This window comes from Medicago truncatula, chromosome 6 (genome assembly GCF_003473485.1).
Source record: "Medicago truncatula cultivar Jemalong A17 chromosome 6, MtrunA17r5.0-ANR, whole genome shotgun sequence".
In the NCBI taxonomy this organism is placed as follows: Eukaryota; Viridiplantae; Streptophyta; class Magnoliopsida; order Fabales; family Fabaceae; genus Medicago; species Medicago truncatula.
The window spans coordinates 10,868,985-10,941,073 of NC_053047.1; the positions used below are offsets into that span (position 1 = coordinate 10,868,985).

General features: G+C 33.3%; 6 protein-coding genes across 7 annotated transcripts in view; 3 read left to right on the forward strand and 3 right to left on the reverse strand.

Moving 5' to 3' along the window:
* Positions 1–434: 434 nt before the first annotated feature.
* LOC25495879 (OVARIAN TUMOR DOMAIN-containing deubiquitinating enzyme 12) lies at positions 435–5,480 on the reverse strand. The gene is made up of 10 exons (XM_013596137.3): positions 5,294–5,480; positions 4,132–4,378; positions 3,547–3,620; positions 2,634–2,688; positions 2,472–2,546; positions 1,973–2,046; positions 1,804–1,852; positions 1,375–1,459; positions 920–976; positions 435–837 (listed from the first exon to the last, which is right to left on the reverse strand). Exons 2-10 carry the CDS (start codon positions 4,306–4,308, stop codon positions 791–793), a joined length of 693 nt encoding a protein of 230 aa, XP_013451591.1. The 5' UTR covers positions 4,309–4,378; positions 5,294–5,480; the 3' UTR covers positions 435–790.
* A 1,935-nt stretch (positions 5,481–7,415) lies between these two features.
* On the reverse strand, positions 7,416–10,806 carry LOC25495880 (DEAD-box ATP-dependent RNA helicase 41). The gene is made up of 2 exons (XM_013596138.3): positions 10,595–10,806; positions 7,416–9,154 (listed from the first exon to the last, which is right to left on the reverse strand). The coding sequence occupies exons 1-2, from the start codon at positions 10,656–10,658 to the stop codon at positions 7,602–7,604; spliced, it is 1,617 nt and encodes a 538-aa protein (XP_013451592.1). The 5' UTR covers positions 10,659–10,806; the 3' UTR covers positions 7,416–7,601.
* Positions 10,807–27,596: 16,790 nt separating this feature from the next.
* Positions 27,597–31,342, forward strand: LOC25495881 (xyloglucan endotransglucosylase/hydrolase protein A). The gene is made up of 4 exons (XM_013596139.3): positions 27,597–27,826; positions 29,283–29,383; positions 29,734–29,927; positions 30,731–31,342. The coding sequence occupies exons 1-4, from the start codon at positions 27,640–27,642 to the stop codon at positions 31,128–31,130; spliced, it is 882 nt and encodes a 293-aa protein (XP_013451593.1). The 5' UTR covers positions 27,597–27,639; the 3' UTR covers positions 31,131–31,342.
* A 5,098-nt stretch (positions 31,343–36,440) lies between these two features.
* On the reverse strand, positions 36,441–43,716 carry LOC25495883 (probable magnesium transporter NIPA8). The gene is made up of 14 exons (XM_013596141.3): positions 43,437–43,716; positions 42,784–43,042; positions 41,522–41,606; positions 41,368–41,429; positions 40,953–41,038; positions 40,778–40,851; positions 40,485–40,587; positions 40,272–40,400; positions 39,981–40,080; positions 39,769–39,888; positions 37,499–37,589; positions 37,346–37,412; positions 37,004–37,100; positions 36,441–36,918 (listed from the first exon to the last, which is right to left on the reverse strand). The coding sequence occupies exons 2-14, from the start codon at positions 42,874–42,876 to the stop codon at positions 36,697–36,699; spliced, it is 1,329 nt and encodes a 442-aa protein (XP_013451595.1). The 5' UTR covers positions 42,877–43,042; positions 43,437–43,716; the 3' UTR covers positions 36,441–36,696.
* An 8,729-nt stretch (positions 43,717–52,445) lies between these two features.
* On the forward strand, positions 52,446–58,892 carry LOC25495886 (protein BREAST CANCER SUSCEPTIBILITY 2 homolog A-like). The gene is given in 17 exon segments (XM_024786379.2): positions 52,446–52,586; positions 52,679–52,809; positions 52,934–53,056; positions 53,123–53,323; positions 53,395–53,476; positions 53,561–53,620; positions 53,695–53,770; positions 53,864–53,975; positions 54,053–54,124; positions 56,422–56,617; positions 57,433–57,609; positions 57,833–57,974; positions 58,082–58,119; positions 58,203–58,421; positions 58,581–58,691; positions 58,693–58,752; positions 58,836–58,892. Coding segments are annotated over 17 exon segments (1,998 nt in total).
* Positions 58,893–67,070: 8,178 nt separating this feature from the next.
* The window catches only part of LOC25495888 (probable serine/threonine-protein kinase DDB_G0282963), a 7,268-nt gene continuing 2,249 nt past the window's right edge, over positions 67,071–72,089 (forward strand). Inside the window, exons 1-4 of one of the 2 annotated variants that reach the window (XM_013596146.3) lie at positions 67,071–67,254; positions 67,700–70,826; positions 70,907–70,993; positions 71,431–71,583. In XM_013596146.3, coding sequence (XP_013451600.1) covers positions 68,034–70,826; positions 70,907–70,993; positions 71,431–71,583 — 3,033 coding nt within the window. In that variant the 5' untranslated portion in view covers positions 67,071–67,254; positions 67,700–68,033. Of the gene's footprint in view, positions 67,391–67,699; positions 70,827–70,906; positions 70,994–71,430; positions 71,584–72,089 lie in introns of both variants that reach the window. The other variant, XM_024785745.2, reaches the window with a different exon arrangement.

The following is a 72,089-nucleotide window of genomic DNA, read 5'->3' on the forward strand; positions in this document are numbered from 1 at the left end:
TTAATTCCTTTCCATCTCTTTCAATTCATTTCCAGTGATGAATTTGTTTCCTTTATTTCTCAATAATTTGTTTCATTCTTATATTTCTTCTTAATTTTACCTATTTTGATATAAGTTTTACCTAATATTTTATCATATAAACAACAAAATAAAATGTCTTATGTTTATTTTGTAACAAGTTGGCAATATTAGAGTTAATGTAATATTTTTTTATCTCGTGATAAACCGCACAAGCCGAACCAATCCAAGCCACGTTGGTTTGGTTTGGATGACTTTTTTAGAAATCAAGTGAACCAAACCAAACAGCATGCTTTTTTATCTCGCGGTTCGAATGACTTTTATGCTCAAAACCGAACCAAACCACACCGCGAACACCCCTAAATACACATACTAATACCCATTTCGAAGGGGGAAAAAATCAATACACGATTCGCTTCACAAAGTAAGTTTTTTAAAATAAAAAACTTATATACAAATCACAATGAGCTGCTCTATTCAATATAAGATAGGCATGATATAAACAAAATTTAAAAAAAAATTACCAAAGTATAATGTAAATAATAGTAAAGGGAAAAAATTATCGAACAAGTGATTTCTCCCGCGCCTGTTTGCTCCTATATCCACAATGACAATCTACTTCATCTTTGATACTTTGGAAAATATAGTTTCAAGTTTCAATTCTGGCAGTTTATCTTTCACTGAATATTGTATGCTTTGTATTCATATCTGAATACTAACATTTTAGATATTATATGCACCATGCAATGATCCAAACACGGCACTATATCTTCTAGAACAACCAATGTTTCCTCCTTGGTTTGTGTTGGATTGGTGCAGCTAAGTAAACACAAGATAATATATCAGTTAACTAATAATATGCTTATGCTTAATAGAGGATCGGTTTTAGTTGTGAACAAACCTCGAATATCGTAAAGTGAGTTGTAATGAACCTCGGACCAGAAACTCAACCACACTTCTGCATCATTACGAAAATAAAAGGAAACAAAGGAGTAAGAGAAATATTACTGTTGTAATATAAATGAGTAAATAGTCATTTTAGTCCTTAAATGTGTGTGGCGTTGTCACATAATCCTTAGATGTATCAAAACTACAAAAATATAGCTAAATACGTCTTTCGTTAGTCGGTTTGTTCTTCAAATGTGTTTTTTTTAAAAACAGCGCCACACAGAGACCGAAATAAATTTTACTCGCAAATAGGGATGCTTTTAAAATTTCGATATATTCAAAGACTAACAGCAACAGTTCATTCAACGAGGGGCCGAAACGACTTTTTGGGGCAAATGGTCTTTTTCATAATCACACAATTAAGACAGAATGAAGTTATGACAAGGTATAACAACGGTGAGGTCTTACCGCGCTGCGGTGCTTGGTACAGTGGCATAATTTCGATGAAACAAGTATCTCTGAATGATGTCAGAAGGCATATCTTAGCTGCAAACTACATTAAAAAATAAACAAGAAATGTTACGTGATATTTTGACATTAATACACAACAAATAACATCACATTATAATGAACATAATAAATCTCCTCTAAAAAAAAAACATAATAAACTTTAATTTTGTCAAGAAAAAAAAAAGCATATTTGAAAAAACATAACCTATCGCAAACTTTAATACAACACTAACCAAAATATTCTTTTTCAATGAGTAAGAAAATTCTGAAAGTAGAAAGAAAGAAAAAAAAAATTGAACTTTCTTCTCATAATTGAAAAGGAAAATTTAAATAGATAATAATTGGTAGCATCCAACCAAGAACCTGACTAAAAACAGTATTACGAACCTTATCAGAAGCTGCCTGTAAGGTAACATGGTCACCCCATTCTCCAGATCTGCACAAGGTCAAAGAGAAGGTGAATACTTGATGCAAATGCTACTAAAAGGTATCGAAAAATGCGATGGCTCATTTAATATATAATAGCTTAAGTGACGGTCAATTTGAAAGTACATACTTAGCCATTCTCTTGTAATATCGTTTGTACTTCATTGGTACATAGGATTCATATAAGGAACGGTGATCTTTAAGCTGGCACAGAGAAACATTGTTCAAATAAGCATATCTCATATTATCCATTTCCAATATTCAACAAGGTAAATAAATTTAAAATTGATCCACTCTTCTTGATCCACACCATATTTTTCTTCCCTAAATATTACAGTATTTAACTACATTTGTTGCATCTTTCAATTTTCTTCTCTAGCGGGATGTCTTTGATCAACAATAAAAAAACAAATTTCAGGTACTATAGAAGAAGAATTTTTTTTGCTTTTATCTCCAATCTTTTCTTTTGAATATGCACTCATAGACTCGGAACTCATTCATATATAAATTAGTACATTTGAATTTGACCAAGATAAATAATCACAAGCCAATAAAATAAGGTGTACTCATAGCCTGACAAATTTCACGGGCACTATCCATTGCACACGACCAAGATAAGCACAACTTACCTGTTTTACAATATCTTTACGGATATGCTTGTGGTGTTCAGGTGACCTGAACAGCTGGTCTGAAAGTGCACGGAACTGCAACGGATGTAGAATTATCAGTAAAAGTTAAAACTATATTAGGATAATGCTCATGCATTGTACACAATTGCAATAAAATCGCACCTGACAATTTCCATCTCCAGATACTCTAAGTTCACAAAGACCATAAACATTCAACCTAAAAGAGTGAAGATAAAATGGTTTAATATTCCGATAAAGAGTAAATCTTCAGCGAGGGTAGCTATATGACATTTTACTAGTTGAGCTTATCCTCGTTATTTCAAAAATCTAGGTTCATCTAAAAGGCCTTAATTTTGAGTTACTTGCTTAAGAGTTTCAGATCATGTATCCACTACATCATTAAATAATCCAAGTACTTAATGTAACAAGAAAAATTTCAGTAACATATCCTGATACAGAAAAGTCGTTGTTTGATTTGCCCGTATAATACTTCATTAACCATTTCTCTTACGACTTGTGAGACATCGCGAATTCCTATCTTTGCTTAATCCTTGAGCTTTGAAGAATACCATTATGTTTTTCTCGTCGAAAGTTTTTATGGCAGTTTTGTTATATCTTATTTTGTTAACCTCAACTGAGCCGTCTCCCAAAATTGAACACTAGAAGGAATTGCGTGCCTCTCCTCAAGTCACTTTCATACGAAGAACCAAGTTATATGCAGTGTTATCAATTGCGGATTGCGGAAAATAGCGGTTTGTTTAAATTCCGCAATGGAACAGTGCTATAGCCTCTATTCAGAATAATTTCTACTAAATAAGGCATTGAAGAACAATAGCGTTTTGTTCAAATTCCGCCATGCAATAGCGGTATAGCGTCGTTATTTAACAACACTAGTAATATGTGCTATTTGAAACGGAAAACTGAAGTTAATTTTACTTAATAAAAGTGCATCATTTCTTCTCATGATCATTACTATTAGTAGCTGTATTTCTACCACAAGGGCATAGACAATAACTTCAAGGTTTAGAATGTTCCTCACAAGAAATAGTAGATTCTACATAACAGAATGGCATACCTCTGTAGCAGACGCTGGTGATCCATACTGGCATCATTTATGGTGGGGATGAAGGTATTTATGCGGGGCACATGCTGTGATTTCAAGATCAAATCAGAAGAAAATAAGAAAAACAGAAATAGTGAAAATTCCAAATATCCCTCCCGCGCCTTTTCAGAAAAGGGATGTGCGATTGTTCACCCAAAAAATCTACTTTTCTATGAGATCGGTTAATGGTGGGGCGGGATAACCCGTATGGTCATCCCTACTATTGGGTGAAAGCACATAAACAACTAGTCATTCATACACTTTCTCATGTAAGATAGCTCAGGCTAAAACTGCGGATACATCCACCTAATCTTGTTGTAAAATTTAATTTTTATTTAGAATAGCAAGGCAAGGATTAAATTCTAGAGCACGAACTTACATGGAAGTGCATAAATAATTTTATATCTAACATGAAAAATACATTATTGGTTTTATCGCGAGTGATTTAAAAAGAAGAAACAAAAACTGGTAGTTGCACACTTGCACTATTAAACCATAAAACAGATCAAATTTTACTGTTAAACTGTGGAGCATAACAGAAAAAGCAGGGATTCTTACCGGAACAGGTGCCAAGTTCGAAAGACGCCGACCAACTGCCCCATCTAAATTGGCATACTCTTCCGATAGCACAAGAGCAATCATCTGATCATCGTCAACATCCTGCTGACTACTAAGCGAAGTTGAAGTTGAACTCGAACTTTCACCCCAATTTTGAGCCTGTCGTCCATTCATCATTTCCAGAACTTAAAACTTCTTGCGTCTTCAACCTAAACGAAAACCTCAACACAATCCACAGCCAATAAACCTACAACAATTGCAAAAACATAGTATCAACAAAAAAGATGGAATCCGTTCACACTCTTCAAATTTTCCTAACAAGTAACAAATTTTTAACATTATTAATCGTAAAATTCTAATAACCATGAGGTGTGTCAGCTTAGTGGTAAGAGCTTGACTTTGTCACCTCGACGGACAGAGTTCAAATCCTATATGGGACAGTTGTAATATGGTAGTCACCGTTACCGTTATTAATAATAATAATCTATGAAGCACATACACTGGACACAACACAATCAAGACATGTCTCATAGACACCCGATAATAATTTCAGAAAATGGCATAATTCAATGTAATCGCATTTGTCGGTGTCTGAGACATGTTGGACACCAGACACGAAGTGCTGGAGCTACAGAGATAATAATTTCCCAATCCAAGGTATTTTTCTTGTAAAAAAAAATAAGATTTTCAAAATTAAAAACAAAAAACCTAAAATTCTAATAGTACAATCAAATAAGAAATACACAAACATAATGTACACAAAAACCCTTAAAATTCACGATTATAAAGAAAATCAAGATCAAAATTCAAAACCTCTGCAAGAATCACACAAAAACCCTTCAAAATTCAATCAAATTATTATAAAATTAACACAAAATCAATGTTAATAATAAAATTAAAATTCACAAAATTGTTCTTGATATATACCAAATCAATGTTAGAAATTGATCATAAATTGATGAAATTTAATTAATAAGAAGAAATTTTTCAATCCAAAATCAGATCGTAAATTCTAATCACAAAACCCAGAATACATAAATAATTGAAAAAAATAAAAATAAAATGATGGGTCATATTAAAAGTCAAATTTTGAAAAAGAAAATAACAAATTTAATTTAATTTATATATCAATAATTAAGAAATATGAAGAAGAAAAAAAAACCTGTGAGCGATTGTGTTGGGATTTTGAATGAATGGGTGTGATGAAGAAGGAATGAATGAATGAATGAATGAGTAAAGTTGTTTGTGAAAATTGAAATGAATTAAATTTTATAAGGTAAGGTTTTCAATTTGGTGTTATTTTTGGAAAAGGTTTGGTTAAGGTTTGATGGAAGAAGACACGTTATTAGTTGTTGGTAGTTATTTATTGCTTCCATACACACATAACAAAAAAGAATAATATTATAATTTAAAAAATCTATATACTACTATGAATATGATGCCCATAAATCTAAAAAAAAAAATTATCATGCCCATAAATGTCAAAAGAGAATCTTACTAAAATAAAACCAAAGTTGATTGACCTCTAGTTGCAAGAAGCTCCTTATAACAACGTATCTAGGAATATCAGATTCGATTTTTAGGGGAACAACGTTTGGCCAGTGCGCATATCTCTATGCATGAGTCGGATTAGTCACCCATTATTGATAGGTCGGAAACCGGTACGAAAGAAAAAAAAATAAACCCAATAACACTTGTATAACTATAAGATGTTAAAATTTATTTAGACTTGCTAAAAAAAATTATTTAGACTTAGTTAAAGTTTTTTAGATTTGAATTAATAGTTTTGTCATATATTTCGATCATATCTAGTTTGAGAGATTAATTCATTAAGTTATGTGTAAAGATATCTGTTTTAACAAAAAAATATAAAATAAGAATACTAAGATGAGATGATAAAAGATTTGTTTCAATTTAACAAGATGTTTGAGATTTGAATGACATCATTAAATTTCTTGGTGGAGAGTTTTAGCAACAGATAGGAGTGATAGGGGTTATGTAATTAAAAAATGTCTTAGATGTCACATTTTGTATTTTTAGCTATTGAGGGTATTTTTATACTTTTTGTCAAAAAATGGTATTTTCTACTAGCAAGTCAAAAACTTATCTCATTTTTCATTTTGTAGATAAAGTCTCAAAAACTAATCTCTTAATAAAGACAAACAACTGTTTTCAAAATCGAGGATTATATTTTGAGACACAAATCTGATAACAAAATTCAACAATAACACTTGTATAACTATAGATCGGACACCAAGACTGAGGTTTGAACCCCGACATATTCACTTATATGTGAATTTATAATAATTTTATTATTTTATCTATCTAAAAAAAATGTATGTCAAAGATGTTGAAACTCATTAAGTATTAACCATCCACGAAAATTAATTTTTTGACAATGATTTTGAACTTCAATAATAGAAAAAGAAAAAACATCTATATTCATTGGCCTCTGTTTCTACTTGTATCTCATATTCAAAACGGCAATTATAATTTAATTTGTTAACAACAAATATGAGAATAAACTGAACTAAATTAAATATAAAATATTGATTATTTATTTTAGCCACTGTTTTGCTTTGGTATGCAGTATACGACTTTTTTTTGTTTGAATTTGAAAGGTGCAGTATACGACTTTTTCATTTTACTTGTAATAATATATATTATATTTCTGTTTGAATAGCTACCAACTAATGTGTAAATTATTGGGAATTATGAAGTTGAGCACATGAAGCTTAATATCTTAATAATCAAAGAGGTCTATCTCTGACACATGTCGGTAAGTGGCGGAACCAGGAATTTTATAGAGTCTGGGCAAAAAATTTATCGCAAAACGTTACTTCCTTCCTGCGAATAATTTCACATTTCCAACAGATAATTTCACATTTCCTACGGAACCTAAATCCTTGGCAAAATATGCAGGAAATGTGTTTCCTGCGGAATTTACACAACAATCCGCAGGAAAAGCTAAAAATTCTCGTAATGGTTGGGTTTGCTACAAAGAAAGTTGGAGCTGAGCCTGGGCACTAGCCCAGGCTAGCTGGGGGGTGGCTCCGCCCCTGCAATGTCGGAGTCTGACACCTACGCACCAACACATGTGATTTTCTCATATTATCTCTGATCTCTAACACATCTCGGTGTCAGACACCTACGCACCAACACATGTGATTTTCTCATATTATTATCGGTATTGACGTATTAATGTTCGTGACATGTCCGGTATCTATGACTGCATATGCTTGATGTAATTCAACAACAACAATCTTCTTATACAACAAAGACAATAGAATCTAACACTTTTCTTCAATCTCATACTTTATGTAATTGATTACAGTTACAAGGTTAAACATATTTGATATTGTGCTACAAATATGAATAAATCTTCATCTTTCAAAGGTGTCATAATATACATGTATTTTCTAAGTTAGCAAAAAAAATTAAGTCTAGAGTAAGCAAGTAACAGAAATTCATCATCTATGTTTTCTTTTCTTTGAACCCTTTCCTCCAGAGAAAACCCTTGTGGTATACTGTGAATTGATAAGCTCCCGAGGTATAGCGGCGGCACCCGACTTTAATACATCAACTAACTCTGGAAAAACATTCTTATTCTCATCATTCACAAAAACTATGGCTTGACCTTCCTCTCCCATTCTAGAGGCCCTTCCTATTTGATGTACATATTCATTAATTGAATTAGGCATGTCGAATACAATAACTTGTCTTACGCCTAATAGATCAACCCCTCTACCCAGAACTCCGGTAGCCACAACCACCGGGAACTCGCCAACCATAAATGACTGCATTATTTCTCTCCTTTCGGTCATAGATTTCTCGCCGTGTATTGAAACAGCTTTAACTCCTGTTGAAACTGTAATTGCGTTTGCCAAGAGATCTGCCCCGAGTCTTGAGCCGACATATATTACAACAGGTGGCTTAAAATGTTTCTGGCTTTTTAAAATATCAAACAGTTTCTGCTTCTTTTGTTTCGACTCGACCCAAATTGCTAGCTGCTTCACCGCCTTGTTTGGTCTGTTAGGTTCGCCAACAGTTATAACCACTGTATCTTTTGCCATAGAGTTTGCCATCTTCTCTAAAGAATCGGACGTTGTTGCAGAATACATTAAGACCTGAGGTTGTGACAAAGCCGTGAATATCTGTAAGACCTGATCTCGAAAACCTCTTTGAAGCATGCAGTCCACTTCATCGACAACGAAAGTCGTCACGTCATCTAAATCAATCTCATTTTTCGTTAAAAGATCAACAAGCCGTCCTGGTGTTCCCACAATCAATTCAACTCCTTGTTGAATGCGGTAAAGTTGTCTAGCCATGGCATCACCACCAACCACAAGTGCGGTTTTAAACGGCAACCCTTTCCCGAGTAATTTCGCGTGCTCTTCAACCTGTATACTGAGCTCTCTAGTAGGTGTTAACACCATAGCTAGAGGCTTTTTGTTATCCGAAACATACATCAAACGATGACTAGCACAACGAGAAATTATTGGAATAAGAAACGAAGCAGACTTTCCTGAACCTGTATCGGCCAAAACAAGCATGTTCTTCCCGACCAAAGCAGCAGGGATGGCTTGCATTTGAACAGGCGTAGGCATCTCATAACCAGCTGCTTCTATGTTCTGCAGGAGTTTGTCAGGGAGGTTACATGAAGCGAATGACATAACCGGTGCCGAAACAACACCCTTCACATGAATGTCGAGTTTCTTCCGAAGCAATTCAGCCTGAACATGATCACCTCCTAAAGACGGCGTTCCTGATATGTTATCAGTATCTCTAACATAAATGCACTCATCGGCTGCAGGTAGCTTTTTAGGTGGTGGAAGACATCCAACACTAGACGACGATTTGGAAATTCGAGATAGTACCGATTGTTTACATTCCAAACTACAAACATCGTCATCAGTTTCATCACATATATATTCACCGTATCGGCCACATACAATACACTGGGGCTCCCCAGGAAGAGCATCTCTCTGGTCCTTAGAACTCACCTTGACATCATTCCCTGCATCTAAAATAAATAAACAAGATTAATTGGCTTCGTATTTTGAGACTTAACATATCGCAACTTGTCCACAATTTTCCACAATAACGACAATACAACATATCGCAACCAATCATTACACCAAAATTCACTAGAAAAACAAAGAAATTCTTCCTTAAATTAACAGAAAGATTGATCACTCTACTGGCAGTCCGGCGCTGAATGTGCAATACAACACCAACAGTAACAACCATGTTTGGATAAACAACATAATTAAGGGCTTATCATATAAATGTTTATGTATAAGCTATTTTATAATAAAAGATAAAAATAAAGTCAAATTGTTATCATATAAGCTATAAGATGTCTTCATAAGATATCCTGGTGAGCTTATGAAAATAATCGACAAATACCTTATGAAAATACCATAAGCTCTCCGCGATAGCCTCACAAGTGCTTACGGCAATAGATAAGCTCAAATATGACAATCCAAATGGGTTGTTTTAAAAAATTGCAAAAGAAAATAGAAATAGAAAACTCAAAAATGAAACGAGCCCTAAAATTCCAAAAAGGGTTTTCTCGTTACTAGCATAAGTTTTGTGAAAGTACTGAAAGAACTTACGAAAACAGCTTATGATGACATTCTTTATAAGCTGTGTTCAGCCAATTTTCATAAGTTCGCTAAGGTAACTTATGAAAATAGCTTAAAACTTATACGAAAATAATTTTGTATACGTTTGATTCTGTAGTGAAAAGAATTGATTTTGAGTGAACTGATTCCGTCTAAGAGTGAGTTGAACAATAAAACTTAGAGTAAAAAATCAATTTTAGAATCAAAGGCTAGAAATCCTAACTTCAACTAGAATTAATTCTAGTGGCAAAAACAATTCTACTCGAAAGCAAACCAAACATATCAAAATCAATTATACACCTCTAGAATCAATTTTGCATCCTCCAAGAGTGGAACCAAACATACACTTAATCATCTGCTATAAAATTGATTTATACATAAGCGCTTATCATATAAGCTACAAATAAGTTGTTTGTTCAAACATGGTCTCCATTATAATTCCAAAAGTAGACAATTTGGGAGAACTTACAAACACAACTTATGGCATTCTTCATAAATTGTTTTCAACCAATTATCATAAGTTCTGTAAGATAGCTTATATATATATAGCTTATAACTTAAGCAAAAAGCAATTTTACCATTTGCTATAGAAGTAACTTATACATAAGCGCTTATCATGATAAGTGCTTGTGCAATAAGTTGTTTAACCAAACAGGGTCTATAATCAATAACAAAAAATCTACATGAGTATCGTTAACACTGAATTATACTGAATCAAACAAAAATTTGAAAACACCAATTGAAATATATGCAATCAACAACACCCAGAAAGAAAAATATGAAATTGAATATTGAAGAATAGATTTCAATACATGAAGATGAATTAGGAGCATTACCATTAGGTGAATTGGTTGAAAGCGATTGAATCTTTGATGGGTCATCGTTAGAATCATCAACCATGTTTAGGGTTTTGGAAAATGGAGAGTGACGTAAGCATGCATGTGATTCTTTGATTTTGAATCAAATACGAAGAGGAACGAACATGTACAATTTTTAATGAAACATGTTTCTGTTTTTGTTTCTTTTTCTTTCCAAAGTTTGCATATGAAGGTTCTCGAAGTGAGTTTACTAGAACCAATTAAAAACAATGTTTTTTTTTTTTTTTAAGTAAAAATAATAGTTTTTGAATTTGTATAGATTGAATGTTAGGTTAAATATGTTTTTGCCCTCTTTGAATTGAGCTTATTTTCAGCTTATGAAAAATAGATTATATAACTAAATAAGTTTTTATTTTAATTTATAAGCTCTTACTAACGAAAATTGTATCTTGATAAACTACCTTAAAAACGTATAAATAATATATAAAAACTTATTTATTTACGTAAGATGTTTTGTATAAGTACTAAAATAAGCTAATCCAAATGGGTCTCTCCTTTTTTATTCAACTTTTAGTCCTCCAAAAGTTTTTCAGCTTCACTTTTGGTCTCTTCTTTAAAGTAAACTCATATGTATAATTTATATTTTTAAATAATATTTTGCAGAAAAAATTATAATATTATAAGAATCTCTTCAAAAAAATTAGAATTTTTTAATAAAAGATGAATTAAATATGAATTTTTTATATTATTTTTTTTAGTTAAAAATTCATATTTAATTTATGTTTTGTTTGAAAAATTAATTTTTTTTTATTGATTTTTACAATATTTTTCACATTTCTGCACAATTTTATTTAAAAATACAAAAATTGAGTTAAAAATAAAGACCAAAAGTAATGGTCATGTCAAACTTAACTAGAAGAAAATCTTGAGTATGCGCCGCTTGAAAACATCCAAACACTGCCTTCTGTCTAGTGGTCATGTCAAACTTAACTTCCATATCTTGAACGATTTACTAAAAAGAGCACTCGTCAAAACATGTTGTGCTTTAGGAGGGACGATGTCCTTACAAGTAAAACTGCTAACGTCAAAATCAGGAATCGTATCGCAAAGACCATCCAAAGCATTATCAAAATCCGAGTCCATACCACATATCCCACTATCTCTCAAAATATGATCTTGTAGCATTCAAGACTGCGTCCTAGAAGCCACAAAAGCATACGAGGAAGCCTCTACGCTGAGTACAAACCCAGCCCCTCAAACCTAATAGGTAAAGAAGCCAACATCCATTGAAGTTGTTGGAACAAAATGTGTTTCACAATGAACCTTAATGAGTTTTGATGATAACAAGGTATTAAAAATTGTCAATTGGTTATTGCTAATAATTGTTCAAGTGTACAGGACCAAAGGCTAGTCAAGTAATTTCAATAGGTCTTGGAAGAACAATGGAAAGCAAAAGAATTCTAAGCATCTGAAGAAAACTGCGTCTGAAGCTTAAAGTGCTTCTGAAGCTGAAGTGCTTCTGAAGGGATGACGTCATCAGAAGCAGAAGCTCATCAGAAGCAAGGTTTTCATCAGAAGCGAAATCATCACCAGAAGCTACATTTAATCCGTATATTCAAACTGAAGATCCAAAGTAGCTGTTTCTCATTTCAACCTTATCTAAGAAGAACGAAGAATTGAAAGGGAGGTATCAACGGTCTTTTGGATAGCACTGAGCATTTGTCCTTCGTTAACAGAGTTGACAAAGTACAAGTGTACAACCACTACCTCCACTACTCTGTTTTGTCCACGCTACAAGACAAGACAACAGCTATGCCAGCAGAATTTGTGCCTTCAAGATGGGAATGAATTTGAAGCTAATTCTTCAAAGGACTACACCCAAATCAGGCAAAGGATTACTGGTGAATGATCAAAGGATTTCAAACGACTCTTTAGACGTGCTAATTATCTCAACATCTCTCTCACGCCTCTATATAAAGGAGTGAAGACTTGAAGATAGCAGATAGAGATACACAAGTTAAAAAGCGCCAAAACTCTGTCAATTTGATTCTAAAAAGCACACTGAATTTCTGCACTGATTTGATACATCTTAGAAATTCAAAAGTCTAGAGTCTTTAACGTATTGTATTGTGAACACCACTGATTGTATATCAAGTGTTCAAGTCAAACTAATTTCATTGTATTTTTGTTTGATCAGAAGCCTCTTGCCTGCGTGCTTGAGCATTAGAAGACTCTTGCTTAGTGCTTGAGCATTGGAAGACTCTTGCGTGTGTGCTTGAGCATTTTTGAGAAGTCTCATACTTAGAGAGTATTGAGCATTTGTAATCTTTGTGATTATAGTGAAATCTCCTTGGAAGTGCAAGGGGGACTGGACTACTTCCGATTTGTGGAAGGAACCAGGATAACTGCTTGTGTCTTGCTTTTCTTTTCTCTGCTTTGATCTTTTCCGCGGCATATCTGATTCTGATCATTTCATCAGAAGCATTCACAAACTGCTTCTGAAGTTTCATCAGAAGAAGTATTTTTAGAGAGAAAAAGAAAACACAATTCAACCCCCCCTTCTTGTGTTTTTCTCACCTTCAATTGGTATCAGAGCTTGCTCTATTATCATAAGCACTTAACCGTGTGACAGTTCAAGATCCAAAAGAAAAACATGTCTGGAGGAGAGGAATCAACTACTACAAAATACACAAGTGTCAAACACGACTATGATACTGCTGACAAGAAAACAGACTCTGGAAAAGCTCCAAAGTTTAATGGAGATCCAGAAGAGTTTTCATGGTGGAAAACAAATATGTACAGCTTTATCATGGGATTGGATGAAGAGCTATGGGACATACTGGAAGATGGAGTTGATGACTTGGATTTAGATGAAGAAGGAGCTGCTGTGGACAGAAGAATACATACTCCTGCTCAGAAGAAGCTTTATAAGAAACACCACAAGATCAGAGGAATCATTGTGGCTTCTATACCTCGCACCGAATACATGAAGATGAGTGACAAATCCACTGCGAAAGCTATGTTTGCGTCACTATGCGCCAACTTTGAAGGCAGCAAGAAGGTGAAAGAGGCTAAAACTTTGATGCTAGTTCATCAGTATGAACTTTTCAGAATGAAGGATGATGAGAGTATAGAAGAAATGTACTCAAGATTTTAAACTTTAGTTTCTGGATTGCAAATACTGAAGAAAAGCTATGTTGCTTCTGATCATGTTAGTAAGATTTTGAGAAGCTTGCCTTCTAGATGGAGACCCAAAGTAACTGCTATTGAGGAAGCTAAGGATCTAAACACTTTAAGTGTTGAAGATCTTGTTAGTTCACTCAAAGTGCATGAAATGAGTTTAAATGAGCATGAATCCTCTAAGAAGAGTAAATCCATTGCTTTACCATCTAAAGGAAAGTCTTCAAAATCTTCTAAAGCCTACAAAGCCAGTGAATCTGAAGAAGAATCACCTGATGGAGATTCTGATGAAGATCAATCTGTGAAGATGGTTATGCTGTCCAACAAGCTTGAGTATCTGGCAAGGAAGCAGAAGAAATTTTTGAGCAAGAGAGGTGGCTACAAGAACTCCAAGAAAGAAGATCAGAAGGGGTGCTTCAACTGTAAGAAGCCTGGTCATTTCATTGCTGATTGCTCTGATCTTCAAAAGGAGAAGTCTAAAAGCAAACCCAAGAAATCAAGCTTCAGCTCCAGTAAATTCAGAAAGCAAATCAAAAAGAGCTTGATGGCAACCTGGGAAGATTTGGACAATGAATATGGTTCTGATAAAGAAGAAGCAGATGATGATGCAAAAGCAGCCATGGGGTTAGTGGCAACAGTATCATCAGAAGCAGTATCAGAAGCTGAATCAGATTCAGAAGATGAAAATGAGGTATATTCCAAAATTCCTAGACAAGAACTTGTTGATTCTCTAAAAGAACTCTTATCACTATTTGAACACAGAACCAATGAGTTGACAGATTTAAAAGAAAAATATGTTAATTTAATGAAACAACAAAAAACAACTCTATTGGAACTGAAAGCTTCTGAAGAAGAACTTAAAGGGTTTAACCTCATATCAACAACATATGAAGATAGACTCAAGATTCTTTGTCAGAAGCTACAAGAAAAATGTGATAAAGGTTCAGGCAACAAACATGAGATTGCCTTGGATGATTTTATTATGGCTGGCATAGACAGAAGCAAAGTTGCTTCTATGATCTACAGCACATACAAAAACAATGGCAAAGGGATTGGATATTCTGAAAAGAAATCCAAAGAATACAGTCTCAAGAGCTACTGTGATTGTATCAAGGATGGATTGAAATCCACCTTTGTGCCTGAAGGTACAGATGTTGTAACTGCTGTTCAGTCAGAACCTGAAGCTTCTGGTTCGAAGGCTAAGATCACATCAAAGCCAGAAAAACTCAAGTCTAAGGTTATGACAAAATCTGATCCTAAGACTCAAAAGATTAAAATTCTGAAAAGATCAGAACCTGTTCCTCAGAATCTGATTAAACCAGAATCTAAAATCCCAAAGCCAAAGGATCAGAAGAACAAAGCAGCTACTGCTTCTGAGAAAACAATACCCAAAGGTGTTAAACCTAAAGTATTGAATGATCAGAAGCTACCCAGCACTCACCTCAAGGTACAAGGGAGGAAAAGTAAAACCTCCAAAACTAACCCAAAAGGACCCATGAAGATATGGGTACCTAAATCTGAATTGGTTAAAACTGCAGGTGTGCCTAAGGGCAAAAGAGAAACAAAGGTCATGGTACCTAGACAGCGGGTGTTCAAGGCACATGACTGGAGAGAAAGCTTTGTTCCTTACCCTCACCATGAAAGATGGAGGAGAAGTGAAGTTTGGTGGCAACCAAACTGGAAAAATCATTGGTACAGGTACTATTGGTAATTCCTCCATTTCAATTAATAATGTGTGGCTTGTAGATGGTCTGAAGCATAACCTATTGAGCATTAGTCAATTTTGTGACAATGGGTATGATGTAATGTTCAGTAAGACCAACTGCACACTAGTCAACAAGGATGACAAATCCATTACATTCAAGGGAAAGAGAGTTGAGAATGTCTATAAAATTAATTTCTCTGATCTGGCTGATCAGAAGGTAGTTTGCCTTCTGTCATTGAATGATAAAAAGTGGGTATGACATAGAAGGTTGGGACATGCTAATTGGAGATTAATTTCTAAAATTAGCAAGTTACAACTTGTCAAAGGATTGCCTAACATTGATTATCATTCAGATGCACTTTGTGGTGCATGTCAGAAAGGGAAAATTGTGAAAAGTACTTTCAAATCCAAAGACATTGTATCAACCTCAAGACCCTTAGAATTACTCCATATTGATCTTTTTGGACCAGTTAACACTGCATCTTTATATGGAAGTAAATATGGATTAGTCATTGTTGATGATTACAGCATATGGACTTGGGTAAAATTCATTAAAAGTAAAGACTATGCATGTGAAGTGTTTAGCAGCTTCTGCACTCAAATACAATCTGAAAAAGAATTGAAAATTTTGAAAGTCAGAAGTGATCATGGTGGAGAATTTGAAAATGAGCCATTTGAATCTTTTTGTGAAAAACATGGGATTCTCCATGAATTTTCTTCTCCTAGAACTCCACAACAAAATGGGGTTGTAGAGAGAAAGAACAGAACCTTACAAGAAATGGCCAGAACCATGATCCATGAAAACAATTTAGCTAAACATTTCTGGGCAGAAGCAGTTAATACTTCATGTTATATTCAAAATAGGATCTATATCAGACCTATGTTGAAGAAAACTGCATATGAACTCTTTAAAGGAAGAAGACCCAATATCTCTTACTTTCATCTGTTTGGATGTACTTGTTACATTCTAAACACTAAAGACTATCTGAAGAAATTTGATGCCAAGGCTCAAAGAGGAATCTTTTTAGGTTACTCTGAAAGGTCAAAGGCGTACAAAGTGTATAATTCAGAAACACATTGTGTTGAAGAATCTATGCATGTTAAATTTGATGATAGAGAGCCTGGAAGTAAAACTCCAGAGCAAAGTGAAAGTAATGCAGGTACAACTGATTCTGAAGATGCATCAGAATCTGATCAACCTTCTGATTCTGAAAAGCATTCAGAAGCTGAATCTAGTCCAGAAGCTGAACATACTCCAGAAGCTGAGTCTATTTCAGAAGCAGAACCTAGTCCAGTAATACAGAATGATAATGCTTCTGAGGACATTCAAGATAACACTCAGCAGGTTATTCAACCAAAATTCAAGCACAAATCTTCACATCCTAAGGAGCTAATCATTGGAAGCAAAGATAGTCCTAGAAGAACAAGATCACACTTCAGACAAGAAGAGTCTTTAATAGGATTGCTTTCAATAATTGAGCCTAAAACTGTTGAAGAAGCTCTCTCAGATGATGGATGGATATTAGCTATGCAAGAAGAGCTAAATCAGTTTCAGAGGAATGATGTGTGGGATCTAGTACCCAAACCTTTTCAGAAGAACATTATTGGAACAAAATGGGTATTCAGAAACAAGCTGAATGAACAAGGAGAGGTAACCAGAAACAAAGCTAGACTTGTTGCTCAAGGTTACAGTCAACAAGAATGCATTGATTACACTGAAACATTTGCTCCAGTTGCAAGATTGGAAGCAATCAGGTTACTTCTATCCTACGCAATTAATCATGGCATAATATTATATCAAATGGATGTCAAAAGTGCTTTTCTTAATGGTGTCATTGAAGAAGAAGTGTATGTCAAACAACCTCCTGGGTTTGAGGATCTTAAGCATCCTGACCATGTCTATAAACTTAAGAAATCACTATATGGCTTGAAACAAGCTCCCAGAGCTTGGTATGATAGACTAAGTAATTTCTTAATTAAAAATGATTTTGAAAGAGGACAAGTTGACACAACACTATTCAGAAGGACTCTTAAAAAAGACATTTTGATTGTACAAATTTTTGTTGATGATATAATATTTGGTTCTACTAATGCATCTCTTTGCAAAGAATTTTCTAAGCTAATGCAGGATGAATTTGAAATGAGCATGATGGGAGAATTGAAATTCTTTCTTGGAATTCAAATCAACCAAAGTAAAGAAGGAGTATATGTTCATCAAACAAAATATACAAAAGAGCTTCTGAAGAAGTTCAAGCTAGAAGATTGTAAAGTGATGAACACTCCAATGCATCCAACCTGCACCTTAAGCAAAGAAGATACTGGAACAGTAGTAGACCAGAAGCTATACAGAGGTATGATTGGTTCTCTGTTATACCTCACTGCATCTAGACCTGATATTTTATTCAGTGTATGCTTGTGTGCAAGATTTCAATCAGATCCTAGAGAATCTCATTTAACTGCAGTTAAGAGAATCTTTAGGTATCTGAAAGGAACAACTAATCTTGGACTCCTGTATAGGAAATCCCTAGATTATAAGTTGATTGGATTCTGTGATGCTGATTATGCTGGTGACAGGATTGAAAGAAAATCAACCAGTGGAAATTGTCAATTCCTGGGAGAGAATCTGATATCCTGGGCAAGCAAAAGACAAGCAACTATTGCTATGTCTACAACAGAAGCAGAATACATTTCAGCTGCAAGTTGTTGTACACAACTACTTTGGATGAAACATCAGTTGGAAGATTATCAGATTAATGCTAACAGTATTCCCATCTTTTGTGATAATACTGCTGTTATTTGTTTGTCAAAGAATCCAATTCTACATTCTAGAGCCAAGCATATTGAGATCAAACACCATTTTATCAGAGACTATGTTCAAAAAGGAATTTTAGATATACAATTCATTGATACTGAACATCAATGGGCTGATATATTTACAAAACCTTTATCTGTTGAAAGATTTGATTTTATTAAGAAAAATTTGAACATGCATTTTGTGTCTGATTGAAAATTTGCTTGCCTCTGAATAAGAAGTTTGGTTCTGAAGTCCATTCAGAAGCATCTGGTCCATCAGAAGCTCTTAACTGAGGTTCTAAGAAAAATGTGCTTCTGAAGATGACGTCAGCACTAAAACTTCAGAAGCGGTATACTTTGCTTCTGAATAGCAAGACTAGTGGGAACGTTGGCAGTTACTTTTTGTAACAGTTGTCCCATTACCCAAAGGTTAGTTTTCTGAAAAGTCTCTGACGTGGTCTATTTGTATTAGAGTATAACGAAAAGGGCAATGATGTTTTATTTGCTTTTAAACATACTAACACGCGCCCCCCAATTTGTCATTAATGCTATGTTTGTTTGTCTCATCTGAATTGCAAACGTTTTTGATAAAAACACTTAAACAAACACACACTACTCACTTCACAACTCACACTCTCATTTCACTTCAAACCTTCTCTGCTAAGAAACTCCAAAAACCCTAGAAACCCTTTTCTTCTTCAATCAATCTAATGGCTTCTTCAAGTTCTGCACCTGGTTCATCATCAAACATGCAACAAGAAGAGGCTCCTGCCTACGTGATTAAAGGAAGAACCATGTCCTTGGAGGAATGGGATTTAAAGATTCAATCAGAAAATCCAGTGGATTTTGCTTCTTTGGCCGCTCATAACTGCGATATTGGAAGTTTCTATGAAGCGCAAGGCTTGGGAAGCTACTTCAATTTTTTGAACGGTCCAACCTATCAAACTTTGATACGACATTTCTGGGTTAGAGCCAGTATCTTTGATAGAGATGCTGCTAAGATGGAAGAAGATGAAAAAGTTCTTCTCTATCCAGAACTCAAGGGAAAATCAAGACAGGAAATGGGCTTGGAACCATTCACTAAAACCCAGATACGATCAAGCATCATGGGGATTCCTGTATGGATCAATGATGATGTGATTGCTTTCGTCCTCAGAAGACCAGCAGAAGGAGATTATAAAGCTGGAATCACTAAACCCAAAGACAGCCCCTGGAATGATATTGTGAACAAAACACTCTACAACAAGGTCAAGGACTTCGCCTATGCAGGTATGAATGCCAAGACCAAGGTGATGCTGAAAATTCAAAATGACAATCTACTACCAAAAGGTGGTGGTAGTGATCAACCTTCTCTGGAACACAAAATCCTTTTACACTTTTTCTTAACTGGTGTAAAGGCTAATGTGCCCAGATACATCTTCAGGCATATGGTACAACAGCTCAGAGAGAGCCAGCTGAAGAATAGGTGTTGGGTACCCTATGGAAGGCTACTCTCTGAGATTCTCCATCAAGGTGGTATCATCAAGATGCTGAAGGAGGCAGAATTCTTCACAGATGAACAGTTGGGAACTGTTAGAGGAAAAATTATCAATGGAGAAACATTGAGGTCCATGCATCTGGTTGATGTAAAAGACCTTAATAAGCTACCCACAGATATGAAGGCATCTGATGCCAAATCAGCTTTGATTCCCAACTTTCCCCCCATCTGTAAGCAAGATCCTCTGGATGTTCAGATGAACTTTATCAGAGATCATTTTGAAAGGACAAGAGAGAAGATCAGTCTGAAAGATGTTCCTGAACAAATTTTTGGAGGTGTTCTTCCTGCTGCCAAGAGCAGGAAATCAAAAAGCAAACCCCTTTCTAAAGAAGAATACTTGGAAGAAGAAGAAGCTAAAAGGAAACCTTCCAAGAGAACAAGAAAAGAGACAAAGGTTGAGGTTGCAGCACCAAAGCCCAAGAAATCCAAAGCAAGTGTTTCTGCTTCTGAACAAGCTGATGCTTCTGAAGAAGTTCCTGCTTCTGAAGAAGATGTTCAGAAGCAGAAAATCAAGAAATCTGATGCTAGGGAAGCTGCTCTTCAAACCATCAGAAACAAAAGAACAAGGAATCTGAAAACTTCTGAAGGAAGCATAGAAGATCATGTTGAACAGCCAGAAGAAGAGCCAAGTGCTAAAAAGGCTAAGAGTAAGCCTAGTGTAATGCCAATGTTTGTTCCTACAGCAGAACAATGGCAATATGCTAGAAACTATACTGCAACTGAGATGGCTAGGAGGAAGGAGTTGAGACAGCAGAAGAAAAGAGAGGAACAACTCAAGGCTGCAGGGTATAAGCTTGCTCCTGAGAAGGCTACTGAGTTTGCTGCGTTGGCTGCTGAGGTTGAAAAGGAAACTGTCCAGGAGGGAGTAAAACTGCTATCTCAAGCTTTGAAAGACAAGCAGGCTTCAGGAGCTACTTCATCAGAACCAGCATCTAAAGCTCCAGAAGCAGCTCATCCAGAAGCTCACTCTTCAGGTACTTCTTTAAAAGCTGATATCAATACTCAGATTCCTGAACTTCCTTCTTCACCCTCATCATCATCCACTGAATCAGATGACCAACCCCTTAGTCAACACATTGAAAAACTACTAAATCGCAAACCTACCAAACTAACAACCTATGGAACAATTGATTATGAGCAGACACAAATTGAATTCTCTAAACAGAGGATAAAAATCTGTGAAAAATTCAATTTGCCTCCAGATCACTTTTTTCAACCACAAATTCCAGAAGCTGTTAGTATACAATTTCCTGAAATCAACCCACAAAATAACCAATCTCCACAAAAAGCCTCTGAAGTAGTTTCAGAAGCAACTACTTCAGAAACCCCCAACACCAAGAATCATCAACCCTTCATAACTTAGAAAAGCATTTAGGTGGTGAAATGCAACCTACACCCACAAAGGCCTCTAAGACAGTCCCTGAAAAGACTGTTTTGGAAAACCAACAAACAGAAACCCAAACAGAAACTCAAACCATCCCTGAGCAAACTGTTCCTGAACAAACTGTTCCTGAACAAGTTGCTTCTGACCTAGAACAAACTGTTCCTGAACCAACTGTTCCTAAACAGACTGTTTCTGACCTAGATTAAACTACCACAGAACAACCCCAGACCAACACAGAACAACAACAACAACCAGAACCACCAATAATTGACCTAACCTCTTCTGACCATCAAACAGCCTCAAATCAACCTTCTACATCTCAAACACCCATCCCAGACACTATCTTGGAATCTGAATTTATTGATGAACAGCTTATAAGATTAAGTGATGAGATTCAGACACTGATTCTTCGCAGAACAGTTCCTGTACCTCCTATTCACTATCTTGATCAATGGATGGATCTGAAGAAGGGTTTTAATGAGTTGCTGGATCAACTGAGCGCAAAATGTGTCTCATCTCACTCTGCAATGCTGAAGAGAATGTTGGATGATATGCATGAAGCAGCTAGAGTGAAGGAGCTGGATTACGTGCCTCTGTTAGCCAACACTCCCTTCTATCCAGAAGATGATTACACTTCAAGGGCTGATAGAATTCAAGCTGGGCTGAAAAGAAGACTGAGAGCACAGAAAGAACAACTTCAGAAGAAGGATGAGCAGATTAAATATCTATTGGAACAGATGTCTAAGCTAGCCAAACCTTAGTTGCACACCCAAATGTTGCTTGTTTAGATTTTTGTTTTAAGTATTTTTTTTAATTGCTTTGACTTTGTACTTTGACCTGTTTCTCATAAATCTTATCATTGCTTCTGAATCATACTTTTTACAAGCTTTTTGCTCTGATAATATTTGCTGCATTTTACTGTTGTTTACTCTGATACACTGTATTTTAAAGTTTATCCTTTTGTTGCTCTGAAACTCTTTCTTTTGTTTTTACTTACTTTTTGTTGATGACAAAAGGGGGAGTAGATGTATAGTATTTTAAGGCTCTGAGCCCCATTATAATAACTTGATTAAGTTAACTTTTTGATGAGCTTTGCTCAGAACCTCTTCTAAACCTTTTCTTTAATACTTCTGATATTTTATGAGTATTTTTATTGAAATTTAATTAATAAGAATAGAACTCAGGGGGAGCTTACAAACCTCACCTTAAAGATCTATTGGACTCAGGGGGAGCTTACAAACCTCTATCCCAGTAGTCAACTTATTAATTAGATCAACAACAATTGAACATTTTAAATACTATTGTTTGTCATCATCAAAAAGGGGGAGATTGTTGGAACAAAATGTGTTTCACAATGAACCTTAATGAGTTTTGATGATAACAAGGTATTAAAAATTGTCAATTGGTTATTGCTAATAATTGTTCAAGTGTACAGGACCAAAGACTAGTCAAGTAATTTCAATTGGTCTTGGAAGAATAATGGAAAGCAAAAGAATTCTAAGCATCTGAAGAAAACTGCGTCTGAAGCTTAAAGTGCTTCTGAAGCTGAAGTGCTTCTGAAGGGATGACGTCATCAGAAGCAGAAGCTCATCAGAAGCAGAAGCTCATCAGAAGCAAGGTTTTCATCAGAAGCGAAATCATCACCAGAAGCTACATTTAATCCATATATTCAAACTGAAGATCCAAAGTAGTTGTTTCTCATTTCAACCTTATCTAAGAAGAACGAAGAATTGGAAGGGAGGTATCAACGGTCTTTTGGATAGCACTGAGCATTTGTCCTTCGTTAACAGAGTTGACAAAGTACAAGTGTACAACCACTACCTCCACTACTCTGTTTTGTCCACGCTACAAGACAAGACAACAGCTATGCCTGCAGAATTTGTGCCTTCAAGATGGGAATGAATTTGAAGCTAATTCTTCAAAGGACTACACCCAAATCAGGCAAAGGATTACTGGTGAATGATCAAAGGATTTCAAACGACTCTTTAGACGTGCTAATTATCTCAACGTCTCTTTCACACCTCTATATAAAGGAGTGAAGACTTGAAGATAGCAGATAGAGATACACAAGTTAAAAAGCGCCAAAATTCTGTCAATTTGATTCTAAAAAGCACACTGAATTTCTGCACTGATTTGATACATCTTAGAAATTCAAAAGTCTAGAGTCTTTAACGTATTGTATTGTGAACACCACTGATTGTATATCAAGTGTTCAAGTCAAACTAATTTCATTGTATTTTTGTTTGATCAGAAGCCTCTTGCCTGCGTGCTTGAGCATTAGAAGACTCTTGCTTAGTGCTTGAGCATTGGAAGACTCTTGCGTGTGTGCTTGAGCATTTTTGAGAAGTCTCATACTTAGAGAGTATTGAGCATTTGTAATCTTTGTGATTATAGTGAAATCTCCTTGGAAGTGCAAGGGGGACTGGACTACTTCCGATTTGTGGAAGGAACCAGGATAACTGCTTGTGTCTTGCTTTTCTTTTCTCTGCTTTGATCTTTTCCGCTGCATATCTGATTCTGATCATTTCATCAGAAGCATTCACAAACTGCTTCTGAAGTTTTATCAGAAGAAGTATTTTTAGAGAGAAAAAGAAAACACAATTCAACCCCCCCCCCCCCCCCCCCCCTTCTTGTGTTTTTCTCACCTTCAGAAGGTCCCCAAAGAAAGGACCTTAGCAAACCACAATATCCTCAACCGCTCCACGAAGCTCATTATCAAACAACATAGTCACCTTCTCCATGTGAATTGGTTGGCACATTCTTATGCCAAAGAAAATTTTGGCAATACCCATGCATGATCGAAGTAGAAGAAGCTCACTCTAAGGATCTCGTAACTATGAAAGAAGGAGCATTAACTCAACAACCCTGGAAGCTCTCTTCATGGTCAACCCCTCGATAAAACCTTTATCTTGGCTAACAATCCCTCCAAGAAATTTCACCCCAATGTCGGCCTCCCAATATCCACAGGGAACAAGCCCTCGCGATGCTGATTACCATCACATGAAGGTCAAAAGATCTCAGTCTTACGAATATTCAATATCAGACCCAATTCTGGTCCAAAAACTCAAATGATATCTAGAGCTTTAGGGATCAAATATATTTTCAAGGATCAAATGTATATTTTACCCTACAAATTAACTACGACCAATCACACAAGTTTTCTTTTAAAGGGTTTATCTAACATATCTAATCTTGTACATATTAAAGCAAAATAATTTTTTATGAAAAACAACAATTATCATTATTTGGAGAACGCTAACCCGTGTCCCGGAGACATTGGTTGGACAACTAAAACAAGTACTCTCTCTGATCACTATTATAAATAAAACTTCATTTTTTAAATACATTAAATAATTAATGTATTAGTCTTTATTTTTGATTAGATATGCTAACCCGTGTCCAAGAGGCATTGGTTAGACAACTAAAACAAATTAAATAAATTTTTATTGAAAAGTAGTGCAATCATTACTTGATCAAATATAAGAACTTATATTTTCAAAACAAAACTCTTATTAACGGATTTCTTAACCAATGTACTGACGTACTGGTTAGCAAACTCTTATTATTGTTGTTAAGTTTTTTTCTTTTCTTTTTTTTTTGAAAAAAGAACGATTATTTATGAAAATTTTATTTATGAAAATCAACATGAGTTGACAACATATCCGAACTTTCATTTATTTTGGATGTGATTCATGCAGATCTCTATACCTAGAGATTATGAGCAAAACAATTCAGATTTGGTCCAACAATTCTATACCAACTAATAATACCTATAATTATTGTTCAACCCCCATTGGATAATAAATTTAAACATGGCTTATCTTAACCAAATCATGTGGGCATGTTTGTACTGTACCTTCCTCAAACTTGCTATTCCAAACTAACATAATCACATTTTAGATGGAAACATACATGCACAATTATAAGAAGAATAAGATAATTCACAATAAATTATGTATGTAGAAATGTATTCCTCTCCAAAAAAAAAATGTATTCAATATCTCAAATAAGATTATTATAACTATTGTAAATCACTTAAAATTTATAAGACTCTACAAACCATAGTAATTAACCCACTCTTCTCAAAAAAAAAAAAAAAAAAACTAACCTACTCAGGAGTTACAAATAAAAATTGATAGAAAGTCATTCACTCAAAGCTCATAAGAGATTCACTCTTCTCTTGCTCTTGGATTAGATGTTTCAACAAAAAATAAAAATAATAATACTAACCTACTCAAGACTCTTTTATTGTTAAGAGAGGATAATAGTTTATTTTTTATGATTGTGGCATAGAGAGTATCAATTATTTCACATTATCAAAAACTTAATTCACTTCATGATGAGAATTCTTCAACAACCTAGATACACATCTCTCTACCTCTTAAAATATTTTTCTTGAATTTTCACCACTTGTACCAAAAAAATATGTTTCTCAATTAAAATTTTCATGTCATGGAAAATTTACTTTCTTTTCATAAATCTATCTTTGTAAGTTGAAAACATTCTACTAATTTTTCAGTCTATGTTAAACCAATCATTTGTACATTTCCAACCCCATTTTACCTCTTTCCCTTGTATTTTTTAAACGGTCAATGTTAGTAATTAATTTTTAGATAATAAGTATTTTTATCTTTTACCCGGTTTGAATATAGGTTTTTCAACTCATTTCTCTCACTCACTTAAATCAATTGACTTGTCCTAACAAAAAAAATAAAATACGCTTTTACACAAATGTCTCCACCAGTTAAAAATAAATTTCTCCATATACCATTAAATTTCTTAATTGAAAGATAATATTACGGTGTTATATTGCATTATATAATGTTATTTGTACTAACTAAATACTATAAAGATATCACCACTCAATTTTTCTTTTTTATGTTAACCATCCGATTCTCAAGAAAAATGGATCTGACAATCGAAATTTATGTTGTTGAATACATATAGCCTAGTAAAAAATTGTTCCATCTAAGAATTAAACTCGTGTTCTCTCAAACGATTTCACATTTGGTGAATCTCATTAACCACTTGAACATAATTATTTGGTTATATACAATTCAAATTTGATCAGATGATAGTATGTGTTTGAGTGAGCGTTTATTGAATGTATTTTTTTTAATTGAATTGATATAATATAATACAATACAATATATTTATTTATTTTTCACTATAAAAAATATAGATCAAAATTGATAGATCTTATGTAAATGAATATCAAAATCAAATTCAAGTCATAAACTTTCAATATGTGTCAACTCAATTGGTTTATTTAATTGAGGAGTGACAATATTCACTCTACCGTCTTTTTTTAATATTATTTTATTAGATGAAATTTATGAAACTCACCGTTTCATAAATAACTCGACATAAAGTGATCAGAGTTCAATGAATTTCATGCAATAAGAGTGTGAATCTTAAAAAAAAAAAAATGTTAGAATTGATATTGTTAGCACTACTTTATATATTTATAATTAGTTTGAATTTTTTATTTTTCATTGTCGGACCCAAAATATGAGCATCTTTCGTCAACATTTGAATATTAATTTGGCTAAATACTTATTTTAGTCCTTTTAGTTTGACAAAATTCCTATGTTACTGCTTTAAGTTTCAAAAGTTTCAAATATGTCATTTTAGTTGATAAATTATTTCACTGTTACCCCTGTTATCAGTCTCCATTTAACTGATGTGGTGGGTGTTAAGTCGCTGACTTGGATCAAAACGATGCTTTCAAAGGCTCGAGGTAGTCAGAACGTTGCGTTTAATGGTCACAAATATTCATTTATAGGGCTAAAAAGGCAGTTATTGACAACAAGAACCACCTTTCTAGCCTTATAGATGATCATTTGTGACCATTAAACGCGTCGTTTTGACACCCTGGAGACTTTAAAACGCAACATTTTGTTCCAATTCAACAACTTAATGGTCAAATCGGCATCGGTTAAACAGAGACAGATAAAAGAGGTAACAGTGAAATAGTTTATCAACTAAAATGACATATTTGAAACTTTTAAAAACTTGAATGACTAACTTGAGAATTCCGTTAAACTAAAAGGATCAAAAATGATATTTAGCCTATTAATTTGCCACATGCCGGAAAATTAACCCTTTCTGTTAGACCTAATCCCATTTGTTTGGATTGCAATTTTTTAATCCAACCCAAAAAATGTTTCTAATAATTTTTTCTATAATGCGTTTGGAACCAAAATAATTTTGCTTCAAGCTAAAGAATGATACATAATTATACTGAAATCATATAAACAATAAACATAAACATAAATGTAATCTAGCATGAATGTGATTGATGACCAACGACCAGCTAGCAAGCGAAAGCTTAAGCATTTAAGCGCGTTACAGCTTCACATTAATTTGAAAGTGTGGTCCAAACAGGACCTTATGCCTATATATACTTTGTTTTATTTTATTCACAAAATCATCAAAAAACTCAAGTTGAAAAACACAAGATCATGAATTATTCTTTAAGGATGTGTTTGATTTTGTTGTCATCATTTGTATATGCTTCTTTTGCTGCAAATCCAAGGACTCCTATTGATGTTCCATTTGGTCGTAATTATGTGCCTACTTGGGCTTATGATCATATCAAATACTTAAATGGTGGTTCTGAAATTCTGCTTAATCTTGATAAGTCCACTGGTATGCTATTATTATTTTTAGTTCAAGAAATTTTATTAGAACAATATTTTTGTATAGGTTCTTATGTTGAGGTGCTCTTATTTGAGGCGCTATCGGGAACTATGCGATTTTTTACTTTTTTTTTTTTTACTTATCTACATTTTTAGTTCCTCTATTTTGACTTATTACGACTTTTTTTAACTTTTTTAAGTCCATAATTAGGGATGGCAAAAAAATCCGCACCCGTGGATATCCGCAGATAAAATCCGCCACGGAAACGGAGCGGATACCTTAATGGATATTCATGGATAAAATAAACGGATATTTCAACTACCCGCTAAATAGTAGATACAGATGCAGATTTATTGGCATCCGCATCCGCAGATATCCATACCCACTATTAAACCGAGTAAATTACATAAATAACGTTAATACCATTCAACTTCCAAAGCAAAAAAAAACTTTGGTACTGTTATTAGTTATTACACGATTGTTCAAATTTGTGTCACGCTCCTCTAAAAGGAAGTCAAAGTGGTTGGAATTGTTGAAGAAAAAAACTTTTTTTATGTTAAATATGATGAACTTTATTTATACTTTAGTTAAATCAAAGAAGTTTAAATATATCAAATGTAAGGAGCTTTAGTTATGTTTTTGTTAAGTCAATGATCTATGTTGTTATTATAATGCATGAATATTATATTTTGCTAAAAAGAAAAAAAATGCATGTGATGAACTTTAGTTTTTAATTTTCAGCTAAAAAAATTAACAAATATTTTTATATTTTTTAATAAATGTTATCCATGGATATCCGTGTATTACCCGCTAAACGGATATCCATGTGGATATGGATAGGGTACGGATTTTATATTTATCCAACGGAGCGAACACATATATCACACTATCATCATCCATGAATATCCATTGATATCCCTATCATAATATATTGGTCCTACAATTTTTCAAAATTTGTGATAGCCTATGTAGTAAGTGATAAGCTTATGTGACAAGTCACTTGACGATGTGATATATATTGTTTAGGTCAATTCTTATTTAACAACTAATTTTCATTCTATTAAAATTTACATTATCTAAGTGGGTTATCACCTAACAACTCACTTTAATTAATGTCATCTAATTTATAACAAAGTAAGTATTTCATTTCATACATAAAAAAAAATAAAAAAATTAAGCTTTAGATGTAGGAATATTAGTATACGCAGTTGAAGTTTAAACTTTACATTCTGCACTTATTTATCTTAATTGTGAATTTTTAACCACTACGCTACTTATTTGTCAAAAAAAAACTTAAATATGTCATTACTAAGAATTCTATTGTAATAGAGCTCTATATTTTTCTTTGAAAAATTAAGATGATTTCTATTCATATTTTTCTTTTTAGTTTTTACTAATTTGAGTACTTAGTTATAACTAATTACCAAACTCAATTTTGTCATATTAATGTGATTTCTTTTAACAGGTACCGGCTTTCAATCCAAAGGGTCTTATTTATTTGGTCACTTTAGTATGTTCATAAAAATGGTACCTGGTGATTCAGCTGGAACTGTCACTGCTTTCTATGTAAGATAAAGATTACTTTTCTACTATTTTATGATTTAAATTATATATCCATAATCACATCATTGGTCAATCAGCATAGTTAAATTATTAAAGATATTTGGCTTTAATCATAACTATATAATTTTTTTACGCTGACATCCACTATATAAAAGGAAATTGCTACTTTTAGCAAAATAAATTCAACGAAAACTTCACGATAGCAAGTAATTTTATTGGCTAAGTGCTGTTTCACTATCTGCTCGGGACACATTCTCTCAGGATATATAGCAATGCTCTATATAAAAATTAAACTATTATTTCATCTTTTGATCTTCCCTAATTTATTTTGACTATACTTTGGGAAATTGCAGTTATCCTCCCAAACTGCAGAACATGATGAGATAGATTTTGAGTTCTTAGGAAACAGAACAGGTCAACCATACATTTTACAAACAAATGTATTCACAGGAGGCAAAGGAGATAGAGAACAAAGAATTTATCTTTGGTTTGATCCTACACAAGCTTATCATAGATATTCTGTTTTGTGGAACATGTTCCAAATTGTGTAAGCACTTTCAATCTCATTATTTCATCATTCACCTAATTAGTAACAATTTTACCTACCCTATTTGGTATCCATCTTATTCACCTCTAACTTTTAGAGGTCAATTTTGTGAGACATGCCTCATATTAGTGTTCGTTATAAAGAAGTACCAAGAAAAATAAGAAGCATTTTGTATGTTACATATTATTTGTTAACAAAATAATCTTGATCTAAAAATTTATTATTTTTTCTAATACAAAAAGCTATTTTGTTTCTTATAACAAGTCATTTAATGTTAGTATTAATACAAGAAGCTGTATTTCTTTCTTATAACAAGTAATCTAATTTTAATAAGTAGACTAAATGAAAAAGAATATTAACAAAGCAATGTTTTTTTTATTGTAAATAAACACAAATTAGTTTTGTTTTTAAACAAAAATCTCTAAATCATTTTTTTTTCCAATAATCTTACGGAAAGATACGCCAACATAAAAATCATTTTTTTTCATTAATCTCTAAGAATTTTAGATAACTTTATTTAATTTTTTTTTTTTGGTACAATATTTAATTTTCTTAATATCATAGAATGTTATAAACTTTGGTTTCTAAATTGCCATTAAGGGAAATTGTTGCATAAAAAATAAAAAGGTTATTGAATTTTTTTTGAATGATATACAAGAAACAATACAAGTAAATAAACTAAAATAAGTTGTTGTTTATTTATATTTTAGACCTTTAAACTTGATTTTTATTGTTGTTTATATTTCAATATTGAGTAGTGTTCTATATTCTCTTTCATAAAAACTCAAATGTGGAATATGCAGTTTCTTTGTGGATGATATCCCAATAAGAGTCTTCAAGAACACCAATCAGTTAGGAGGGAAATACCCATTTAACCAACCAATGAAAATATATAATAGCTTATGGAATGCTGATGATTGGGCTACAAGGGGTGGTTTGGAGAAAACAGATTGGTCCAAAGCACCCTTCATAGCCTCATACAAAGGGTTTCATATCGATGGTTGTGAAGCTTCTGTGAATGCAAAATTTTGTGACACACAAGGAAAAAGATGGTGGGATCAACCTGAGTTTCATGATCTTGATGTTGCTCAATGGCAAAGACTAAGATGGGTGCGTCAAAAATACACAATTTATAACTATTGTAATGATCGTAAACGCTACCCTCAAGTTCCTCTGGAGTGTACACGAGACAGAGACGTTTAATTAACTTTCATATACTATACTACTGCTACAAAGAATATTTATTCTTCAAATGTGTGTTAAAATTGGGGGGGTTCATCAACACATGTTAGTGTTATGATGCAAAGTGGTTGTTAATATTTTATATTGTTTATTGTGATATGTAATTGTTTGAGCTATAAATATTAATCAAAGATTTGTGGAATGGAAGGAGATGATTTTGATGTTTTAACTAATGATTTCTTCAAGTTTTTTCTTTCAATCTATTGATGGTTTTTTTTATCTATATGTTTGTTTGACTTACACTTTTGATCTTTTAGTTTCAATCATTATGATTTTCATCCCTCTACAAATATTTTAGAAGATTTTTGTGATACATTTTACCCATAATTATGAAAATAATGTTTAAAACAACAAAAAAATTAGTGAAATTAAAAACCTTAATATTATACAATAATAAACCTTACAAACTTTTCATTACAAAGATTATCATTGTTAAAAGATTTCAATTTTCTAATTATAAAGCTATTTTGAACTCCAAATCACTTAATCAGAATTTAAGAACTTTGAGTACTTGATTATTGAATTCACATTTTGAGAACTTAAGCAAAGCTTTGCTCACAATAGATTGTCTAAACTTTTTTTTTTTTTTGTTTTACGGTGAGAATCACAATTCATACACATAATGAAAGAAGAACAGTCATAATAGAAGTTATCATGCATTCACATAATACTTATATGCCTCCAATTAGTTGAATATAGGTCAAAAGATTAGTCGAGATTTCTCAAGTAAACATTTAGAATGCCTCCAATTATAGCTTATACCCAAGGATGATTTATAAAAAGTTTGAATTGTTAAAAAAATGAAGAAAAAACGTACAATTTTTTGTACTTTATAATTTAATTAATTTAACATTTAAAAAATTAGATGACTATAATTTAATAAATAAGTTATTGTTGAAATTAGATATTTTTTGTCTATTTGCTTGTATTACTATTGAATTCTATACATAATATTTATTTACAGATTGATGTCCAAATTTTTTCAATCCTCATCAAATCCCTAAGATAGAGTCACGATATTCAAAAGACCGACTCTAGTTTTAACCAAACGCCTAACACAAACCCTAACGTTTATTTGAATAAAATTAATAGAAATGACTAAATATAGTAACGGTGAGAAACTTAGAGGACCGAAATAAATCAATTTTTAGTTAGAGAACTAATCCGATACCAACTAAATAGTTAAAAGACCAAAAAGATAATTAAGGCAAGTATTAATATATTTTCATTGAGATGTGGATATATTTTCAGTTAAAATATTCATTCCCATGTGTAGTCTTATGATTGTTAATTTCTATTCAGATATTAATATATTTTCGTCTAAAATAGTCGATGTAGAAAAATGTTCATATTCTTGTGTGTAAACTTATTATTTTTATATTTTTATTCTGATATTAACATTTATTCCCTTTTTTTGTAAAAAAAAAAAAATATTCCCGTCTAACATATTCTTCTAGAAATTAGCTAAAATCAAATATTCCCTTATTTGTGTGTCCTCTGTACGGAAAAATTAGCTATGCATATTCAAGGAAAAGTGGAGGATGGAAGTTGGCGGCCTATCCATATTTTAAAGGATGGCCCGGGTCTTTCCCATCTCGTTTTTGCTGATGATGTTCTCTTATTTTGTGAAGCTAATACACAACAGGTACAAGTGGTTATGGATATACTCAATGAGTTTTGTTCTGCTTCGGGTTTGAAAGTTAATGTGACAAAATCAAAATCAATGTGTTCCAAGAGGGTGTCAGAGAGGACTAAAAGAGATATCCAGGGTATCTCGTCGATCCGTTTGGTTTCTAACTTGGGCCATTACTTAGGTTTTCCTTTAGTTCAAGGGAGAGTCACAAATGAAACATACAAGCATATTATTGAGAAAATGCGCCATAGGTTGGCTTCTTGGAAAGGTAAGCTATTGAATAAAGCAGGTAGAGTTTTCTTAGCAAAATCAGTCACAACTTCTATGCCAGTGTATTATATGCAAATTAATCTTCTCCCAAAGGAATTGTGTGATGGTATTGATAAGATTACTATAAGTTTCATTTGGGGAGGAAATGGAGTAACAAGAAAGTGGAACATGGTTAAATGGACTACAGTTACTTCTCCTAGAAAGTTTGGCGGGTTAGCTATTAGAGATGCTAGAAACACAAATTTAGCCTTGCTTGGAAAATTGGTGTGGAGCTTGTTACATGATAAGATCAAACTCTGGGTGCGCTTGTTGAGTGCAAAATATATTAAGAATGGCTCTTTATGGAGCAGTGAAGCAGTGAGAAGCCCTTCTCTAGTTTGGCGAAGTATTTTGGAGGCAGCTAAAAATCTTATAGACGGTCTTAGTTACCGTATTTGTGACGGAAATTCTTCATTTTGGTTTCTGATTGGACTAAGATAGGGAGATTGTGTCACAAGGTTGATTTTGTCAACATCTCAGATACTCATCTAACGCTTAGGGCGGTTGGCTCAAATGGTTGTTGGAATTGGAATGCTTTAATGACCAATGTACCTTCTGATATTGTTCAACTTGTTGACCAACACCCTCCTCCTGTTACTTATAGTGAAGAGAAACATGATATGTGGATATGGAGTGACTCTAGGACAAGGGTTTATACTTGTAAATCTGGCTATGATTGGTTGTTAGGTCGCAACAGAACTTGGAACATGACAAATGATTGGAATTGGGTTTGGAGAATTAAGGCGCCTGCAAAAATACAACATTTTGTTTGGCTCTGCCTCCATGAGGCACTTCCTGTCAATAATGTTCGAAGAAGGTGCAATCTCACGGATAGTGCTCTATGTGGTAGTTGCTTTCTAACTAATGAGGATGTACTACATTGCTTAAGGGATTTTCACTTTGCGCGAGAGATATGGAAAGTTATTCCTATAAGGTATACTCAACACTTCTTCTCAACATTGATGACTAAAGATTGGATCAAGGAAGGTCTTCAACCATGTCTTGTGAAATTGAATGTTGATGGAAGTTGCAACTCTCGTGGAGGGATTAGTGCTGGTGGGCTTATTCGGGACGGTAAAGGTAACTGGCTTGCTGGATTCTCCTCCAATGATGGTCAAGGTGATGTGTTAACTCCTGAGCTTTTTGTAATTTATCATGGTATCACTCTTCAGCTTCAACATGGGTATTCAAAAGCAAACATAGAATCAGATAGCCTAGAGGCTATTCAGTTTTTGACTCGAAGAAAGAGTTGGAGATTCATGAATACAGTTCGTTATTGCTTAGGATTACCAGTTTGATCGACCATGCCCCAGATTTGGTCTTGCATCATATATTTCGAGAAGCTAATCTCAGTGCTGATTGGTTAGCAAAATACGGAAATTCTTCCGCTATGGGTGTCACTACATGGTCCTCTCCGCCTTCTGACCTCTTTGATCAGCTGTCTAGGGATAACCTGGACACTTAGTGTTTCTTTTTGCTCTTTTTTTTTTTGTTTTTTTGTTTCATTTTAATTCACCAAAAAAAAAAAATATTCTTCTAGAAATTGTTGTCAAAATCGACACCAATTTTTTTTCCATCTTTTTAGTGTTTTGAAACCACAAGGTATTTAGGGTTTGGTGTTTTTTTTTTTTTTTTGTGATGGCCGGGGTTTGAAGCGTGGACCTTGCATATATTAGATGCATCGTTCCTGCCAACTGAGCTAAGCTCGCGAGGACTTTGGTGTGTTGTTCTGATGCATATAAACTGGGCATAAAATAAAAAAATTGCAAATATTATTTTAGATCAAAATTATTATTTTTAGATGAAATATCAAAATATTGGTTTGGGCCTTTTAGTATAAATAGCAACAAGTTATACAATTGGAGAATTGATTCATTACTGTTTTGTATGTATATCTGTTTGTGAAAATTATAATAGTAGTTTTATGAAATAATCATAGTTTTTATTTTTCACTGCTGCAGGGAAACAATTTGGTTGACAGAATCAGCGATTTATCAGATGAGTTATTGCTTTACATTCTCTCGTTTCCCCCAGCCAAACTGACATTTACTATGGCCATTCTTTCGAAGCGGTGGACCCCACTTTGCTATTCACCCTTCAAAAAATTTTGCTTCAAGTACTGTCCGATTAGAAACCATCAAAAAATTTATAAATTTAAAAGTGTATATGTTGGAAAGGATACTTCATGTGTTCATCTTCTGTCACTCAAAACCCTAAGCTTGATATCAGTTTCTTTTGAAAATCGGAATGATTACATAAATTTTCTTCATGCTTGTCCTATCCTAGAAGATTTGCATGCTGAATCTATTTATTTTATTAAACTTAATGAAAAAACTGCATCCAAAGAAGGTCTTAAACCCTTGACATTGGTTTCCACACTCAGTCAGTGTAGGGATAATGGATGGTCGTCTGTTTAATAATGTCAAGTTTCCACCATATGTAGATATGGAATTATGCACAAAAGAGGTCTCTTTGAGAGCCATTCCCCTCTTTCCAAACTTAATTTGGATTAAACTATTGTTTCCTAGTTATTCATATATTTGTTGGGATGGTGTAGTTGAACGGCTCCTCCATTGTCCCAAGCTTCAAATTCTTTTCATTAAAAAGGTATTTTAATTTCTTTGCTTGTTCTTTTTGTCCATATGTATATATTTTGATTGATAAATGTTATTTGATTGATCATTATGGTGTCATTCGATCCATTTTTATCGCAGTGGAGGTTTACAAGCTTATCCGAGGAATGGAAATACCCAATTTTGGTTCTTGAATGGGATTCGTCTAACCTTAGATCATGTACTATATTAAACTTCGATGGCTCGGAAAATGATCTTCAATTTGCAAAATATATTTTACAGAAATCGGGTCTTTTACAAGACATGACAATTGGCAATACTACTACAGATATGATGGTTTTGCCAAAAAGTTAAATTATAGAACAACTGTCCTCCTATCCTAGGAAATCTCCAGGATGTACACTTTCATTTTTAGCTTGATAGTTTTGACAACATATTGCATGCTTTTAATTGTGATTGAAAGTGAGAATTGTTTGATTGTGATTGTTACTGAATTATGTTGCAAGACTATTTGAACATGTTCATTATGTGTTAGAAGAATCTACAACATTGAGTGTAGAATAGACATATATGCATTTTCTAGCACCTTTAACTAAATTTCACAAAGCTAATTTTATTCCTAATTTCACTTGTTACAATCTTGGAGGATGTAACTTGATGCATTTCATATTTTCAACTACCATTAGCATTTTTTTCCTTTGTCATGTATAGTATTTCTTTTATATATACACCAACATCATGCATACCCTTTATATATACATGGAAAAGGAGTACATTTAAAGGAATGCATCTTCTTTTCAATTGTTCAAGCAAAAATTTACAAGTATATACAATATACAACAATTTTTTTTATCATTTTTTCCTTAGGGGGGAAGAATACATGAATGCTTAATAGAGCAAATAATTGAATTATGAATGGTTTATATCTCATCTACACCAATCACTAAAAAAATCGGAGAAAAAAATAAATCCAAAACCTGGGAAATCCTACAGCGATGACTAACAAACACTATCAAGGGCTAGGAGGAACATTTGAATTAGTTTCAAGCAATTTTGTTGCATCTTCATCCATAGGTATTCTGCTCCAACCAGAATTTCTCATCGATAAAATTCTTGATCGTTCTAGTCCATTACCTCTGAAGCCATTCATTCTTGATGACATCATTGGCATCACAAGAACTGAAGATGCATTGATAGTATCCTCCCCAAAACCAAGAGATAATGCACAAGAAGTCTGCAAACAGATAGAAACTCGGATTACTAATCGAAACTGATAGCATCGGACAAGAATGTTAATGCAATCAGTCATAATGATATACCTTTGCCTTGACCAGAATATCTGCAATCTTTATCAGGACTCCCTTGACAAAAGATCTCATGTCTTTGCTGTGTGCTTCTTCGGAAGATGCTACTAGCCTATATCAGATAAAACAGTATTGGCATTAGTGAAAGTCACCCATAATAAGAAACATGTGTGTAAGCATCATGCCGAAATCAAATTATGTATAAAAAAATTGACATTTTTCTTCTTCAAAGATCAAAGCAGAAGAGAAGAATATATTAGAAGTTTCTTAACAGACATCTTTATGCTTTATAATTTATAAATGTCTTTTAAATATGATAATTGTTCACTTTTGGTAACTAAAGATTTCTTATCATACCTCTTTGTTTCTGTTGAAATGGCAGGAGACACAACGGAATCCAACGAACTATCTTTAGTCTCGGAAACTGAAACATTTAGAACAAGTTACATATTAGCCTTTGAATACCTCGGTTTATAGTAAAACCATAAAATAATTATGAATTTATAATACCTTTTGATTCATCAGGTGCCAGCAAAGAAATACCAATGAACACACACATCATTCCAAGTATAAACATTGTTGTCCTTAACGTGTCAAATACCTGTTTTCATGAAGATAAGGTTTAGACGATACCTAAATTTATTATGAAAAAACATTCAGTATTTATTAAAGCAACGATATTAATATTCATCAAACAAAAACTAAAACAAAAAATAAAAGCAGTAGAAGTGATAGGTACAAAAATATGAATTAGAAAACCAATTTTGTTGGAATTTGGGGCCTAACTCATCCTTACAAAACCGGCTTGTAAGGTGAGGAGTGCCTCCTCTTTATAAACTCTCATCAAGAGTGCTATCTATCCGATGTGGGACTAAATCCACCCCCTCAAAGCCAACACAATGAAGGTGTTGGAGGCTGCAATGAAGGCTAACCAAAGATCGCAATTAAGGCGACTAGGGGCGGACCGCAATTAAGGCGGAAATTCCAACAAATTTGAATTGATACTTCTTGAATGTGAAATAAGTAGAAGAACATTGTTGTCCTTAACAGAAAGCATCCTAGGAGGTTCCAGAAGGATGTCTACTTATTATGAATAAACAGAGTTATGGAGCAGTTATTAGCCGCATATCTCACCACTTGAAGGAAATGTGCAGGCATGCAGTCAAGTTTATGTTCTTCAAAATTTTGCCACTATTCATTTGAAAAATCCTATCGAGTTTATGTTCTTCGTAATTTTACGACTACTTCATAATAATCAAAGTTGGTTTCAACCAAACCATGCTGAACAAAAGTTACAGTGTTAAAATCAAAATAAAAGTACAGTTGAGAATCATCATGCAAGGTTCGTCAACAATCCATATTGTCGTGTCGCATTTGCATCCCTAAAATTTTCAATCTCTAATCTTAGTTAACTCAATGATGTCAGAATGCATACCAATCAACCCCCCACACCACCACCCATATAGTCTACTTTCCTAATATACCCTTTAATAGTGTACTTTCCTAATATACCCTTCAATATCTCTCAAATTAAGTTATCTAATAAAAACATGTTCATCAAAAACACACTAATACATGTGCCAGTGTATTGTGTAATGTGTATTTCTTGGCCTGATTACATGTAATTGCATACTGAATAGTTATACAAACTGATAGTTTCATTAGTATAGAAAAATCGAAAAACAGGGATGATAAAAGGATAGGGAACAAAACCGTAGATACAGACCTGGGTGAATTCGAGGACACCTGTATTCTCTCTTTTCCTAACTGAATTCGTACCCAGTAACTAACTACCTACTCTGCTAAACCCCCTATTTATAGTATTGCAATTTCATTTACAGTTAGTTATCGCACCTCCTATGACTATTCTTCATGTATGCTTTCTTAACTTAACTACCAGGCAGCTGTAAGTACTTTTCCATAAAACATTCACCTTGTCCTCGAGGAAAAGGTCTTTTTTAAGGCCTCAAAAGATTCCCATAGTTGTCACAGACGGGAGATATGCCTATTTAACCAGCAGCTCATTGACTATTGTCTTGGAGAGCAAGGATGTCTTCCAATTTAGTCGGTCCCAGGAAATAGCAACATATAAGCCCCTGATCCTACCTTCACTAGCACCTCTAATGGATTGTAAAAACGAGGGCTTGACCTCTCATTCCTGAATGTGCCAACGATAGCTACCTCAACTTGCTATAACAGTATGGTAGCTAGGAAGTATACAAACAGACTTGGCTGCATTTTTTAACACCCGTATTCTCTTCTAATCGAATTCTTACTTAGAAACTACCTCCGAACCTACTTTGCTGACCCCTTATTCGTTGCGGAATACTAGATCGCTGTTAATGATAGGTATGTAGCGACTCACTTTTCACATCTCGACCAAACAACACCCTTTCATAACAGCCTCATCTACCAATGACACTACCAAATAAAGTATTTTGAAATTATTTCAGCGATGATATGGAAATCGAGTTTTGGCATAATACGTTTCTCTCAATTCCATATCTTGAGTTACTAAGCGACATATTTTAATATTACAAATACAACGGGCTTAATCTGTCAGCTAAATATAGTTCACCAAAGTAAGAGTAGACTTGTGAATTTTAGGTTCTTAAATATATATCCTAAGGGAGTCCATTTCATCAAAGTAGGAGTAGATAATTTTTCCATAATAGTTTGATTTTAACTTCTTCGAGTGACTGTAGCAAGGAGAAGTTATACATGTACAGATTGAGAAGATTAAATAAGTTTATAATATGTATAACTAGACGTGAAATTACCTGATATTCCTGAAAATATATAAATCCTGTACAGATTGAGAAGAATGTCCATGCTATCTGAAACATGGGAACAATTAGAATTGCATCGAACAAGGACAGTCCTTCATTCAACCTAGTCATCTGCACAATTGAAAATAGTTCATCGGATCAAAACATCTGCAAATATTGATAAAGGTCCTAAGAATATTTTTTTACGGAAAAATAGGCCTTACCCAAAATCCAGCGGTGCTGAGAAATAAAAGAAGCATGGAATACGTGAACCAGCTGTGCAGCTGATATCCATTGGACATAGCCAGTCGTAAGAGGTTAGAACTGCCAAAATGAATTTGACATCAGGAATTAAGTACACAGTCGTTGTTATTGTGTCATGAACTACAAAGCACTGACACAGACACCAAGACACAGACAAGTGCGTAAAAATTAGAAAAATTAATTGATTGAATGTAATCATGTGTCGGACACCGGGCATAAAGCATGATCGTGTGTCAGAGTAGCAGACTTACAGCGATTTGGCGAACAACACTGAGCATGAACCTATAGCCCCTGAAACTACAGCATATGAAAATGGCAATAGCATACCCCAAATGGGTTTGAGGTCATGTCCCGATATAGCAAGCAGAAGTTCACCTCGCCTGCACATTTCACATTTTAATCAAAAAGAATTTTTTTTTTTGTTGAACTGAACTGAGAACAAATAATTAAATCTTAGTCGTTACTTGTAAATGGAGTGATGCAAGACGACAATTACAATCAAAGCTAGAAGGTACAGAAGGAACGCGACATTGGTATATTTCTCTGTCAGCTGCTCTGGAGTATATACTGAAACACAAGAAGATCGTCACATAAATTAGTTTGCACCATTGAAATGAACATTTTTTCTCTTAATGATATTATATGACATTTTTCTGAAGCTTAATATGGCTCTCAGCTTAATTAACATATGAACATTGTTTTCGCAAAGGGAACATATAATCAATGCTTTAATTGAACCAGGAAATATGTTACATACCAGGTGATTGGTGATTACCAAAAGCAACTAGAAAAACATTTCCAAGAACAATGAAAGCCGTGGCAACCAGTACCCTGTTTAAAGCATAATTTAAACCTCAATAATTTACATTGGTAGAACAATTTCGGTGAAAATAAAAAAGTGAAACAGTAATCTCAATCGAAATTTGGCATACTTGACTGTGACCATTTTGTTCAACACAAAGTAAGCGAATGCGAGGTTAGATACAAATTGAACAGATCCCAGAGCTGCAAGAAGTGACTGCGGAGCAAATACAAGAATTAGGTAATCAGAAGAAAAGGCATTACATTGCATACATCAAATGAACTCTTTTTTAAGGCTGTGAAGCACTGACACAAACATCGGACACGACACTGACACGTCGACACCATAGTATTTTAAGAAAATGACATAATTGAATGTATGTGCCGGTGTCGTGTCAGACACTGAACATGCTTTCGATCAGAAGATTCGGTGCTACAAAGTTTTGAAGTTTCATTAAATATATTTCAACAAACCAAAATAAAGTAAAACTACTGCACAATACAATCATAAAATTCCATATCTTAGGAAGTATCGTGGAAACATACCTGAGCAGCATAGCCAAAGGAAATGAAATTAAGGCAATTTCCAAGAAAGAAAAATAGGATACCTGCATATCAAAATTTATACAACGAAAAACAAGAATCAGCAACATGGTTAAAATGTGCAAAATCCACATACATAAATGCAATTACACTATACCGATTCTCCAACTCTGAAAGTATATAATAGGCTTCAGAGTCACCTTTCCATGTACCCCATCACTTCCAAGTAAATGTCTTTCTCTCTGCGAAAAGTGTAACACAGCCAATTCATTCATGTTTCCGAACTTATATGATATTGCAACTTTAAAGAAATAAAAGAGATCGCAAATTAATATTGGCATTCAAAGAAGTCAAATGACATCAACAAAAAATCAGCTGGAATCAAATATTACAAAATGTTTCTGAGCTTTACTTTTAGTGTATGATTGGATAGATGATTTCGGTGTGTGTGTGTGTGTATATATATATATATATATATATATATTTGAGATTTTAAATTTTTTGAAAGAATAACATGATAGATTATCATATAACAAATAAATCTCACTTAATTTAACTTCAGAAATATTTTATGACTTCCTTAATTTAGAACAAAAAGATAACTCCTAATCCAAAAGATATACATACAACATCTTATTCACAACATTGCTATCCAAAGTAATGATGTAATGTAAAAGGATACAAATGAGGTAAAAAAATTATGCATTAACCAATTGATTAAGTCGAGAATTATCTTATAAGCTGAAGCCTGATAAAGAATACATTACAACAACAACAACCAAGTCTTATCCCACTAAGTAAGGTTGGTTACATCAATTAAACGACACCACAATGTTCTGTCATATATAATATCTCTATCCAACCCAATAATCTCTGTCTCAACAGTTTCTCTTAAAGTTTTTCAATTTCTTCGTTTACCTCTACCAATTTCACTACTCTCTATCCGATCTACTCTCCTTTCTACAGGTCTTCTCTCCGCGTGCCCAAACAACCTATACTTAGTTTCCCACCATCGTTTCTACAATATGTGCCACCCCAACACTCTAGTCTAGTCTACCACACATCCAACGCAATATTCCTCTCGTGTTTGTTTTCTACTTCTCAACACTTCGTCTCATACAACATTGTGATCTTACACATGTAACATAGAATTTCCCTTTAATTTGAACGGTACTTTTTGATCATCACATAAAACACCTGAGAACCATTCAGCTTGAACTCGATGATTTGCACCTCCTTCAATTTCTCTGTCATTTTATACTATGGAATCAAGATACTTTAACCGTGTGTGACTTGTGGTATATGATCTCAAAACCGTGCGACCGTGCATATACATATACATATACATATATATATATATATATACATAAAAGTACATCACAAACGATTCAAAGATGAAAACAACGACTTAAACCATACCTCATTATGTCCTAATTTGAGAAGATTGGTCCCAAAATTTATAGCAATACTACCAAAAAGGTTGATGAAAGCTCCAACAACCCACTCCCCCATGAATAAAAGATGTTGTACCACAAAACCGACACCACATGCAGCACAAAATTTGAGTAAACTTTCCAACACAACTTAGCTCTCAAATTCTTCACACAAAGTTGATTTTACAACCTTAATTGTTGTAGCAACACCAAAGTGAAACCAGTTTCAAAACAACACTATAATCCTGTTTCATTAACAAACAATTAAACCAAAATCCAAAAACCTTCAATAATGTAATCAAATACTAATAATTAATTATTAACTTAGAAATTGTTCATTGACTAATAACATCATTAAAAAAATGGGAAAATAATTAAATAGTTATTAATTTCCATATAAAAACACACAAAAAATAATTTGATAAAAAAGGGAAGAAAAAAATTACAGAATCAACAAAATTGCAAAATTTGAAGACACAAATCAACAAAATCAAAAACAACAAAAACCTATTTGAAAGAAAACCTAGATCTACTGAATTTGTAGAAAAAAAATCGAATTTTTCTGTAAAAAAAAAAAAAGAACAGATCCAAAGAAAAAATAATCACAGAAATTGCATTGTGTATGAAATGATGAATTACCTGAAATTGAAATTGAGTTAGCGTGAAATTGAAATTGTGATGTTGGGTTGGGTTGAATTGAATCGAAGGTGAATGAATTTTGAATTCAAAGGGAAAGAGAAAATAAGGGTTTTAATAATAAATAGAAGTAGAAAGATTAATTAATTAATTAATGAGTTAATTAAATGAGACAAAAAAAATGAAGAAGAATTTTCTTGGTCCAAAAAGAGGGGAAGTTTTTTTTTTTTTTTTTTTTGTGTGTGTGAAGAGATTTAGTTTCGAGAAGAAGAATTTAGGAGAAAGGAAAGAGAGAAGAAGTTGTGGTGTCAACGTTGTTGAAGTAAGCAAACAACGTGTGACTTTTGACCAACCGTGTTTACCGCCGTCGTCTAATTTTGGTCAATGTTTTAATTTTGCCATTTAATTTTCAACTTACAATTATCATTCCTTAAAAAAACTTACAATTATCATTAAATTTAGACCAAATTACACCATAAGCTTTTAAGTTAGGGAAATGTTTTTTTGTCAGGTAGCCAAGTGGCTAGAATTTACTTTATAAGGTGAATAAGTGGGGTGTCCGGGATTCAAACCACGACCCCTACATATAATAATGCATTGTCTATCAACTGAGTTATGCTCACGAGACAAGTTAGGGAAATGTTAACTAATGTCCTGGAGCATTGGTTAAAGAAAACTAATATAGAAACTTTGCATTGGAAATTGGTCAAAAGTAAAATTTTCAACCTTATGAAAGTCAAAAAGTTATTGTTTTTATCGAGAAATTTCTATTTTTGCTTCCCTAACCAGTATGTCATGGCACTAGTTAACATGACCATTTAAGTTATTAATTGTAAAACTCATAGTTTTTATTAAAAAAAAAACAAAATAAAAAACCTTAGTTTTCGTCATCAAATTGAAATTAAAAATACGATCATCTTTAAAAATATAAAAAGACATCATCTTCTTCATAATCTTCATCAAATTAAAAATAAAAAAAATACCAAAATTAAAATTTCACATTGAATTTTCAGTCAACTTTCATACATATCATATTTAAAAAAAGACATCAACAAAATTTCAAACTAAAATTATTAGGATAGCCAAAGTTGATTCCCATTTATACCGCAATATCTGACATTTTTATTGCTCTCAACAAAAAACAAAACATCTCATGAAGTTCTAAAGAACAATACGATCCCTATGCACAAGTCTGAGTTTTGAGTACACTTAACTACAATGCAAAAACATTCCCTCTCACCAGTCACGAGTTCTCACACATTTGATGCACAATAGATGAAAGAAAATTAGTGCTATCAAGAAGAAATGAATAATATTGTACATAAAGCCGAAAAGAACGTTGTCGCCGTGAAGATTCAGTTGACAGAAACATTGTATTATACTTGTAAGATTGGGGGGTTTTCCACTTATTCACCTTAAAAAGATTAATTATAATCACTAAACTGCATGATAAGAAAGGGACCAACATAACATAATGAATTAATGACAAACAATGAGAATACATTATTCATTTTATTTATGCTACTACTTTTTTTGTCTTTCTATTTTTCCTTTGAGAATAGCTGCAAAATTAAGACATGTGATGGAAAGTGAACAATATAGCGGGGATGAATAAATTTCACTCACAATAAATAATAAATAAATTACTTTGTATAACATTTACAAATGATGAAATTTTAAAGCCGATACATGTAATGAAATGTCAAAAATTGCACACATTCAAGACATCAACGTCAATTAAAATTCAAGTTTGGTATTTTGAATGATTCAAAAATGCATGATTGCGATGAATGCGGGGAATCCAATTTCCATTAGGATCTGATTTTTATGTACAAACTCAAATATTGTTTGATAACTCACAGAGTATCTAGCAAACCATTACCCCTATAACCATAAGGGTACAACTTCATCCCACTTGCCTGTACAAAATATAGCATATGCATCCGCCGCATACCTGATTAAAATAGATAACCGATATCAATGTAAAGAAAAGATAATATACAATCTCACGTAAATTAAAAAAAAAAAAAAAAACCTAATTTGATATATAAAGTTTAAAATTAAGAAATTTCAAAACTTTTATAGATATAGAGAATGAGCAACCATGTTCGCTTGCCTCTAAACAAACTTAAACAATTCAAATTGTACAATTTTCAATTTATTATAATAATTTTAGGGTTTTAAAGAAACAAAAAAGGATGAATGGTTATGTATATTCTTTTATTATTGTGTGATCACGTATAGGACAGTTATGGTTATGTATTCATGTAATAGGTCAAGGGAGGGAGGATTCGATCAAAATTGGATTTAATAATTAGGAGGGAGAGGCCAAGCTCTTGATTCTCTGAATTTCTATGATATATTTCAAATATGACATTATAGCAATGCGATCCGAAAACGATTAACATTTTAGAAAGCCAAAACAATGAAGAATAGCAGTAAACCTTTCAAAAGCAAATCAGAAACAATATTCATTAATCACTAAAATAGAAAGAAACAGTATCATAATAATAAAGTCAGGACTGACATCAGCATAAAATATAAGGGATGCAATAAAGAAATACTTTGATGAATGTACCTGTTCACATTTAGTGCGGTTCAGTAGCATACATATAACAATCACCCTCCATGGATCATGGAAATGATCCTCTTGAAGGAGAGGCTTTTCAACGAGAGGAGGTGTAGAACGTGGAGGCACCCAATTATTATCCGGTGTTTTCCTTTTGTAAACCTCCCTACATCTATTAGCCTTAAGAAAAGGTTTAGTTTTTCTTTTGGATTTCCTTCGAGAGTCTTTGGGAATCTTAGGAGGAAGAGGATATGAATCCTCTTCAACAGTTCCTTTATGTTCTCTCTTATTAACACACTCTCTGAGACTTGACACTTTTTCACTCTGATATCTATACTGATCTAAATCTTCAATGCTCTTCGTAGAACGAGACACGACCCGAATATGCTCCACTTTACACTCTTCGACTTTATGAAAATAACGAGACAGGACCCTAACTTTACACTCTTGTTCAACTTCAATCTTTCTAAGATGATTTCCCTTACACACATACTTGCTGAAAGGATTGTCGACATACAAGTAATGCTTACTTTCCATTCTCCCTGTGTAATAGAGGTCGAGCTCAGTAGCATCGACATTTCTGATCGAACATAACAATTACATTGAATTATATCATTTTGTCAAGTTATTATCGATGTTGGTGTGGGTGCTTGATAGGGTTATACACATTGAAAATAAGGAAGAAATAACACCGACATTTCTGATTGAAAACGTGTAGGTGTCAGTGTTTGATAAATGGGTCGGAAATGTAATAACTGAAGAATAAGGGGGAAAAAATAGAAAGAAAAACTAACGGAGAGAAATCACTACCTGATAAATGGTCGGAAATGAGCTAAATGGGTCGACCCGGAAATGGGAAGAGAGAGCGCGCGCTAGAATATGTTTAAAGGGTGGCAGCAATGATGAGAAAGAAAGGCAATGTGGTTTTAATTCTTTTGCAAAAATGTCGGTCCTTTTAATATGGATCAAGTTAATGTATACGTGTATACAAATTTTGCTGAGTCGGACACATGTGTGTAATTTTTTATTTCTAAAATAAAAAAAAAATTGGTTCATTATCGATTGAATTAAAATAATTAAAAAATAAAATCTCTAAGTTTTTTCTCTCTTTTTGTCCAAACCAAATAATGCAAAATTATTCCTCCCCTCGCCACACCACTAGTCCGCCACAACACCCATAAATACACACATCAAAACACCAATAATTAGTAAGGTTTGTTCATCCCAATAACCATGGTTTTGTTTAGTATCAATAAGAGATTGAGGTTAACAATTCCATCGTATGTAACCAATAAATCATAATGATGGTGTAAATCATTCTACCCGATTAGTTATGCTCCAACCATAACGTGTATTCAAGGTCCTTTTAAAGCGCGAAGAATTTGACAAGGCATACTTTAAGACTTAAAAAACTTAACGTTGATATTAGAAGTTGAACTAATGTCCTCGCAGAGTAACTCCTTATTAACTGAACTTATGTCCTTGTTGATTTATAAGTTTTTAAGAAAAGAAAATTAACAATCTTTTTTTTGTCATGTATAGGGTTTGAACCCCAACCTATACATATATAATGTAATATCCCTAGCAATTAAGCTATCAATTTTTTCCCTTGTCAAATAAATAAGAGTGAATAGGCTTTTACATCCTTCAATTTGCACACACCAGTCAATTTCATCCGCAAATTAATCGAAATAGTTAATACGTCCCTGAATTTTACTAAGTTCAATCAATTTAGTCTCTCTGTCAAGTCTCATCGTTAATAGTGCCAACATGTCACGTTAAACATTGACGTGGAGTTTCAAGTCAGCTTCAAAGTGCACAGGGACAAATTTGATAGAAAATTTTGATTTTTTAAACTTTTTCTTAAATGAAAGTAATTACAAATCGATTCATGTATTATTTATTAAAAACCAAATTAATCCCCGAATCATGTCACTCACTATCAAATAAACTGATACCTAATACAACTCATAAACATTCAACAATCAATAGAATCACAACCCATATTCACCCAAGAATCGTTGCAAGCGTTTGTTTCACGATATGAATGACAAATTGAATTTATGTGATTGTGTTACTACGTATATGAGGGTTAATTGCAACCATAAGAATAAAGGTCATACAGAAAAGGAAAAACATGGCACGGGACAACGTTGATTCAAGATATGTCTCATTTATCGTCTTGTAAAGAGAAGAAAATGAAATATCAAATTCACTTCAATGTCCTTTAGACATATGAAAGAGTATGAGCATCTCAATTCTCATCACTCAATTTTTTTTTTTATTAATTACGACAGTGTCATGTCGGATACATTAGTAAAATGAAAAACAAATTGGCCTTGTTGTTATCTTCAAATTTCTTCTAAGCATCTCTTCTCTTGTATGACTTTAATCTATTGAACTCTTGAATCCATGTTGATTATAAGGACTACAATTAAGATGAGTAAAAAAAAAGTGGAATTAATATAAGTGTCAAATAAGGTGTTTTCAAATCTAACAAATAACCTAAGCTTCTACCTATTGAATCCTTTCCATACTTACCTACCTATTTGATTCTTCAACAAAAACCTCATATGACCAAAAATGTCATCATGTATTCTGCTTCGATTCCATCTTCACCATAGGGTTCAAAAAGAAACTTTTATCGTACTTTATATTTATGATAATATTAAATACATTAATAGTTAGTTTTTGGTTTGAAAGAGTTTGGCTATGAAATAATAAATGTATTTGTAACTTTTATCATTTAAATTGTACTACAATTTACGATATTGTTGTGTATGAATCAAAAAGTTTTTAACAAATAAGATTATAGTAAATTTTTTATATTATATAATATTGTTCTTGTTGTGTCTTGCTCCTACTTTAATAAGATTTATTTTAGAAATTCATTTGGACAACACTTAGGTGACATTGTGGTACCGATGTAATGAGACATTGACCAACCACAAAGTGCCACATTCACCATTTATTTTAAAAAAATAATAAAAGGCAAAATTTTATTGTGAAGAGAGATAAAAACCATTTGTGACACTCTGAAGAGAGAGAAAAATCATGTGTCCTTCGACATGAATACACATTGAAGGACGAAAAAGCCCATTTACTCAAATAAATAACTAAAAGGTCTTACTAACAAGTGTCTCGGAGCACGTTTTAAATATTTTAAATCAAGTAATTATTTTTTAAAATGTTTAACTTTTCAATTTTCAGTGCAATGATTACATAAACTTTCATAAAAATTTACTATCTAATAGCCTTAACTAGTGCCCCTAACTTAATTAATCAATCCGAGCTAGTAGGCCCTAACTCAAATTCTTTTCAAAAACAAAATATCAAAAGTGTCCCATCAAATTATGTTGTGTCCCAAAATTAGAGAACACGAAAGGTTTTGGTTCATAGCGGGAAAAGTTAGTACTCTTTTTCTTATTTCATTTGAACAACACCACACACCAACAAGCAAACACACATTCACTACTTATTTTGTTTATTTTCATCATGGATCACTCATTACTTGTAATATGGCACAAAGAAGAATAAGAGTTAAAAAAAAGGGTTTGCGCCGTTCATCGTCTTCGTGCTCTTGATGGAAGTGCTTTTTTCAAATGGTATGCATTAATTCAATTCAATGTTCCTTTTCTTCTTTCTTTCATTTTTTGTATTTTAAATTTTTGTGCTTATACTTAATATGATTAAATTGAATGTGTATGTATGTATGTAGTGGAACTTGTGGTATGTCCGTTGCTATTGCATTGGTTGTGACTCTAACAACATTCAATTCAAAAGGTTACTCGGAATTGTTCCCAAGCGAACTCTCCCAAATATTCAACAATTCACGAAGAACCAACCCATTTCGCCTATAAAGATAATTGGACAATAAACACTTAATTTCTTTATCTCTTCAGGAGAGGCAACCATTTGTTTCTCATGCTAGAGAATTGGACAATAAACACCAAGATGCTTTGAAACAAGAGGCTTATGAGATCATAAAGGTAAGTTGAAAATCAAATGTTGGAGAATTTTTGGTTAGTTAGTTTCTGTTTTGAAGTAAGTTAAATTGCTATTCAGTTATTAAGCTATACACACTTGCATTCTTTCATTATGGATCAAGTTATAGTAGTTTCAAAACTTTTTCTCTCTTGAATATTTTTACTATTGTCTTGATCTTTAGATCGTTTTAACCAAAGCTAGACTATTGATTCATCTTCTATTTGGTAAGATGTTACATAATTTAAGTTTGAACTTTAAGAAAAACTTAGAAAGTAATAAAATGAAAGATGGAATTTGAGAAACAAGTTAATGAAGATGTGACACATATGATCAGCATACTTGGACAAATTCAATATTCTCAAAAGTTGGTCAGCGATGATATATAGAAAAAACCTTTGATATTTGATTCACTATCATTGATTATGGTTCACTAACTATTAGATTTTTAGGGAAATTGGCGATTCAATTCTTCTTGAATTAATATATATTTTGTTTACATTAACTGACATGTCAAAATCGGAATTCGTGTTGTGTTTGGCGTCTGTGTCGGTGTTTCTTCAAACACTTGTAAAAAAAATAAAAAGTTAAAATGATCTTACAATAACAAAATCTTCTAAATAATTTCTTCCTTACATGAGTTGAAATCAGTTTAATCATCTCACTTTGTTTCTTCATATTTTCCTTTTTCTAATTTCTTCATATTGATATACCACTTTTGAAGAAGCTTTAATTCTAATCAACCTAGCCTAGTAATTTGCATAAGGTTTTAACGGAAGAACCTTTAATGATTTAACTTGTCTGTAAAGTATAAATTATTTATAGCTATAGATAGATCAAGGGTTGTTAATGAGCTTACCATAAGACTTCTAGCTTTCTATTCTATGTTTCCTCATCTTTCACTTGTATAAAAAACTTAAGTAAATATCTACTATATTTGGTAAATTGTTTCATATAATAGAAAAATAAGAGATACAAAGAAAAAAATATGTTAATAATTTTGAAAGGACAAAAATTGTGAACTAAGATTAGACGTATTATATTAATTTTTGATCTACTTTTAGTGTATAGGATTTTCTATTTGATTTAGATTATTAATTTAATATGAGAAATTTAATTAAGGAAAATGCTAACCGGTGCCCCTGGAGCACCGGTTAAAAATGCTTAAAAAAGAAATTATATAATAGTTATTACATTGAAATTGTGTAATTAATGCTAAAAAAAGTCAAATATGTTTCCTATTATGATAATAATGTCCGTTTTTGGCATCCGCGGTGGTTATTAATTAGTGGATTGGTAATTTAATTAAGTAAAATTTAATTTAATTTTAAAAATAAAATTTTATCTTAAAAATTATGCATTTAACATCTTACAACTTTCTTCTAAAAAAACTTTATCTTAAAACTTTTTTTTGACAAAAATTATCTTTAAGACTTTAAAAAATGAATTTTTTTACATAATTTTTTCTTCTTCTTATAGATTACCAAAGAGGCAAAGACTTGTTGAAGTGTCTTTCATTCATTCTTTAACAAGAGGAATGTCAAGGACACTCTCTTTTCAACACTCTCTCTAATAGAGATAACCAACATATGTCGGAGTCTGTTTAGTAAAGTCATGAAACGAGCTTATATGTTATAGCGTATAAGTTTGTCTAGCAAAAAATGATCTCTTTGGTAATGATCTTTTCACAACCAGCTTATAAATTATTTCGAGATCTTATAGCTTATTTCTATACACTATTTCAAGTAGCATTTGAACTTATAACTTATAACTTATCATCTTTTCTTCCATTTTCACACTTTTAATTATCTCTAAAATCCATTTTTACCCTTTATAACTTATTATAGTTTAAAATCAAATATATATTTATTTTAAATGAATGATTCATTAGCCAAACACCTAATTACGTATTAAAATCCATTTTGCCCTCTACATTAAATGGATGATTCACAATTATTTTGCATTTTTTTACTAATGAAAAAAATGTAGGCATGTCCATTTTCTTTTATAATTGTAGTATATCGTTTTTTTCTATTTGGCGGGAAAACTAAAAGATAAAATTAATGAAAATAAAAAGAGAGAGAACGAAAAGACCAAAGAAAGCAAGTGACGGTACAGTTCATTCCTTCCAACATCAGCGAGAGAAAGAAACACAACTTGTTCCATTTACAAAGATTTTCAAGAAACCGTATCCATAGATTTTAATATATCGCTCTATGAAGAAATGAGTAGGTGGGAAATATTCTCCGATGCGGATGCCGACGATAACCGTTACTTGGGAAAAGGAGACTAGGATTAACTGCAAATGTTTCTTCCTTCAAAAAGCCTCGCATTTCCAAAACTTCTGCCTCTGGTGACCAACATGTTCAAAACTTTCATAATGGTATGCATGATTTAAGAGTTTTTAGTACATTCCTTTTACTTTTATCTGTTGCAAGATCGATTAAACTCATTTCAATATGCGTGGTTCTTACGGTTTGTCTAAATTATCATCTGGTGCTTCTGGATGCAAAAGAAAGGTTTCCACCCGATATCCATCTCGGCATGCAAGGATACACATCAAGGAATTTTTTGCAGTTCCTCCATTAAAGAAAAAAGTGGTTCGTTAATCAGTATATTATCGATGTTGGTTACCATCTTCTGCCAGGATCTCATTTGTTATTGTTGTAAACTAAAATGAAATTCATTGCAGCATTTTCCGAACCCGGTCAGACAGGTGACATCTGGTAATGCAGGAGAGTACATATTCCATGATGGCTCTGATGATAATGGTATTGGAGGAGAAGCTTTCATCCATCTATTGGCACAACATGGGGCTTCCCTGCATTTAGTTGCTTTTATCCTCGGTTGTTAAATTTCATAATTCAATACGGGAGTTTGGTACTTGGAAGGCACTTTGTATGTAATGTTTTACTCGATGCATTTTACTTAAAAATGTTCTCTTTAGGTGGGTATTGAATCATTACAAGTGGATTGTATGGAAACTGGCATGCTATGAGAGATACTATCCAGCTAGGTGTGCGGGAAAATTTCTAACTGTATCAAATGTGCTTGAGGAACTGAAGTACAGGTATATAACTGCTTTTAGACAACATATTTTAGGTCTATAAAACTAAATGTGAAATTTGGTGTATAGATATGAAAGAGAAGTGAATCATGGCCACCGATCTATCATCAAGAAAGTTCTTGAAGAAGGGGATATACTGCCTTCTTCAATGATGATCCTTTGCATATCTAGCATTCACTCAAATCATGTGATGGAAAGTGGGACATTATTTCAGGCACAAACCGGGAATAAGAGCAGGGAGGCAGTAAAAGTTGAACTAACTGATGGATGGTAAGAATTTCAACTGTGCCGTGTGAAAATAAAAGAGGTTCCCTAAAACACAAAGTGATTTTCTTTCGCAGGTATTCTATAAATGCCATTTTAGATGCTCCATTGTCAAAGCAACTGGATGCTGGAAGATTATTTGTAGGACAGAAGCTTCGGGTAATGTGTTGGTCTGAATTTTGTCTATGACTATAACACACTTAATACTTGATACTGAATTTTGTTTTCATATTTTTTGTGCAGATCTGGGGAGCGGAATTATGTGGCTGGAACGGGCCAGTTTCACCCTTTGAGGTTTTTCTGGCTTAAGATTGTGATTGAGTATCTTTCTGTAATGCCTTGTTGTATGGTTTCCTCATATTCTGTTATAATTTTAGGTGTCATCAACAATTAGCTTATTTCTTCACATAAATGGAACATATAGAGTTCATTGGTCAGCGCGGTTAGGATTTTGTAAGCATCTTTTAGTTTGTGGATGTCATTCCTTTTAAGTTAGAGAAAATTAGTATCTTGTTCCTTGAGCTTATCTTCTTGAGCTAATCACAGGTAAAGTTGCCGGTCCGCCTTTGGCTTTCAAATGCATAAAAAACAATGGAGGTTTAATACCTCAGACCTTGGCAGGAATTACCCGTATATATCCCATTCTTTACAAAGAAAGGTAACTTAAATTTGTTTTCTGCAGATATATTTTTTCATTATACTATCCAAAAAGTTAAGAACTGTTTTCCTTATTAGGTTAAGCAGTGAACGATCTGTTGTCTTATCAGAGAGGATGGAGAATAAAATGATGGAGCTGCACAATCAAAGGTGACTTCTCATATTGCCATCAATTTCCTTTTTCTTCGTCTGATGCGAATATTGCACTCAGTATTTATAGCTTTTGTGCTTGTACTTCGGTTCTCTATCTCTGTGTAGGTTTCACACTAGACTAGATTGCAAATTATCTGTTGGCTATATTCTGCACACAATTATGGTTTGGTAGGCATAGTATCTAGATTCTGCACATTAGTTTTTTTATTTATCGTGTTATTTTTCATCTGATACATAGTCTAAACATAATTCTAAGAAGTGTTTGGATTTATTGAATGCTAACTATAAATGTACAATAGAATTAAATTCCATACCTTATACTCTCAGATGGTGACATGAACTCGTTTTCCCGTTTTTTTTAATGTCTAAATTCTATTGATAGTTTCTGTCATTATTATTTTGTTGTTTGATTTCTATCTGTTTTAAACATATAATTTTTCATTTGAGGTGAACTCTATTCTACCTTCTCATATCTGCCTTGAAAAGCATTTTTGTTTTGGAAAGGAATTTTGTATGTGACAGAATTTACTATCAATAAGCGCCATTTCTTTTTATGTTTTGATCTCAATGGATTTCTTTTCAAATATGCCTGATCTAATAATTAAATGCTGGAAAATCGAGTCACAATGCAAGCATTCAAAAGAAGAATTTACTTGAAAGTCCTTTAAAAAGGTGTCAAAGAAGTTGAGCTTGTCATCAACTAGACATTGTAGAAAACTATTGCATGATATCTCTGCATACAAATCTAGTCATTATTTAGAAGATTATTGATGATAGCAGTAGTCATTAAACATATAGATTGATTAAACCTGAAATTTCTGAATACAAATTTAGTTTGAATTTTGAAGATTAATGGGCCTCCATTGAAAGCAGCTATAGCTAAATCCTTTTCAATTTATTGCTTGCATTTCAAGAATGAATATGTAGTTTAGTTCCATATTCATCATGTATCTGTCCTAGATAAATAAAAGGTACATGAAATTATTTAGTTGCACATTTTTCAGAATTTGGTTTGAAGGAAATGTACTCTTAGTAGTTATGCATATGAATTCTAAGCTCATAACTATGTTGGGAAGTGTACGACGATACTCACTGAAGCTCCTTTGTCCGTCGCTATTCCTTCGTGTTATATTTTGTAATGTGGTTGAACAACTTGGTGGCTTTGTTACTGTTATTATAGCATCTGTTAAATAATATGTATCATATCCTATTTCTAGCTTGTCTTGTTTCAGTTAGCCATGTAATATCCATTATCTAGCATAAAACTTGTCTTTCATGTGTGTTTTGTTGCAAAGAAACTAAATCGAAAAACTCAATTGAGAGAGAGAGAGAGAGAGAATGAAATGAGAGGATAATTTTCTGATTTCTCATCTAAATAATAATTACTAATTACTAATTACTAACTATAGCCAAACTAATTGTGACAAACAAACAATAAAGTTAAAGTTTGTTAGAGTGCATTGCTTGCGCTGTAAGTAACTGAAATTGCCTCCAAAGAAGAGTGACCTTAAAGGCCATCGATCTTCTGCTCATAAAATGTCCTTTTCAAAGGTGTCAGAGAAGTTGAGTTTTTCATCCAACAATAAAACTAACACTCTCCTCTCTATTTATTGAACATGGTAGAAAATCATTGCATGATACTGATAGTGGTAGTTATTAACCATATAGATTGGTTAATCCTCTGAAATCTTTGCATACAAATCTAGTTAGTATTTAGAAGATTAATAGGGCTCCATTGAAAGCAGCTAGTAATGTGGCTTTATCGATTACTAGTGAAGCGAGAATTTCATAGGTTATATATATAAATGTACATTGTTATATACATGGAAAACAATCTTATAGTGGCAGTACAACTTATTTAGGATGTCTTCTTTACTGTAAAGGGAAATGCTTTTCAATTTTCATTTAAAAAAAAAGTGCAGGACAATTCCTTATTCATCGTGTAGGTGCACATTTTCCAGAACTTGGTTTGTAGAAAATGACTATCTAGTTGTTAGTTTATTCGTAAGTATTTAATAATTTGAATATCATATCTATTCATTTCAAGTGGTTTAATTTGGTTATTTTTCATGTTCATTTATCATTTGTTCATTTGTTCAATGTTCATTTCCATAAAACACAGGAGAAAAAATAAACAACTGCATCAGAAATCCAATTTGCTACATGCATTCATTTTAGCTATAGAGTCTTAATGACATGGACACTTATAGTTTAATATGATTTGGTGACATGGATACAGTGTGTGTGTGTGGGGCTTGGTACCATCTTAACAGTCTTTACTTTTATGCTGTTAGACGCTCAGCTGTTGTGGATAACATTGTTTCGGAGTATCAGAAGGAAAGAACGAGTTCACATGTTTATGATCACGACGATAGTGAAGGGGCTAAGATTTATATGATGTTGGAGACAGCTGCAGAACCTGAATTCTTGATGGCGGATATGACTCCCGAGCAGCTTCGTTCTTTTGCTGCATATAAGGCCAAATTAAATGTGAGGTTTTATATTCTTGTTATTTTTATTTTATTTTTTTATAAGCAACCACTTTATTAGTGGGGAGTGCAAAGCATACTCAACCCCAAGTTAAATGAGTACAACTGTTAAATACATTCCAAAGGATTTATACACCAAACTAGAATAACTTACGCCCTCCAAACATCCTTAACGTCTCAACATCAACTCAGCTGCGTTTACTGCAGTTCAACCACAGAATCTGTCCAATAAGTATTATTAGGCAGTAAACGCAGCTGAGTTGATGTTGAGACGTTAAGATGCCTCTCTCATTCAACAGCCTCCAGCAGAAAATGTGAATTTTGCTAGGGACTGCACTGTTCCACAGTTTCAACCAGACCTGAGTCGGGACGTCGTCATTTGAATTCACCCTAAAAATGCCTTCCTTTGTCAACCAGAGGTAGCAAGATTTAACTGAGAAGCCTCTAGCAGCGTCTGACAACCAAACTCAGTAGTATGGTGTATTTATAACCAGTGATATGCCGACATTGCAACATAGATACCTCACCTTCCTCCCTATCTAAAAAAGTCATGCTAAAACATAAATTCCACTTCCAACTAAAACCAGACCAATAACCTGATTCTGAAACAGTCACATTTTTGTCCGCTGCAAGCAAAAAGAGGCGAGGAAACAACTCTTTTAACACGGACGCATCAAGCCAAACATCTTTCGCCGTTGCCCAACCTTAATTTAAAAGCACCAGCTAGCAAGACGTTTTATATTCTAGTTTATATGCATGAAATTTATTCTAGTTTGTATGCATGAAATATATTTATGGTTTCATGTCCATCTTCAGGCAACTAGACAATCACAAATGGAAAGTTCGATTGAGAAAGCTCTGAAAGATTCTGGCTTGGGAAACCGAGATGTAACGCCATTTATGAGGTTGCGGGTCGTTGGATTAACTTACAAAAATTGTCAAGATAAGTCTAAGGAAGGCATAGTAACAATCTGGAACCCAACACAGAAGCAGGTGAGTCTGATCATCGAATTGCAAAGAATAATCATATTTCTCAATGACAACAATTTTTCAGCATTTCTATGGTTGCAGAATTTATGCAAATGATTTTCTCATGCACGCCTAGCTAGTTATTATACAATACTTGATTTCCTTTCTGTCAATTCCTTATCATACATGTTTATCATGGACATTGGAAGATTGCTCACAATTTCATTATATTGTGTTACCATGACAGTGTCAGGAGTTGGCAGAGGGAGAAGCATATGCAATTGCAGGACTCACGCCATATGGATCTGATTCGGACGTCCTTCGTTTCCAGACTAGAGGATCTACTACCAAGTGGTTGCCATTATCTTCTAACGCAAGGAACAGTTTAGGTAGGTATCTAACAATCAGAATAGGACAGAAAAAAAAGAGAGAATTTCTACTTCACTTTATTATGGTTATGTCAATTCTAAATCCATCTTGTTGTTGTCCTTTGCAGTTCATTTTTCAATAGTCGGAAATCAATCCCATTGTCAAGTTTGCGTCACATCCCTCTTTCCAAGTAATTTTATTGCCCTAGTCCTTATATACATATATCTTTGTACTAGCAGTAAAAAAAGAACATAAAGAAAATATCTGTTGCATTTGTTGTGCATGTCGGAAAGGCTTATACATCAGGTCAGCAAAAGAAGCAATGGGTTTTTGTGACTGATGGATCGATCATGAAAGGTTTACAATCAGAGAAGTTTACGGACACATTGCTTGCTATTTTCTTTTGCTCCCCATTGATTGATCATGATTCATTTCCACCAATCAACCATAACCTTGCTGGATCTACGGTAATTACATTGTTCTATACCTTTTGTTACTACCGCTTTTAACTATCGGTTATGGACTGTGATTCAATTCCATTGTTTTAAGCCGTCTAGTTTGCAAAAAACTACTTACTTCGCATTACTTGAGAAATTAGATAAAACCCGTGTTTTTGTTATATGCAGGTTGGTTTCTGTAATCTTATAAAAAAGGAGAAGGACCATACTTACCAAATATGGGTTGCTGATGCTAATGAAAACTCAACCTATTACTTGAAATTTGATTCTTCACACTGTTCGTTCTCATCTCAGAAATCCTGCCAGTTCCGTCACAAGATGGGCTAGTAATTCTAGCTTGGTATGCATGATGGAACCTTATTGATCTAAACTTGAGTTGCACGGTTCAATTTTTAATAATGACACCTTTTTTTTTTCCTGCAGATAATACAGAAACTCAAGGAATGGTTGTTGGGTATAATTGGTGATTGTAAAACCTAGATGGAGACAAAGAATTGTCTAATATATAACGTTAGTGTGTTCCTTTTGAATATCACAAGATGAGTAGTGTATTTATCTACGAGATATTGGTAAACTCGGATTGGTGATGATATATATTTCATTTAAAGGTGGTTGGATTATGACGTTGATAGTCTCCATGAAAAGCTTTACTATAATATCATAGTGACATGCCACATTTTCCTTCTAGAAATGGTAATACTCATTATGAAGATGTTTACTATAAATCTCTATCAAATATATGCATTAGAAGTACTTGCATGATCGTTGAGAAATTTAATCTTGTTGGGACAATTTTTTATAGAAAACGAAGATAGGTATTGTACACCATGCTTTAAACGTTATTATCCCATAAACTAAAAATCCGCAAAACAATTTTTTAATCCAAACAATCAAATTAATTTCTTTCACATTTAACCAATGGTTAAGAATAATTTAATTAATCAATCATAACGTAACTTAATCTCTTTATCCATTATTCAATCGTAGTTTAAAACAAGAAGAGGAAGGATGACTTGCTAAAAGAAGTTCAAGGATAGTCAACATGACTCGCATTTTCTCAAAATTTCCTACATGTTGAGGCAACTCCTTCAGAATTCATTCAATAACACACATAACAATAAAATTCTCAGAATTTTCAGTTTTTTACAAATATATGAAATCTGAGATGAATTTTCAGTATAGATAACAATAAAAATGATGAGTTTTCTATGAACATTATACAGCGGGAATCAGTAACAAAATAACTAATAGCAGCTACATAACACGGCGAGTAGAAGTGGATCGTGCCACTAAGAGGTATCAAGGCGAGCCAAAATGCTTTGAAGACAAGCTCAAAGATTCTAAAAATATTTCTATTCTCAAATTTCACCCATCATAGATTCAAAATTAAGCCAAGACTATATCAATTCTAAAGGTCCTCTCACCTTTTCTTCAAATATGTAAAATTTACATTGGAAAACTCAGCAAAAAATATGAACCGATCTAATCAACATCCTCTATTATCAAACAAAACTCAGCAAAAGCAAACCTGTACTCTTTTCATGCTTCATGATTCCTGTACAACAATCAAACAACATTCAATGAAATGATTGTTCATTCAATACATGAAAAGATACGGTTAGAAAGATATATTTACCGTCATTAAACGGATGATTATTCTTTTGAGGGGGAATAAATTATAATTTTCAAATAGCTTCTACCTACTTAATTTGATGCAAAATTATATTTTTTAGTTGACAGGAACATTGGTATGTAAAGATCGGGGTTCGAACAAAATCCCCCACTTATTCACCTTAAATATAAATTTTCTAACCACTAGAATGGTTAACGAAAAGAATATGCTTCACCGTGTGTATCCTTCCTTTTGTTTTCCCTCTCTTTCCCTTAAAAGATTAGGAAAGTTTACCAACCGATCAAAGTAAAATTCCATTGGGGTTTTGCCATTCGTGTGATCAATAACGACGAATAGTAAAACAAAGAGAAAAGTCAGAGGAATTCTAAGCCTCTAAAATTCTGAAACTCTTAATCTTAAACCTACATGCAAAGAGAGAAAGTATGTAGCTGTTGGAAAATTGATATAAAATCGGAAAAAGAAAATTTAAAGGTTAGAAGAGAAAACACCAACTAATATAATAAAATATTGAGCTAGTGTGTGTGAGTTGAAAAAATTAGAACATCATAGGCAGTCTAAGATACGCCACTAATTGTATTAAACTTGACATTGCCTATGTTGAACTGAAAGAACCGCGGAAGATATTTGGCCAAATTTTTATCAATCAAGATATTTTTATCTTTTTAAAATAACTAGACTTATTGCTTTCTATTCAACCAGAGCAACAATCATATTTCTCTATCTTTATAAAATTGTATTTTTTTTAGCATAACCTAAGATAAATAATAAATACCAATATTAAGATTAGAAAAGCTTTTTAAAGTGTTTTTCGTTCTTTAACAAGCTTTAAGCTTTACTCTTCTGTGAAATGAATTATTGCATAACTAGTTAAATCCATGTGATTTTCTTCTTTATTTTTATATTAATTGTGAGAACTATCACCTTAAATTTTAAAGATTGAAAACTAAGTTATTTCTCTGATTTTATTAATGGAGTGCTCTATCTATTCGATGGTTAGGTGTGATTTTTCTTAAAAGAAAATTTGGACAAACAAAAATGGTTATATTAATACCAACGGAGAGTCCTTGATAACACAAGGTGTGCCATAAAGAACCTCAAAAGTTTACAGTCTGGACATAATAAAAAACAGAAAAAACAAAAGGACTTAACAGATGCCCATGCAAACAAAAGGGCTTGACCATCACATATGAGAGTTTAAACCAAGATTAACATTACAAGCTTTCAACAACTAAAACGAATGTAATTTGACTTTATCTAGCATATGGTGAATTGTAGTTTCCTTAGCCTTGAAAACTCTATTGTTCCACTCGTTCCACACAACCCAAATACAACATAACCAAATAACCTGCAAGAAAGAACGACGAGCTCGCAATCATCCAGAAGAATGAATAAACTAAACAAGATGAATCTATAGCACATTCGGACCAGCTGAAGATATTCCAATCCAACATCTAACCATACACCATAGAGAGGCGAAAACGGGGCAAAAAAGGAACAAGTGATGAGCTGTTTCCAATCCACCGCATCCGGTCAACAAAATTGAGCGTCATGAGAAATGATGTTGATTTTTCTTAAAATTTGATTTCTATTTCTGTGGAAAGAGTTAGAATTTCACGGTTAGGATGAATAAATGTGAAATTCAGAGTTTAACTCTACACTTACATATTGTAATGCATTTTTTTATATTTTTTTGTCAAGTAGTTTAATGACTAGAAATTCACCTAAGTTTAATGACTAAAAATGCATTAGCAAGTGCATATAAAAGCAAATATTTCGGTTCCACAAATGTGATGGTACAAAACCAAAGATTACATCCATCTTAAGGATGCAATTGGAGTGTTCGTACAACGAGGAAAGATAAGACAATACACCAAGAACTCATCCCAAGAAAGGAAGAAGGTTGAATCCCCCCATTCAAAGAAGATGAATGAAGCAACCATCTAAGGTGCCTCAAAGTTGTTATGGCACCGAAAATATTGTTTCCTTCCCTTAAAATGCAGAGGTAACAAATACTTGGGAAACATTTCCTTCTTCCCTCGTAATTCAAGGAGAAGGAATAAGCATAGCAACGATGGGGAAGATCAAAAGGAACTTCGAGGAACTAATGAGCAACACACTGTCACTTTAGGAAGGACAACTAGAAGACCCCATTGGCATTCTATGATAATGAGATCCAAGATCGATTAAAAATGCAGTAATACCATTGTTCGTGCAAGCTTACACGGTAAGTATAAATCCTAAAGGCTAATTTTTGAAAATATTATTATAGAAAAAATAAAGAATAGTCACCGTGAGCATAACTCAGTTGATAGAGATATACATTGTTATATGTAGGGGTTGGGGTTCGAATCCCGAACAACACACTAATCCACTTTAAAAAAGATGAATTCTACTCACTAGGTTACTTGAAAAAAAAAATAAAGAATATAATTAATTTTAACATTAAATGCTTAAGGTAGAAAATTTGTAAAATGTCTTAATGATATGGTTTATAATTAAGAAAAGTAAATATACATATTGCAACCACTATAGGTGTTCAAATTCAAACTGATTCAAATTTAGGGTTCGGGCTTCGAACCCCGAACAACCCACTTATCCACCTTAAAAAAGATGAATTTTAGTCATTAGACTACTTGAAAATAAAAAAAATAAAGAATATAATTAATTTTAACATTAAATGCTTAAGGTAGAAAATTTGTAAAATGTCTTAATGTTATGGCTTTTAAATAAGAAAAGTAAATATACATATTGCAACGACATGGGTGTTCAAATTCAAACCGATCCAAATTAAAATCACAAATTGATCCAAAAAAAAACGAAAACCGCACAAAACCAAATAATATTGAATGTGTTTGAATTTGGATGACATTTTATGAAAACCATTCGGATTGGATCAGATTTTGGATTGATTTTCAAAACCGAACCGCATACATACATTTTAATATATATGTCCATTTTTATAAATATAATAGATTATATTAAACTATTATTATTTTTCTTTTTAGTTCTTTTAATAGTACAGTACATATGAGTTTACCTTAATCAATTTTGTTTCTATGTCATATGTTTCAAAGATAATCAATCATTTTTATAAATCATATATTATATTTTATATCAAACCTATTATTTTAGCATATTTTTTTATAAGATTATTATTAATAAAAAAAGTTACAATTTGCAATTTATTAGCCAAGGTTCAGCTAAAAAGCAAAATTCAGGAGAATACTCCTTAAGCATTCTCTTTAGAGCCAATCTGGTGGGGACATTGGCTAGACCCCTTGCATTCCAGTAAATGCACCTCATTTTCCAAGATTGAGCTTGTCAACCCTACTTGTCTGATAGGTTTGATGCTGAGATGAAGATGCTTTCTTTGATTTCTTTCTGCGCCTTACCACCTGAAAAGGTTCTTCATGAGATGCATCAGTCATCTGTTCATTGGTGGGATTGTTTTGATGTGTATTTCCATGTTGGATTTCATTGTTGACTTGATTCTCAAGATCTTGATCTGCAAGGTTAGCCCATGAAGTTTTAAAAAATTCCATGTCTTTTGCGACTCTGGCAGAAGTTGGGATATCATCACTGTGTAGAGCTATGTGCAAAAGTTACTGATTTATGGGGGTATTTATAGGGGACACATTCAGTTGAGTATCCTCTACAAATTCTGAAGCCACTGATTCCAATTCATCACTTGAATCTTTAACTACTCTTTGCTCATCAGGGGTGCCCTGTACCAAATTCCCAGCCAATTGTGTAACACCCCTTTTTCCCAACATATAAATAATATAAAATAGATCAGAGTTCATCGCAAAGAGGATGTCACATTTCGTTCTTCAAATTAATATTTAACACAAATAAAGTTAAAATTCACTCTATATTTAAAGCAACTGCTTCCAATAATTAAAACAATGTCGCAGCGGAAAATATTCAACGTTTAAACAATATTTGGCACTAAAGGCCTCAACGTCATCAACATAATTAATTCCATCTAAAAAATTGTTCAACAATAAATTCATAAAGAGAATACGTAACAATGGTAGACCAAAAAAAAAAAAAAGAATACGTAACAATGAAAAATAAAATACAATTAATTCTCATCCCGTTACGTATCAGAGCGACTCCTAAAACGACACGAGGAATCAACTCACATCAGCGGTTACTTATGGTTATCTGCACGTTACCCACGTAGAGGCAACATTCAAACAGAAGGGGTGAGATCTCACATTCAATAATAATAAGCAATAATTCTATAAAAGAATTTAACAACATGAAACAACAACAATTTATCATCAACAATACTGATAAACAATGAGTCAAGTAAGAGAATTTAACAACACAAAACAATAGTAATTCATCATCAACAATACTTCACATAATTTCAACTACAAATCATCAATTAATTTTGCTCAACAATGTATCAACAACGACAATTCAACGATGCAACAACAACGACAACTCAACGATGCAACAACAACGACTCAACAAATGCAATATGTATGTGGTACCATCAGAGCATCAAGCTCTCTTCGCTAATGTCGTAATTCGACTTGACATGCTACATCCCCCCTTCGCTTAAAATTAACAGAGCATCAAGCTCCCTTCGAATAAATAACAGAGCATCAAGCTCCCTTAGAATTAAATAATAGAATATCAAGCTCCCTTCGCTTAAAATGATTATGCATTGACTCAATCCAATGCTGCAACAACAACAACAACAACTTCGCATAATGATTTCATAATCTCACAATTCATCAACATGAATAACATCCTATAGGCATCATATTAATCAACATATACATTCATATAATAATTCATCAATCATGAACAACATCATATAACATCATATTCAACACATAGCAATCATTCAAATATCTCCATATAATCATATCAAATTATCCACAAAAGATTTTCATGTCAAACCAAAGCTACTGGAAAGATAACACAATTATCAATAACTTTCATATTTACACCAAAGGCCAACTTAAAACATAAACGTGTGAAATAGACGCAAGAACGCGAACATGGCTGACTGCCACTGAACAACTCGCGAGGCGAGCCAATCTACTCGCTATGGCGAGTTCAACATATGGGCTACTCGCCATGGCGACCAAGGTACTCGTCGTGGCGAGCTAAAACTGATAGCTCTCGGGAACTTGACATTTTTCACCTAAAAATCCCATTTTTAACTTCCCTATGCCCAAATTCGATTTCAAAATTTGTCTAAACATTTCTAAACATGAAAAGGCACTCAAAACCATACAAAACATGACCAAAAACATTATTTTACAAAATCATCAATTTTACTACTGATCAGTCGCGAGGCGAGTAAAACACTCGCCGTTGCGAGTTGACATCGAAGTCACTCGCGAAAGAGATCACTCGCTGTGGCGAGCTATGACAGATAGTTTTACGGGAAGAAACATGTTTTCAGCCAAAAACCCAATTTTCAACCACCCAAATCCCAAATTCAAAAGGAAACTCAACCTATGTTTATTCTATAATCTGAACCTCATTCCTTACGTTAATTCAATGCTTTACCTACTGATCTTTCAACAATCAATTTTGCAAATTAACCCTAATTTCTATAACATCGAAACTAACAAAACAACAACATGTTAAACCCCTTTTTAGAATCATACAACCCATTATTAGAGAAAGCTAGTCCCACCCTTACCTTAGATTAGATGATTTCAGACTCTACATGCTTGCTCCTCTTCTCTGACTTCTGACTCTCCCCTTTTTATAAATCCTTAACCTACTTATTTTCCCTTATTTCCAATTCTGCCCCTCAAGCCTCATAATTCTATTTTAATTATATTCATCCACTAAATAATAAAATAGGGGCTACTAATAAATATCATACACAACAAAAATATCACTTATCAAAATAAATCGATTAAATTATAAAAAAAGACTCTAAACTCAATAAAATAAATAAATAATAAAATAGGACGTTACAAATTGGATACTAGTAACATTCAAATTCTGGATATTATCAGTTGCAATTGGCTGCACAATGTTTTCGGTGGGTTTGTTTGCTATGTCAATAGTCTCAGGTTGCTTGTTGTTACCATCAATCTCTCTATCATCTTTGGTAACCACATACTTTTTTTTTTCTTTTTTGATCTCAGCATTCTTTTTGGTGTTTTTTCTAGCTTCCTTGCTTTGGTTAGCCAGCTCAGGGTTAGCTCTCTTACAATTGGCTATTTGATGCCCAACAACTACAGAAGCTTGAGAAATGTGGTAGATTCTCATAATCTAAGTCCACAAAAAAAGCATATTCGGTTCTTTCAACCAAAACTCTATGTTTTGGTTCTTGCCTCAGGTACATATCAACTAAAACGTGCATAAAGTGACCAAACTCCCTTTAAATCATAGGTTTATTAGTGGCATGATCAGTACATATTGGAGTTCCGACACCGCTTACAATTGCAAATAAAATTTTAGGTCGTCAATATTCTTGCGATAAACCAAACATTCTCACCTAAATCTGGGGAGAAGATTGTTGTTGCATGTTTGGAGAAAAATCTTTAGTCCACGCAAATAGTTTCAAAAAGACTGAGCTCAAACTTAGAGGAAAAAAAAAAAAAAAGATGAACACTCGGTTGCTATGAATTTAGTTGAGTACGTATTAATTATCTAATCATTTAATGACAAATATTTTTTAAATTTAATTATTTAAAAATAATTTTAAATTTTAAATTAATTTTGTCTACATAGTACTAGTATAAAACAAAAACCTAAGCCCACATGTATTCTCCAAAAGATAAATAATCAAATAAAAAAAATAAAACTTATTGATTTTTTTATGTGTGAATGAAGTTAAAACAACAACCTAAAAGGAACTTAAATATTCATCATAAAAAAAAAATAAAAAGAAACTGAAATATAAATTAACAATAAAACAAAAGAAAAAAATCAGAATAGTTTATTTGTGAGAAGGGTGGCCATAAAGTATTTTATTTTATATTTGATTTTGAAAAAATAAATAAATAATGATGTTTGTTTTTGTCTTGATCCCAGAAAATTTAGAACTCAAAAACAAAACAATGTTTGTGTCCACGTAGGTCGGAAGGAACATTGAAACAAAAACAAAAATGTCACAAAGACAGAGAAAGAGATCCAACATTGGATTCATATTCATGTTCATGTCTTCTTCTTCTTCCATCTTCATGTTAATTCTCTCCAAACCCCATAATTGAACCTTCATTTGTAAGCCATTTTCACCTTTTTTCTTCATTTCAATTCCTTGATCCAACCTCATTTTTTTTTAATTTAAATTTTTTCATCTTTTTCCACTCTGATTCATTGTATTTGCTCCAATTATGCCATCTTTAGAACATATGAGGTAGTTTTTTATTCCTGTAATTTTTTGTATTTTTTCTGTATTTTTTTTTAAAGATTTTTATTGGGTGCCCATTTTTTGAATCTGGAAAATTTTGGATTTTGATTGATACCCATGTTGAGTTTTTGTATGTAGTGCTTAAAAATGTTATCTTTTTATTTTTTTTATGTTAATTTGGAGATTTTTTCAGTTTAATTGGTGACACCTTGGAAATGTTGCTTTTTGGGGGTGCCAATTTTGTGTTTTGATTGATATTTGTTTTGTGTTTTTTGCTTCTGATCTGAATAATTTGGTTTTGTAATGTTGATGTAGGTATGTGATGTAAAGTTTGGTTGATTTGGCTTGTTGGTTAGAATTTCTTATTAGTGTTGTCATAGTAACACTCTTGGCTTTTGTAAATAATCCGAGATTCATCGAGATAAAGATTTGGATGTGAAACTGTGTACAGGATTTGTTGTTACAGATAGTATCTACAGATTTATCTTCATTGTATTGGTTATAGTGGAATTTTTATAGGATGTTGAGTGTGTTGAATTGAAAACTTAGGTGTTATTAGGGAGGAAAAATTCGACATGAATTTGTGGTTTTCGGCTGTAAATTGTGAAAAGAGTTAGCAGCTTGATTGAGTTGCTGAGAAACTGTTGTTATGGCTTTAAATAAGACAGGAAAATTGCTAGGTAACAACACCGGAGACGAGCATGGTTTGTTTCCGCAATACACCCAACCAGAAGTATGCAGCAGTGCTGCAAATGTACATAATAATATCCCTAAACAGGTAGGGGGGAAAATTTCTGCGAGTAATGTTCGTGATGGAGTTGGTGGTGGAAGAGTTCTTGACACATCTCGAAATCGTGAGAGTAGGTTTGGGTTGAATAGGGAGAACGGACATGTGAGATACGAAGATCTTACCAATATTTTAGGGTTGAAGAGAATGGACTCTGAAAGTTTTTCTGATATAAGCAATTTTATCCCTAACAAACAGCCAGCAGCACAAGAGATAGAAAACGGTGTTTCTCCGAACATTTTAAGCAAAACTCAAAAGGGAGACGGCGAAAACAGTGGCCTTGGTGCATTGAGGAAGACCTTTAGTGAAACAATTTGCGACAAAACCGGTACTAGACAAGGTGTATCATCGCCCATTTACAGACATGAAAGATCTCACTCCAATGGGTTTTCCGGTTCTGGAACTTTAGACGATTCTTTGTCTGGTGGGAAAATGAAGTTTCTTTGCAGCTTCGGCGGAAAAATATTACCAAGGCCAGGTGATGGTAAACTCAGATATGTTGGTGGAGAAACTCACATTATATCTATTCGAAATGATATTTCGTGGCAAGAGCTTATGAACAAGACTTTAGGTATTTGCAGTCAGCCTCACACGATAAAATACCAACTTCCAGGGGAAGATCTCGATGCTCTAATATCTGTTTCCTCTGACGAGGATCTTCAAAATATGATAGAGGAATACCATGGACTTGAAAGTCGTGAAGGTTCTCAGAAACTTCGAATATTTTTAGTTCCTCTCGGTGAATCTGAAGAGTCACCGTCAGCCAATGGAAACACCGTTCTTCAGAATGACCCTGATTATCAATACTTTGTTGCTTTAAACGGCGTAATAGACCATAGTCCTAAGAAAAACATCAGTGGACCGAGTTTGATCAACGAAGCAAATCATTCAGCGAAAACTTTCAATTTCACCCCAACAGTTACCTCTTCTCCTTTGGAGATCAGGGATGGTAATGGTGGTATGAATGCTTTAAACCTTCAAAGTCCGTTGCGAATTTCTCCTACTCCAGTTCAAGTTGCAGGTTCTAGTACAGGTTATATTCAATTGCTCGGTAACAACTCATGCCAGGGAAGTATTGACAGCAATGCGTCATTTGTTACCGCTCAGATACACTCCGGAAACTCGAGCATTAACACTGCTGATTGCAGATACCCTCAACAACCATCTGTTACTTTGGTAAGTGACTGCCATCCTCGTCAACACGGCAATGTTGGTCAGCCCAATAATCTCAATGGACAGTATTTTGACAACTACAGTAGTGTATATGTTAGCCAAAGTAATGGTTACGGTGATGAAGCTCTCGGTGGAACTTTGCATAAGGATACAATATTCTACTCTGGAAATTCAATCGCTCAACAGACGGAATCTTATGGAACTAATAATGATCCGCCTCATGGGATGCCTCATGCTTTTTCTGATTCGCAGTTGCATGAAAGTGGAGCAAAGTCTGGTTACTGCTCACAAGAAGGAATTACTCCATCTCTCTCCTTGAATCTTGAAAAGTCCCAATTATCTTCGTTGTTAGGTGTCTCGCAAGTGAATCTCACGGAGGGTCAACACGATCCCTTTCTCTATTATCCTCAAATACAAAGTAAGATACCGAATGTGGAGTCGACTGAGATGCACAGATGGCAAGATGCTGCATCTTCTTCCTACTCAGAATCAGTAAGAACGGATGATCGTATTAATGAGGACAGCATTTTATTTGAAAAAAACACCTTAAGTGGATCTGGCTTTGTAGAAAAGGACGTGCGGGAAAATTCTTTGAAACCAGAAAGGATGATGATAAATGAAGAAAAGAATCCCATTCTTAAGAAGGATTACAAGGTTTATGAGGGAAATCCAACTGTTGATTATATGAGTGAATTGTATCTTCTGGATACATTCCCTACTAATAACGTAAGTGCTAAGATTGGTATGCAAAATAATTGGGAACAACCTTGTGTGGACACGAATCCTTTGTCATCTGGCATGATGGGATTCTCGCTAAATAACCTTACAGACAAGACCCCGTCTGATCTTCATAACATCACAAGTGATGGAAGAAACATCGATTTTTCAGCCAGAAACATCGATTTAAATTCTCCTATCCCAAAATGTGCAGAAAGCCCGTGTGACGAAAGTTCTGAAGGAGATCACATGTTCAAGTTTTCCTTTGATCCACATTCTCTTAAATCTGCTCAAAATCAGCCTTCTCAGAATCAGATCGGTACAGGTTTTCACGATAACCCAGCAATAAACTCTGAAAGTTTGTATCCTGCTGTACTTCGTGATGATGTCCGTCCATGTTTGAACTTGCCGGTTGATGGCCTGGATAATTCAAACAAGAATATATCTTTTGTAAAGGCACCTTCGTTTCTCGATGACTTGATTACAAGCATTGATCAAACGGTTGATCAGTTTAAACATGAACATTCTGCCTCTGGACTGTCAAAAGTTGAAGGTGTAATTTTAGAACAATCAAAAAATTTAGAAAGGTGTAATGATGCAAACCGAGTGGAGCCGTTTCTTGTAGTAGATGATGTAACCGGTGTTGTTCCTTCACGTCCTAAGTCTTCACCAGTACACACCTCGCATGATTTTGATGAAGTTGGAAGCGATGTATCTCCATCTCATACAGAAGTAGAGAGCACCGTTCCAGAGTCTGATCCTGAGGTAGGAAAAACTGAATTAGACTTGAATTTATTTATGATAAAACCATTTACACTTTCTGAATCTTTTATTTTCATTTATAGGATTTTAAAGACGACCAAACCGACGTGAATGACTTCCTTTCTGATGCAATGATAGCAGAAATGGAGGCCAGCATATATGGTTTGCAGGTAAACAATTACTAAAATGTTATGGTTGTGATTTTTACATGTTTTAAGATGAGAATTTCATTTTATGTTATGTCCTATAATATACTTCTCATTTCTATTGTAATTTCAAATCTAGATATCTTGATAGAATGTGCTATTATTCCATGTCTTTTGTAGAAGACTCGTTTCCTTTTTAGCATCGTGACAAAAGCTGCATATGAGATGCACAATTTTAAATCGCAATTATGTTCATGCTGAAAACCTTTATATTACGGTAAAATGCAGACAATGCAGTCGTAATTGCGGTTACAATGCTTCCAAAGTTTGTGATAACTGATAACAATTTCATATGTTTCTGGTTGGAATCCCTAGAAGATAATTGAATGCACAGTGAATGCAACTGTATCTATATGTTATTGATGACCCCTTTAACGGACATTGTATGTGTTTTCATTCAGATAATTAGGAATGCTGATCTTGAAGAACTTATGGAGTTGGGATCTGGTACCTATGGAACTGTTTATCATGGAAAATGGCGAGGAACCGATGTAGCCATCAAGAGAATTAAAAAGAGCTGCTTTGCTGGAAGATCTTCTGAGCAAGAACGGTTGGTGAGTCTTCAGTGCAATTTTTTTCTCAATACCGTGTTATGCATTAGTAACATGTCCTTCATTCTCTTTATTGACGTGTCTCCCTATACAAGTTGCTATGGATATTGGATTAATCAATGTCCCAAATTTGAATCTGTTAATGTACAGAAATTAGTTCCAAATGTTATCAAAGAGACTGAATCTTTTATTACAGAGAGCAAAGGGCATGTTTGGATTGGCTTATTTGAGCTTATCTATTTATATAAGTACTTATGAAGTTGTGATACTGTTTGAGAGAGTTTATGGAAACAACTTATAGCTTATATGAAAATAGTTTGATTTTATTTTATATTTTGTTATAGAAATAGCTTATACATAAGCACTGATATGATAGCCACTTATGCTATAAGAGCTTAATTAAGTTGTTTAGAACATTAGGTCTTATATTCAGACCATACAAAGAGATGTAGCTTTGGAATAAATTTGAACTAAATTGAATTAAAAAAGTTATTCTGTGGAAACAAATT

Bases quoted from the DNA above. Each gene is read 5' to 3' on its own strand.
- LOC25495879 (XM_013596137.3), bottom strand. From the start codon at position 4,308: ATGATGAATGGACGACAGGCTCAAAATTGGGGTGAAAGTTCGAGTTCA. The intron at 1,853-1,972 runs GTATGTACTTTC...GACCTTGTGCAG, and splicing joins TATTACAAGAGAATGGCTAA to ATCTGGAGAATGGGGTGACC. The intron at 977-1,374 runs GTAAGACCTCAC...GTAATGATGCAG, and splicing joins GTACCAAGCACCGCAGCGCG to AAGTGTGGTTGAGTTTCTGG.
- LOC25495881 (XM_013596139.3), top strand. From the start codon at position 27,640: ATGAATTATTCTTTAAGGATGTGTTTGATTTTGTTGTCATCATTTGTA. The intron at 27,827-29,282 runs GTATGCTATTAT...TTCTTTTAACAG, and splicing joins TAATCTTGATAAGTCCACTG to GTACCGGCTTTCAATCCAAA. The intron at 29,384-29,733 runs GTAAGATAAAGA...GGGAAATTGCAG, and splicing joins GAACTGTCACTGCTTTCTAT to TTATCCTCCCAAACTGCAGA.
- LOC25495880 (XM_013596138.3), bottom strand. From the start codon at position 10,658: ATGGTTGATGATTCTAACGATGACCCATCAAAGATTCAATCGCTTTCA. The intron at 9,155-10,594 runs GTAATGCTCCTA...TATTTATTTTAG, and splicing joins TTCAACCAATTCACCTAATG to ATGCAGGGAATGATGTCAAG.
- LOC25495883 (XM_013596141.3), bottom strand. From the start codon at position 42,876: ATGGGGGAGTGGGTTGTTGGAGCTTTCATCAACCTTTTTGGTAGTATT. The intron at 41,039-41,367 runs GTATGTTTCCAC...TTTGCTCCGCAG, and splicing joins CCTTTGGCTATGCTGCTCAG to TCACTTCTTGCAGCTCTGGG. The intron at 40,401-40,484 runs GTAACGACTAAG...TGAAATGTGCAG, and splicing joins TTGCATCACTCCATTTACAA to GCGAGGTGAACTTCTGCTTG.